The 70,121-nt window shown below is 46.8% G+C and overlaps 5 protein-coding genes and 1 pseudogene across 7 annotated transcripts; 4 read left to right on the top strand and 2 right to left on the bottom strand.

The window, feature by feature from the left end:
• The first annotated feature begins 15,894 nt into the window (after positions 1–15,894).
• LOC125543182 (LEAF RUST 10 DISEASE-RESISTANCE LOCUS RECEPTOR-LIKE PROTEIN KINASE-like 1.2) lies at positions 15,895–16,941 on the top strand. Its single transcript, XM_087515508.1, has one exon. It carries the CDS (start codon positions 16,153–16,155, stop codon positions 16,939–16,941), a length of 789 nt encoding a protein of 262 aa, XP_087371634.1. The 5' UTR covers positions 15,895–16,152.
• A 5,660-nt stretch (positions 16,942–22,601) lies between these two features.
• Positions 22,602–29,735, top strand: LOC125544507 (LEAF RUST 10 DISEASE-RESISTANCE LOCUS RECEPTOR-LIKE PROTEIN KINASE-like 2.1). 3 transcript variants are annotated; one of them, XM_048708226.2, is made up of 3 exons: positions 22,603–23,887; positions 27,998–28,030; positions 28,510–29,735. In XM_048708226.2, the coding sequence occupies exons 1-3, from the start codon at positions 23,011–23,013 to the stop codon at positions 29,559–29,561; spliced, it is 1,962 nt and encodes a 653-aa protein (XP_048564183.2). In that variant the 5' UTR covers positions 22,603–23,010; the 3' UTR covers positions 29,562–29,735. The 3 variants fall into 3 exon arrangements, with proteins under 3 accessions (XP_087403545.1, XP_048564183.2, XP_087403544.1); XM_087547418.1 differs by lacking the exon at positions 22,603–23,887 and adding an exon at positions 24,006–26,494; XM_087547419.1 differs by lacking the exon at positions 27,998–28,030 and having other exon boundaries at positions 22,602–23,924; positions 28,526–29,699.
• Positions 29,670–32,149, top strand: LOC125543183 (uncharacterized). The gene is made up of 3 exons (XM_087547417.1): positions 29,670–30,786; positions 30,910–30,945; positions 31,095–32,149. Exons 1-3 carry the CDS (start codon positions 29,670–29,672, stop codon positions 32,147–32,149), a joined length of 2,208 nt encoding a protein of 735 aa, XP_087403543.1.
• Positions 32,150–32,346: 197 nt separating this feature from the next.
• On the bottom strand, positions 32,347–32,793 carry LOC125543189 (non-specific lipid-transfer protein 2 pseudogene; annotated as a pseudogene).
• An 811-nt stretch (positions 32,794–33,604) lies between these two features.
• Positions 33,605–35,236, top strand: LOC125543187 (reticulon-like protein B9). The gene is made up of 5 exons (XM_048706440.2): positions 33,605–33,759; positions 33,871–34,051; positions 34,175–34,316; positions 34,553–34,622; positions 34,798–35,236. Exons 1-5 carry the CDS (start codon positions 33,660–33,662, stop codon positions 34,962–34,964), a joined length of 660 nt encoding a protein of 219 aa, XP_048562397.2. The 5' UTR covers positions 33,605–33,659; the 3' UTR covers positions 34,965–35,236.
• Positions 35,237–35,256: 20 nt separating this feature from the next.
• Positions 35,257–39,513, bottom strand: LOC125543184 (Nucleotidylyl transferase superfamily protein). Its single transcript, XM_048706438.2, has 12 exons — positions 39,312–39,513; positions 39,133–39,231; positions 38,948–39,032; positions 38,737–38,806; positions 38,265–38,325; positions 38,071–38,124; positions 37,750–37,903; positions 37,564–37,660; positions 37,046–37,155; positions 36,544–36,650; positions 35,727–35,837; positions 35,257–35,646 (listed from the first exon to the last, which is right to left on the bottom strand). The coding sequence occupies exons 1-12, from the start codon at positions 39,396–39,398 to the stop codon at positions 35,530–35,532; spliced, it is 1,152 nt and encodes a 383-aa protein (XP_048562395.1). The 5' UTR covers positions 39,399–39,513; the 3' UTR covers positions 35,257–35,529.
• Between the last annotated feature and the right edge of the window lie 30,608 nt (positions 39,514–70,121).

Genomic DNA, 70,121 nt, shown 5'->3' with positions numbered 1-70,121 from the left:
GGCGCGAGGCAGACGGCGGGGGGGCAGCGTGGAGCGCGGTCGCGGCGAGCACGCATCGGGCGCGACCAAGTGCGGGACAGAGAGGAGGGGAGGCTTGCCGGAGCGCGGGTGAGCAGGGAGGAGGAGGAGAGGTGCTCACGGGGATGGACGCGTAGGGTCTAGGCAGGGGGGATTGAGGAGGAGGGCGGAGACGACGGCGTCGAGGAGTCGGGGAGGCGGGCGCAGTCCGGCGGGGAGGAGGACGGGGACGCGGCGACGGCGGGGCAGCGTTGTGGGGGGGGGGCGCGGGGCGTCGGCCCGATCCCAATCCAGAACTGGATCGGGGGGAGGGGGAGGGAGCGAGTGGGGGGGAGTGGGGATCGGGTGGGTTAGGGTTTGGGGGGGGAATGGATAAGGGGAGGGGGGAAGGCCGGTTGGGCTTGCGCCCGAATGGGCCGGCCAACTGGGCCAGTAGGCCGTGGGAGGGGGTTCCCTCTTTCTTCTCTTTTTTTTGTTAGTCTCTTTCTTTTATTTATTTTCCTTTTCTGTCTTTATTTATTTTAAAATACTTAGGCAGTTTATAAAATTGTGTTTATTACACCATATTGACCTATGTAAAAATATGGCATCTCCCGAACACTTTTGTTTTAAATTTTGAAAAACTTTTATTGTTTGCTTTGATTTTGAAATTTGAATTCGAATGGGATTGAATCATCGCGAGGTTTACAACAGTAAGAGTGGTGACGAGGCATCATTAGCAGAGGTTACTGTAGCTTGATTATCCGGGCGTTACAAATCTCCTCCACTACAAGAAATCTCGTCCCGAGATTTAAGAGGGGGACTAGGGGGTAAGGTCTGGTTACGAAATTCTAACGAATATTCTCGGTCTTGGTTGCTCTCCTCGAAGTGGTCGATCCATTACATTGATGTCTTCATCTTTCTGCTTCAGGTCATTAAGATGAAGTCGGCATCCTTTCTTCGAAAACTCCATCGTACTTACGAAAGAATAAGGGGGAGCATTCCGGGAGAACAGACCTCGGCAAGGTTGACTATCTGGTAGATAACATCGGGGAGGGACGCGGAAAGTAACTATCGAATGGAAACCTCCGAAAATATCGAGAGCAAAGTAAGGAGGTACCATGAGAAGTTCCAAACGGATAGGCAAGCATTCGATGCCTAATCAGAAGGTGAAAGGGGTTCAGAGCAACGAGAATAAGTATTGCGTCTGATACCCGAATAGATCACTTGGCAGGTGGCCCGTGAATTACATAAGAAGTCAAGCGCGAGGAATAACTTTGACAACAGGGTGTACAGGAGAGTCAGGTTTCGATCCTGTGTAACTGTGGGTTATGGACCCACCATATGGTTAAAAGTATGAAGGCCGCTGACATCTTGTACGATCATGTAAGCCAGGCATGTCAGAGGGTAGTCTATCGGTTATGTCGACGACAACATCGGTACTAAGGGCGAGGGACGAAGAGAACCATTTTCCTGCTCGTTGAACGAGGCGGACCAATAGGCAAAGTTCTCGTCCATCGGTGGTTACTGAAATGTCATCATCAGTAGCAACAGGGTCTTACTGACAGAGTGGTACAACAAGGTGTTTACATAAGCAGTGAATTATTACTGCTTAGATCATATAGATCACAAGAAACGTTAAACCAACCAATGGAAAGGAAAATATGATTATCAGATCTAAACAGAAAAATGGAAAGGAAAATGTGTTTAAACACATATTTCAAGGGTATATCCTTCCCAAGGACAAGCAGAGTATGATATCCTTGGCAGGATATAATAAAAACTCTTTAGGAAAGGGGAAAGAAATTTCATGACAATACCCATACAACGGTGTTTGGTTAATTTCAACAACATTTAGCATGGTGCTTCAATTGTTCTTATTGAAAATCGGAATAGCATAGACATGCTTCGAGATAGCATTGACATGGTCAACAGGTGAAGATCAGACTTTGGAAACAAAAAGGATCCATCAGGAACAACCTATAGAATAAGTCTTACAATTTCCTCATGGAAGAAAGGATAGCCTTGCTGAAAAGGAAACTATAACAATAGGGCCTTCGTCCAGGTGTGCTAGGCATGACAACACCTTACCGGGTCACATAAAGACCATTGTTATAACTCTTGGAAATATGTTCCAACCATCATATCTGACCAAGATTCAGATCTGATTGGTGTTAGGATAACTCAGATTCAGGATGCCTAAGAAGAAAGGTGCAACACAAATTGTCGAGATGTCATTGTAAGGTTCTCAAGGAAATGAACTATGGGAGAGGGTTCCTGGAATAATAGTTCATCATTAAACCAAGGAGGGGATGAGAAGGTGGCTGATGGGCATCAGCGACAATTCATCGAGAATTTCAAACGGATGGCTTTCCACAATAATGTGAACAAGAGGATGACACTAGTCAATTCAAATGATATAATTTTGTATGCTCTAGGAAAACATACACCATCAATCATAGTTGAAAGGTGCAACCAAAATGTGGGCTTATAGTAGCATGATCAACGTTAGAATGGTGGTTCAGCAACCGATAGGCTAAGAGTGAATTATCGATCATTAACTCCAAAGCAATAGGGTTGCTAGTAGGGCAAAATCCAAACAGCACCGTTCACTTGTTGGTACCCCGGTTGGAATCAATACGAGGACCAAGAAAGAATGGTCATGGTGAGAAGTATCACTATACCAAGAATTCTTAAGTGGTGGAGCAATCCTCACAACATTCTTGACATCAAAGATGGTAATACTCCGCGGTAGAACATAACATATGTTTGATAGCAAGGAACTCAAGGTACAACACAAAACAGGAACAAGTTCTGTGTTGGAGGGAGTGCAATAATGTTGTCGATGATAACCCCAATCATCGAGGGCAAAGGATGCTATTTATCATCAAGAATTCGATAGATAACATGGAAGACCTCATAAGGTTGATGATGTTCACGACACATTTGTCGAGAGATTTCAAGATGTAAACAATCAGCAACGACATCGAGTCAAAGAAATGATGAAGCGGAAGGTCATTGGAACCATGGGTAGGACACAAACTTTAAATCAAGCTTGTTGCTCAAGGTGAACTGATATGACGAGGAAGATCGATGTAAGCTTAGCTCATCATCGAAAGTGGTGCTTCGAGATTAAGGACCAGGTAGCACAGTTAAAATTTAGCACGATAATGATATAGTCGATCAGGCTAGGAATGACTTAAAGGATTATTAAACTCGTAAGCCACAAGAATTACTTAGAGTTATTGAATCAGAGTGCGGGATCGATTCACTTATCGGTGTTCTCGAGTGACTAATATCTCAGAACCTGGGGGGATCCGAGATCGGTGAGAAACAATACTAGATGAAGTCTCGCAGGAAGCAACACAGTACTCGAGATACCAGAGGTTAATACTCGAGGAAGATCAAAAATAGAGGCTGCAGAGATGTATCGATCAACAAAAGACAAGTGCTTTAACTTGTCTGAGAAATGGAATCAAGGAGAAAATGTGGTCGGGATCATGATTGCAAATGATCAATACATAGGTACCAGATGATGTCATATCAAGGAAATAGTTAATATTGCAAGAAGCTTCTATGATAGGATCTACATCGTGTCCATGGGCATGAACACAAAGTTCAAGGTCGACTCCCACTTCTTTAATGCATAACATTTCATTTACTTCTCGTCTTCAACGAAGTTGTGGTGTTGACAATTTTATCCGTCATAACACCAGTAGAGTATGACCCATAGTACGTTCCAGGTTCACACAGATTAGAAAAAATAACATATGTTCAACCCGTCAGGGTATCGTGGAAACATATACCACAAGCTTCAATAGTAAATACCACAAGCTTGAAAGCAGAGCATGGTTGGTCAATCAGAGGATAGGATTTACCAATGGAGAAAGAACTTCCAAAGGGATTGAATATGAAGGACGCTATCGGATAAAGTCCAACAAAGGATCCGGTGGTCCTCAAAGGATCTGATGTGAGCATCGGTACTCAACCAGAATAGGAAAGAATGCAAATGCAACAGGTTGTGGAATCATCTGAGTAATTCGAAGCTTAAATGCAAAGGTATTATGATTCCAAATCGAAGGATCAGAAGCAGATGCATCTGATCAAGGATGGATAAGTTGAATAGACTTAGGGGCACAATCGACGGCAATTTGATTGGTCGAGAACTAGCTCCTATTCAAAATGACGTCTGAGCCGGAAGGTTGAATTCTAGGATCTGATTGAGAATTGCGAGCATTCGCAACAAATTGAATCAACGGACTCAAAATGATAATGACAAGAGATGCCAATAAGATTACAAGACTTATGGGATTAACCATAATGCAAGCAAGCAAGAATTTCAAGGGCAAGAGGATGCTCAAGATTTTTGGAAGATCGAATGGTATTTCGAAGTCTTTTGTGAAACACATGAACAACTGGGAATGAGCGGATACTCGATAAGTGCGAGGAATTATCCGTAGGGGTATTCAGGTGACAAGGAATAGCAAGGCGGTAAGCTCAAGGAGTATCGAAACAACGACGAGTATTTTGGGGTATCTTATAATAACAAGATCAACTATGGATGAATGTAAGAATAACAACTGCAAGTAGTTATCCATAAGGGTTGACGGTGGAAGGGGAATTGCAAACGCGATGAACACAAGTTCTCGGGTTAACAGCGGAGAGTATCTTCAGGGTCTTCACGTGCAGCAGACGATCATCAGTAATAAGGGGCTCTCCGGGTGAAAGTGATAACGAGATCCTAATGTTAGATTTAGCAAAATTCATTTAACCCGAATAGAAGAGAGTTCAGAATCCCGGAGTAAAGATCGAGGAGTAAAAGATTCTAATACCACCCAAATGGCGACGTGGGCCTGTAAGGCACACGGCCATGTTAGTAAAAGTTTTTGTAATGTCTAGACTCAACTTCGGCCAAGGAGTGTGGAAGGGGAATTCCTACAGGCAGTTGGCTCTGACACCAACTTGTGACGCCCCCGATTCAATCGTACACTAATCATACACACAAACGTGTACGATCAAGATCAGGGACTCACGGGAAGATATCACAACACAACTCTACAAATAAAATAAGTCATACAAGCATCATATTACAAGCCAGGGGCCTCGAGGGCTCGAATACAAGAGCTCGATCATAGACGAGTCAGCGGAAGCAACAATATCTGAGTACAGACATAAGTTAAACAAGTTTGCCTTAAGAAGGCTAGCACAAACTGGGATATAGATCGAAAGAGGCGCATGCCTCCTGCCTGGGATCCTCCTAACTACTCCTGGTCGTCGTCAGCGGGCATCACGTAGTAATAGGCACCTCCGGTGTAGTAGGGGTCGTCGTCGACGGTGGCGTCTGGCTCCTGGGCTCCAACATCTGGTTGCGACAACCAGGTAGAAGGGATAGAGGGAAAGAAGGAGAAAGCAACCGTGAGTACTCATCCAAAGTACTCGCAAGCAAGGAGCTACACTACATATGTATGCATTGGTATCAAATGGAATAAGGCTATCATATGTGGACTGAACTGCAGAAAGCCAGAATAAGAGGGGGATAGCTAGTCCTTTCGAAGACTACGCTTCTGGCAGCCTCCGTCTTGCAGCATGTAGAAGAGAGTAGACTGAAGACCTCCAAGTAGCATCGTATAGCATAATCCTAACCGATGATCCTCCCCTCGTCGCCCTGTGAGAGAGCGACCATCGGTTGTATCTGGCACTTGGAAGGGTGTGTTTTATTAAGTATCCGGTTCTAGTTGTCATAAGGTCAAGGTACAACTCCAAATCGTCCTGTTACAGAAGATCACGGCAATTCGAATAGATTAACTTCCCTGCAGGGGTGCACCACATACCCCAACACGCTCGATCCCATTTGGCCGGACACACTTTCCTGGGTCATGCCCGGCCTCGGAAGATCAACACGTCGCAGCCCCACCTAGACCAACAGAGAGGTCAGCACGCCGGTCTAAACCTAAGCGCCCAGGGGTCTGGGCCCATCGCCCTTAGCACATCTGCACGTTGCGTGGGCGGCCGGAAGCAGACCTAGCCTAGTGGCGTTCCAGTCCAATCCAGCGCGCGCCGCTCCGTCGCTGACGTCAAGAAGGCTTCGGCTGATACCACGACGCCGGGATACCCATAACTACTCCCGCGTAGATGGTTAGTGCGTATAGACCAAATGGCCAGACTCAGATCAAATACCCAGATCTCGTTAAGCGTGTTAAGTATCCGCGAACGCCGACCAGGGCCAAGCCCACCTCTCTCCTAGGTGGTCGGAACCTGCCCTGCCGCTCCGCCTCAAAACTCCACTCGCGGGTGCTCCTCAAGCCGACCCGTCTTTAGTCACCACATGTATCATGTATAAAGTATATAGTATATACCCGTGATCAACTCCCGAGTGATCATGGCCCGATAGTATAGCATGGCAGACGGACAAGGATGTAGGGCCACTGATGATAAACTAGCATCCTATACTAAGCATTAGGATTGCAGGTAAAGGTAACAACAGTAGTAGCAAGGACAGGCTATGCATCAGTATAGGATTAACGGGAAGCAGTAACATGCTACACTACTCTAATGTAAGCAGTATAGAGAAGAGTAGGCGATATCTGGTGATCAAAGGGGGGGCTTGCCTGGTTGCTCTGGCAAGAGAGAGGGGTCGTCAACACCGTAGTCGTACGGGGTAGCAGCGGCGTCGGTCTCGGTGTCTAGAGAGAGAAGAGGGGGAAGAAACAATAAATATAATGCAAGCATATGCATAGTGATGCATGACATGACAAGTTACGGCGTTAGAGGTGCCCTAACGCGGTAGTAGGTGATACCGATGAAGGGGGATAACATCCGGAAAAGTATCCCCGGTGTTTCGCGTTTTCGGACCGGTGAACCGGAGGGGGAAAGTTGCGAGTTTGATAGGTTAGGGATGCGTGGCGGACGAACGGGCTGCGTATCCGAATTCGTCTCGTCGTTCTGAGGAACTTTCATGTACAAAGTTTTTCCATCCGAGCTACGGTTTATTTTATATTAATTTTAAAAGATTTAAATCATTTTTAGGATTTATTTATTTAATTTAATCAACATTATCCAGAATAGTGTCTGCTGACGTCATCATGACGTCAGCATGACGTCAGTAGTTGACTTGGTCAACCTGACAGGTGGGTCCCGATCATCATACTCTGTTTTAATTAACTAACAGTTAATTAGGTTAATTAGTGATTAGGTTAATCTAATTATAATTAATTAACTTAATTAATTCCTTAATTAATTAATTAATTTTATTATTATTATATTTTTTTTTATTCTTTTGTTTTTTTTTGTTTTTTAATTCGTTCTGGAGGCGGGGCCCTCCTGTCATTGGCCCAGAGGGGCCATAGCGGGTCGGGCGTGCGGGCGCGGCTGCGGGCGAAGCCGCAGCCCGCCCAGGAGCGAGGCGCAGCAGGAGCAGGGCCGAGGGGCGCGGCTGGTGCAGCCGGCCGGCGGCGGCGGCAGCAGAAGGGCCGCCCCGGGTGGCGCCACGGGAGGGCATATGGAGCGGAGGCGGCGACGAGCGCTACGGGGCGCGCGAGCGCAAGCAGGTGTGGGGCTCGCGGCCAGCACGACCAAGGCGCGGGCGCAGCCAAGCCGTGGCCGGCGGCTGGAGACAGGGGGAGAGGCCATGGCGAGCAGCACCAGCAGTGCGGCTCGGAGGGGGGATGGGAGTAGGGTGACGTGCGGGCGGCGCAACGCGAGCGAGCAGCGCCGCGGCAGAGCGAGGCGGGGCTCGGGCGCGCATGCACGGGGGCACGTCGGGCGCGTCGAGGCCAAGAGGGCGCGGGCCGGCACGGGGGCACGCGCGAGCGATGCGGCGGGCGAGCAGGGAGGCGCGGGCGCGCGCCTGGGCGCAGGGGGACGTCGGCGCGAGGCAGACGGCGGGGGGGGGGGGGGCAGCGGGGAGCGCGGTCGCGGCGAGCACGCATCGGGCGCGACCAAGTGCGGGACAGAGAGGAGGGGAGGCTTGCCGGAGCGCGGGTGAGCAGGGAGGAGGAGGAGAGGTGCTCACGGGGATGGGCGCGTAGGGTCTAGGCAGGGGGGATTGAGGAGGAGGGCGGAGACGACGGCGTCGAGGAGTCGGGGAGGCGGGCAGTCCGGCGGGGAGGAGGACGGGGACGCGGCGACGGCGGGGCAGCGTTGTGGGGGGGGCGCGGGGCGTCGGCCCGATCCCGATCCAGAACTGGATCGGGGGGAGGGGGAGGAAGTGAGTGGGGGGGGAGTGGGGATCGGGTGGGTTAGGGTTTGGGGGGGGAATGGATAAGGGGGGGGGAAGGCCGGTTGGGCCTGCGCCCGAATGGTCTTGCACGTGGTTGATTGTATCCTAGTTGCTTGTTTGTCTTGTTGGGTAGAGCCGGGAGACGAGTTCGCTACCGAGGAGCCCGTTGAGTTTGCTTGTGAGGATCCAGTCAACTCTGACAACTGTGCAGGCAAGATGATCATACCCTCGAAATCACTACTATCTTTGCTATGCTAGTTTGCTCGCTCTTTTGCTTTGCCACTGCTACGATGCCTACCACTTGCTTGTCAGCCTCCCAATTGCATGATTGAACCTCTAACCTACCATTGTCCTAGCAAACCGTTGATTGGCTATGTTACCGCTTTGCTCAGCCCCCTCTTATAGCGTTGCTAGTTGCAGGTGAAGATTGGAGCCGTTCCTATTGGAACATCTTTTATTTGCTTGTTGGGATATCACTATATTGCTATGTTATCTTAATGCATCTATATACTTGGTAAAGGGTGGAAGGCTCGGCCTCTCTCCTAGTGTTTTGTTCCACTCTTGCCGCCCTAGTTTCCGTCATATCGGTGTTATGTTCCCGGATTTTTGCGTTCCTTACGCGGTTGGGTTATAATGGGAACCCCTTGATATTTCGCCTTGATTAAAGCTTTTCCAGCAATGCCCAACCTTGGTTTTACCATTTGCCGCCTACCCCTTTTCTTTCCCTTGGGTTCTGCAGACTCAAGGGTCATCTTATTTTAACCCCCCCCCCCCCCCCGGGCCAGTGCTCCTCTGAGTGTTGGTCCACCTGTCAGCTACCGGTGGCCACCAGGGGCAACTCTGGGCTGGCCTACCCGTACCTAAGACAATCTGAGTGTGCCCTGAGAAAGAGATATGTGCAGCTCCTATCGGGATTTGTCGGCACATTCGGGCGGTGTTGCTGGTCTTGTTTTAACCTGTCGAAGTGTCTTGAGTTACCGAGATACCGAGTCTGATCGGAACGTCTTGGGAGGAGGTCTTTTCCTTCGTTGACCATGAGAGCTTGTCATGGGCTAAGTTGGGACTCCCCTGCAGGGATTGAACTTTCGAAAGCCGTGCCCGCGGTTATGGGCAGATGGGAATTTGTTAATGTCCGGTTGTAGATAACTTGAACCTTAATTAATTAAAATGAATCAACCGAGTGTGTTGCCGTGATGGCCTCTTCTCGGCGGAGTCCGGGAAGTGGACACGGTGTTGGGGTAATGCTTGCGCAGGTTGTTCCTCTAGATTCTCGCTCGCGCCTTGCCTCCTCTTCTCACTCTCTTTTGCGTATAAGTTAGCCACCACATATGCTAGTCGCTTGCTGCAGCTCCACATACTTGCCTTATCCTTCCTATAAGCTTAAATAGTTTTGATCGCGAGGGTGCGAGATTGCTGAGTCCCTGTGGCTCACAGATACTATAATTCCAGATGCAAGTCCAGGTGATTCCGCTCCAGGTGACGAGTACGAGCTCAAGTGGGAGTTCGACGAGGACTCTCAGCGTTATTATGTTTCCTTTCCCGACGATCAGTAGTGGTGCCTAGTTGGGGTTATCGATTCAGGGCCTTGTCGCATGTTGGGGGTCTTTTCTATTTTGGCACCGTAGTCGGGCCATGAGTGATTTGTATGATGGATGTTATTTATGTACTTTGATGTGACGTGGCGAGTGTAAGCCAACTATGTACCTCCCCTTTATATTATTTATGTACATGGGATGTGTGATGATTTCCTGACTTGCGACATTGCTTTCAATGCGGTTATGCCTCTAAGTCGTGCCTCGACACGTGGGAGATATAGCCGCATCGAGGGCGTTACAGAGGGGGTTCCCTCTTTCTTCTCTTTTTTTTGTTAGTCTCTTTCTTTTATTTATTTTCCTTTTCTGTCTTTATTTATTTTAAAATACTTAGGCAGTTTATAAAATTGTGTTTATTACACCATATTGACCTATGTAAAAATATGGCATCTCCCGAACACTTTTGTTTTAAATTTTGAAAAACTTTTATTGTTTGCTTTGATTTTGAAATTTGAATTCGAATGGGATTGAATCATCGCGAGGTTTACAACAGTAAGAGTGGTGACGAGGCATCATTAGCAGAGGTTACTATAGCTTGATTATCCGGGCGTTACAGACTCATGCTCGACCTTTCGATCTTCTGTGTTCCGAGGCCATGTCTGTACATGCTAGGCTCGTCAAGTCAACGCATGTGTAAATCTGTCTTACACCCGTTGTATGTGAACGTTGGAATCTATCACACCCGATCATCACGTGGTGCTTCAGAACAACGAACTGTCGCAATGGTGCACAGTTAGGGGGGACACTTTCTTGAAATTATTATGAGGGATCATCTTATTTACTACCGTCGTTCTAAGTAAACAAGATGCAAAAACATGATAAACATCACATGCAATTAAATAATAATAGTGACTTGATATGGCCAATATCACATAGCTCCTTTGATCTCCATCTTGGGGCTCCATGATCATCTTGTCACCGGCATGACACCATGATCTCCATCATCATGATCTCCATCATCGTGTCTCCATGAAGTTGCTCGCCAACTATTACTTCTACTACTATGGCTAACACGCTTAGCAATAAAGTAAAGTAATTTACATGGCATTTCTCAATGACACGCAGGTCATACAAAAAATAAAGACAACTCCTATGGCTCCTGTCGGTTGTCATACTCATCGACATGCAAGTCGTGATTCCTATTACAATAGCATGAACATCTCATACATCACATATATATCATTCATCATTCATCACAACTTTGGCCATACCACATCACAAAACACTTGCTGCAAAAACAAGTTAGACATCCTCTAATTGTTGTTGCAAGTTTTACGTGGCTGCAATAGGGTTCTAGCAAGAACGTTTTCTTACCTACGTGAAAGCCACAACGTGATTTGTCAACTTCTATTTACCCTTCATAAGGACCCTTTTCATCGAATCCGCTCCAACTAAAGTGGGAGAGACAGACACCCGCCAGCCACCTTATGCAACTAGTGCATGTCAGTCGGTGGAACCGGTCTCATGTAAGCGTACGTGTAAGGTTGGTCCGAGCCGCTTCATCCCACAATACTGATGAAGCAAAATAAGACTAGTAGCGGCAAGAAAGTTGACAACATCTACGCCCACAACAAATTGTGTTCTACTCGTGCAAAGAGAATTACGCATAGACCTAGCTCATGATGCCACTGTTGGTGAACGTTGCAGAAAACAAAAAATTTCCTACGGTTTCACCAAGATCCATCTATGAGTTCATCTAGCAACGAGTGATCAGATTGCATCTACATACCTTTGTAGATCACGCGCGGAAGCGTTCAAAGAACGGGGATGAGGAAGTCGTACTCGACGTGATCCAAATCACCGGAGATCCTAGCGCCGAACGGACGGCACCTCCGCGTTCAACACACATACGGTCAGCGTGACGTCTCCTCCTTCTTGATCCAGCAAGGGGGAAGGAGAGGTTGATGAAGATCCAGCAGCACGACGGTGTGGTGGTGGATGCAGGAGTCACCGCAGCAGGGCTTCGTCGTTCTACTGCGAGAGGGAGAGGTGTAGCAGGGGAGAGGGAGGCGCCAAGAGTCAAGGGTGCCGCTGCCCCTCCCTCCCCCCCCTTTATATAGGCTCCCCTAGGGGGGGCTCTGGCCCTAGGAGATGGGATCTCCTAGGGGGGCGGCGGCCAAGGGGTGGAGTGCCCCCCCAAGCCAGGTGGGGCGCCCCCCCCCCACCCTAGGGTTCCCAACCCTAGGCGCATGGGGTGGGCCAAGAGGGGCGCACCAGCCCACTATGGGCTGGTTCCCCTCCCCACTTTAGCCCATGGGGCCCTCCGGGATGGGTGTCCCCACCCGGTGGACCCCCGGGACCCTTCCGGTGGTCCCGGTACAATACCGGTGACCCCCGAAACTTTTCCGATGGCCAAAACTGCACTTCTTATATATAATTCTTCACCTCCGGACCGTTCCGGAACTCCTCGTGACATCCGGGATCTCATCCGAGACTCCGAACAACTTTTGGGTTACTGCATATTCATATCTCTACAACCCTAGCGTCCCCGAACCTTAAGTGTGTAGACCCTACGGGTTCGGGAGACATGTAGACATGACCGAGATGGCTCCCCGGTCAATAGCCAACAGCGGGATCTGGATACCCATGTTGGCTCCCACATGCTCCTCGATGATCTCATCGGATGAACCACGATGTCGAGGATTCAAGCAACCCCGTATACAATTCCCTTTGTCAATCGGTACGTTACTTGCCCGAGATTCGATCGTCGGTATCCCAATACCTCGTTCAATCTCGTTACTGGCAACTCACTTTACTCGTACCGTAATGCATGATCCCGTGACCAGACACTTGGTCACTTTGAGCTCATTATGATGATGCATTACCGAGTGGGCCCAGAGATACCTCTCTGTCATACGGAGTGACAAATCCCAGTCTTGATCCGTGTCAACCCAACAGACACTTTCGGAGATACCCGTAGTATACCTTTATAGTCACCCAGTTACGTTGTGACGTTTGGTACACCCAAAGCACTCCTACGGTATCCGGGAGTTACACGATCTCATGGTCTAAGGAAAAGATACTTGACATTGGAAAAACTCTAGCAAACGAACTATACGATCTTGTGCTATGTTTAGGATTGGGTCTTGTCCATCACATCATTCTCCTAATGATGTGATCTCGTTATCAATGACATCCAATGTCCATAGTCATGAAACCATGACTATCTGTTGATCGACGAGCTAGTCAACTAGAGGCTTACTAGGGACATGTTGGTGTCTATGTATTCACACATGTATTACGATTTCCGGATAACACAATTATAGCATGAATAAAAGACAATTATCATGAACAAGGAAATATAATAATAATCCTTTTATTATTGCCTCTAGGGCATATTTCCAACAAAAAGAGCCTTGATGAACCATAAGTATAGGGGATCAATCGTAGTCCTTTCAATAAGTAAGAGTGTCGAACCCAACAAGGAGCAGAAGGAAATGACAAGTGGTTTTTAGCAAGGTAATGTCTGCAAGCACTAAAATTATAAGTAACGAGTAGTTTGATAGCAAAATAATTTGTAACGAGTAAGTAACGATAATAGTAACAAAAGTGCAGCAAGGTAGCCCAATCCTTTTGAGGCAAAGGACAGGCCAAAACGGTCTCTTATGGTAAGAAAAACGTTCTTGAGGGTACACGGGAATTTCATCTAGTCACTTTCATCATGTTGGTTTGATTTGTGTTTGCTACTTTGATAATTTTGTATGTGGGTGGATCGGTCCTAGGTGTTGTTCTTACTTGAACAAAACTCCTACTTATGATTAACCCCCTCGCAAGCATCCACAACTACGAGAAAAGTATTAAGAATAAATTCTAACCATAACATTAAACTTTTGGATCTAATCGGTCCCTTACAGAATAGCGCATAAACTAGGGTTTAAGCTTCTGTCACTCTCGCAATCCATCATCTAATAACTACTCCACAATTCATTCCCTTAGGCCCAAATATGGTGAAATGCCATGTAGTCGATATTCACATGACACCACTAAAGGAATCACAACATACGTACCATCAAAATATCGAACACATATAAAATTCACATGATTACTTGCAACAAGATTTCTCCCGTGACCTCAAGAACAAAAGTAACTACTCACAAATGATAATCATGCTCAAGATCAGAGGGATATTAAATAGCATATTGGATCCGAACATATAATCTTCCACCAAATAAACCATATAGTAATCAACTACGAGATGTAATCAACACTATTAGTCACCCACAAGTACCAATCTATAGTTCCGGTACAAAGATTGAACACAAGAGATAAACTAGGGTTTGAGAGGAGATGGTGTTGTTGAAGATGTTGATGGAGATTGCCCTCTCCAAGATGGGAGAGTTGTTGGTAATGATGATGACGATGATTTCCCCCTCCGGGAGGGAAATTCCCCCGGCGGAATCGCTCCACCGAAGGACAAAAGTGCTCCTCTCCAAGTTCCGCCTCGAGACGGCGGCGCTTTGTCCCGAAAGTACTCTCCTTATTTTTTCTAGGTCAAAATGACTTATATACTAGAAGATGGGCACCGGAGGTGGGCTGGGCTAAGCACAACCCACCAGGGCGCGCCCTGGTGTCTTGTGCTCACCAGGTGGCCCCCCTCCGGTAGTTATTTGCTCCATTATTTTTATATATTCCATAAAAATTCCTCATGAAGTTTCAACTCATTTAGAGTTGTGCAGAATAGGTAGTCTGACGTACCTTTTTTAGTTCCAGATTTTCAGCTGCCGGAATTCTCCCTTTTTGTGTGAACCTTGCATATTATGAGAGAAAAGACATTAGAATTACTCCAAAATGCATTATTATGCATAACAACATTATAAATAACAGTAGGTAAACATGATGCAAAATGGACGTATCAACCTTCTCTCACCCTAAACATATTTGGTACTAATCCTGCTGCTAGGGTTTATGGTTTAGGGTTCTGCCTACACGATGAGGTGTTCTACTGGAGCGTTTTGCCTACACGATGAGGCGTTCCCGCTGCAGCATTCTGCATTTTTTTTGTCTGCGACTAGTGAAGATCCGTATTTACCAATGCAAATTACAGTCTATAGCCTAAAGATTTTTAGTCAAAATGTAGGTTCTTGTTCGCTCTTGGAGCTGTTTATGACCTCGGGAAGCAAAATAATTTGCATTTTTTGTGTTTCGTTTGTGTTTTTTTAAGACCACAACATTGTTTTTAAGTTTTTCTATGGTGTTTTATTAACTCATAATGAAGCATTAAGAGAACACAAAACACAATAAACATAAATTCGGCCTCTGTGTGGCTCGGAGCCAACATCAATGAACAAAGGATCACACCGATATATAACAAAGCCATGAAATACCAACACTATGCCTAACACTGATCCTCGCAAGCAGTTGCAGTCACCAAAACGGACGCAAACACATATGCCCATCCACACTGCCGCACAATTCACCGCGTAGTTGGGCACCCTTACCCAAACTTCTCTTCCTCATCCACACCTCCGCGATGCATCCCGCCCGCAGTGTCCGCCGCCGCCACCGCATGTCGGGCTTCTCAAGATTTTAGCATACTAATTTCTACGCCGTATCAAGTTGCATCAAGGAGGCACCATAAGTTGGTCCTTTAATTCCAAGTCCAAATTAAATTCTGCCCAAAAAAGTAAAATTAGCCAGGTGTCCAAACGATGGTAACTGCACTCCGACCCACGATCGCCCGTCACCAGCGGACCGTGCGGCCCCGTCGTTGTCCGCGATGAATAAAGGGCGATGTAAGGTCGAATCATCGTGCAACCGTGGAGTGAATAGCATAAACCTACCACTATTTGGGTTAGAGTTTAAAAAAATCTACAAAAAGTTTGTTTGTCGCTGATACCTACCGGTTCTGTGGTTTGCTTTTTAAAAGAATCTAAATGACCGAGTAGTTAACATTTGATCGGCTCTATAACAGTTGGGGCACGCATGTAAGAGAGTCATTTGTTTGACCCTTTTTGGAACAGCTCCATGACTGATATGTGGGCTCTACATGTAAATTAACGGTCAAACAACCGGTTTGTTTAGGGGCAGGCCCGACTGTCATAAATCAATCAATTTTAAATTACATTTGAGTTTGAGTTTTTTGAAATAGCAAACAACATAATTGGTAGGTATCAACGACAAAACAAAAATATGGTAATTTTTTGAAATGTTAACCCAAAAAATGATAGTTTTGTGCTATTCACTCTGCAAAAGGCGCTGCCGCGTGCTCCGTCGAGGCTCAGAATTTCCACATCCAGTCGAAGCACCTGTCGCCCCCAGCCTAACACCCTCACTTGACTCTCACGCGCTGCGATCGCGCCAACTTAGTCGGCGCTCCTCCTCCCCTTGCTCATCCACACCGCCGCGATGCCTTCCCTGCTCCTCCTTCTCCTCGCCGTCCTGCTCCTCTTCGCCGCGGCCAACGGGTACCCACCCACCTGTGGCAACGCCACCTGCGGCGGCCTGACCATCGCCTACCCGTTCTGGCTCAACTCGTCCTCGGCCTCCAGCTGCGGCTACCGCGGCCTCGGCCTTGCCTGCGAGGACAACACCACCCTGATCCTCCCCGCCCAGTCCCACCACCGGTACAGAGTCTCGGGCATCGACTACGACACGCACTCCGTCTTCCTCGTCGACGACGTCGAGGCCGAAGCCCTCAACACGGCCAGCTGCCCGCACCTCCACTTCAACTTCACCATCGACGCCGGCTCGGCGCTGCAGCTCACGCAGTCGGACTCCAACATCACCTTCTTCTACAACTGCAAGAGGAACGCCTCATGGCCCTCCGCCGTGGAACTGACTGGCTGTCCCGACTACAACGGGAGTTCGTACGCGTTCGCGGGCGATGGCTACACGGGCGAAGCGAGCGAGTACGGGTGCGAGGCGGCGGTGGTGACGCCGGTGCTGGACTCTCATAAGAAGGCCATGATGGAGGCGCCTCCTGCGTCAAGGTACGTTGAGGTGCTCAAGGGCGGGTTCGAGCTGAACTACAGCCCGCACTCGGAGCAGTGCGGCGCATGCGAGCGCTCCGGCGGATGGTGCGGCTACCGACACAACCAGACGCACGGCGGGGTGGGGTTCGTCTGCTACTGCGAGGGCGGGCCCACAGCGGATCAGTGCGGTAGCGGTACGTATGACTTTTCTATCGCTCAGTAGTCATTAGTACTTTTGTTTGAACGAGTCCCTGTCGTGGCCTGTGGGCGCGTGGACTTGCGCCACACATCTCGTGGCACTTATTACGGAGACGTACCAGTCTTCCTGCTGATTGATGCACTTACGGAGGGTACACGGCAACATTCGTCAGAACCAAACGCGTGCAGGATCTCAGAGCTAAAACAGTCAGGTTTGTGTACGTGTAGCTTTGTTCAGCGCCCTTTCTGTGCAGCGCCTTGCCTTTTACTACTGTACTTGCAACTGATCCCTCACACGAAACCCACGGAGTTATGCTCAACGCACCAACCACACCAGGGCTGGAGGTCCAAAGTTGCAACAACTTCAACCCGTTGTTCGACGCAAAACCATAAACCGGAACTAACCCACATAAAATAGTCGGGGCCATTAATCATGAATTATGATAAACTGGAGGTTTCCTCTCACAAATCTAGGTAACTAACGAGAGTAATGGTGGTAAGAATCTTATGTGGTCTTGATGCATAAGGTTGTAGCTAGATGATTTTGACAAAAAGGTTTCTAAAAGGATGGAGTAGGGAGGTATTCCAAAAGGATGAATAGAAGGGGGTTTTATAACCATGGGCAAACTTCCCCACCACCCCCTAGCTAGGAGTGAAAAGAATCCCTTGGCATGCACCTAAGTTCAGTTAAGAAGGAACAACCATGTCAATGGAATTATAAGACAAACTAAAGTTAAGGTTCACCTAACCACTTTTTTTGGCGTGCCTTCTTGTGATTGATCCAATTTTTTTGGAGTCATGTTAGTGTAGATGATTGTCCTCGCCATGCGCACACATGTACTGAAAACACATACCATTCAAAATGACGATCTGCCAAAAAGAGACCAATGTCGGCACTCTACAACAAGATAATGGTTTATGGACTCTTTGACCTCACTTGCACATATGCATTGAAGTCGCGCACTAGTCGAATTGATAACTCTACCTCCCAAACAACCAATGCCAAGACCCTATAACACATCAACAACTTTTTAAACCACCACTTTGGCTTATATGTTGGCCATAGGACCACCTAAGCAGCCAAAGCTGACAAACCAACCAAATCATGGCAATTTGTAGAGACACCACTGCTGCTTTTTCTCGCCACACCGCCCGGGGTTAACTCCTCCATCACCCTCACTAGTAAGAGATCCTATTACAGTAGAATCTCGTCTGACTAGGTCAATATCTCTTAAGGTAGCACCTCCAAGGAGGAAGTGACGACGACGTTGTTACTGCCAGCTCTTGCAAAAACTATATATTTTGGCTTTTGCCCTAAAGATCCACAAAACATCGTGGCAGGAGATTTGGTAAAGAGGGCCCGCGATGAAGCCTCTAAGGAGGTGAACAATGCTCATGGGCGCCTTATTCACGAGTCTCAACGAAGGTTGATCAGTGTTTTCACTCAAAGTTCTAGCACTCACACAACCGATGCAATCCACACTGGTTATCGCCTAAGGACTTACCAAGTTGGTATACTACATAGGAAGGGATATTCGTTAAATAATTTCTATATTTATTATATTTAATGTGCACAAACACCTACCGTGGGAGTGTTATCATCATTACAGAGGTCATAAGGGTAGTACTAGGATACAAGTGAAGGAGACCGCTGCACAAGTTTTAAACATAATGTCGATACTCATCCACCTAATGGCAATTATTAAGCCAGGGGTCTGCACTGAGGTTGAGATAGTTAAGGTTTGAGTGGATGGATCACTCTAAACCTTTGGAATGGGACGACCAATCTGAAAGGATCTAGATGTTGCCTAGAGGGGGTGAATACCCATTTTTATAGCAAGTATGAATTCAACTTAATTTCTAAGCTGGAATTGAACTAGCCTGATTATTTTCAAACACAGTATGTAAATATGATAGGCTCAAGTAAGTGCACCAATAAGCCATGTCCAGACAAGATTTTCTTTAACAAAAACAAGCAAAAAGTTCAAACTTTACACAAGATATATCAATAGTAGCAAGTACGATTGGCCTACTTCTACACTTGGTATATCGTATAGCCCCTTGAATGTTTTAATGGAACACGGTGTAATATTCATATTGCGGAATGGAAGATGGGGGGGGGATAGACAACTCATGTATTTCCTAGGGTTCAAATATCCACTGATATTCCAGCCTTCATCGAGGTGCATGCGGGTTGATGACCCTCTCTTAGTTCACTCTCCTCTCGGGGGATTACTATTCAATCTGCTATGGATAGTTGACAAGCTCTACATCAACTTAACAAACAACTTGGGCTTCTCTACAAGCTTCACAAAGAGATCATCAAACCAATACTACATAAACATCTGGGAGGTGGTGTCCTCCAACTGAAACAAGCTCCCAGACTCTCACTAGAATCATTACACATGCAATGAGTGCAAAGCTAAGTGAAGGATTGATTGAAGTCTAGAGTGGTGAAATAACTAAAAAAACAAGCCCTAATCAATTTTTAAGTTGATGATAGATTTTAAGATTAGCTAGTACTCCCTCCGTCTGGAATTAACTGCCACTGAAATGAGTGTATCTACACACTGAAACGCACCTAGATACACTCATTTCATCTAGTTAATTCGAGACGAAGGTTGTAGTTTCCTAGAACATCCTACACATGCAAGTCTTGAAAGAGTAAAGAGTGGAAGCTGAACTTGCAAGAATGTAAAGGGATTCATGGAAGGGATTGCAAACACTGATCATCCCAGATAATTGGCATTATCCTACTCCTTGTTGGTGGAGATTCGGACGCAAAGTCCTAAGACTTGGTACCACAAAGGTCAAAGCATTGGCAACATCACTCATAAAAAGCACACTAAGTGTTTGCGCACCTATTCCACCATGGGTCGATACCACTAAGATCAAAGTCTCACTCCGGGCTCGATCTTCACACAAAGCGGGTAATATCTGGCCTTCGCAAACTTATTGGTTTCTTCACACCTTGAAGGCCCCCAAGCACTCCTAGTCAATCTAGGAGGCGCAAACCCACTAAAAGTAACAAGATAGAGGTTGCTTGGTGATGAATACCTCTCTTGTGCTTCAAAAGGTAATATCCTCTACACTCAAACCTCACAGAATGAATACATAGGGTTGGGCGGTTGGTTGTTTTAAAGATAAGCTTGGAAAACAAAGAGAAGGGAACAAAATAATATAGCATTAGGGTTGATGTAGAATGCCCTTTCAAATTCAACACAAGACTTGATAGATACTGAGTGGAATGATGGGGTGGGTGGTGGCACTACATATAGGTTGGACCAAGAAATGTGACCATCAGACGAGTTTTTGCACAACTCGGGGGTTTCAATTTCACTCGGAGGTACCAAAAATAACTAAAAGTGGCATCTTTACATAGGCCCGGAGTGTCCGGCCGGAATGTTCCCGGAGGCACTGAATGGAAATGAAACAGAGGAAACAATTATTGTATGTTGTTCAGAGGATTCATCCAGCGGTGGTTCAGAGGTTTCGAACGACATATATAACTCGTTTTTCACTGCTTCGAATGATCCAGATGAAAAGTGATTAGAGGGTCTCATTGGCCCACAGAACAAAGGAATTAACTCGCTAAAAGAGCCAAATGCTCCTGATGAAAAGTGGTTGGAGGGTTCGAAGAAATGAATAATGTAGAGAGGTGGGCAAAGGAAATATGGGACTTTTGAGGGGTGGAGTTTGGTCTCTAAGCACTTTGCAACAAAAGTTTCACCTTACTAGAAAACCAGTATCCTCTTTTTCATAGTATCAACATACCTAAGGACTCAATGGGATCTTAGACACTAAAGGCTATGAAATGCCCTTAATCTTGTTAACACTTGTCCATGGAGAAAAGAGGGGTCAAACCATCTTCCTAACTTGTCTCTTGTGGCACCTAAGGTGGTCACCACTTAAAATAAATATTACTCCTTCTGTTCCTTTATATAAGGTGTATTAGTTCTTTCCAGAAATTTCACAATGTAAGGTGTATTTCTCTTTTCCTCGTAGTTTCCTATGTGTGCCCTTCCACCATCTATTACATCCCTTGGATAAAAAGTACTACGTAGTTCCCAATAGAAAGGTAGTAAAAGAAAGAATCTCTCTCTCCCTGATTTCATGCACTCACATCTCTCTCCCATCCCACCGATTGATTTTATTCTGGTGCAGCGAATTTAGTTGCCTTTTATTAGGCCGCTGGTTATTTAGTTGCCGCTAATTAACCTACTAACTGCCTAATTAGCTGAGGGTATTTTTGTCCAAAATTCCCCTCAATTCTATTCCTTGGTCACCACGCCCAAAAATGCACCTTATATAAAGGAATGGAAGGAGTACTCCATTTAATCAACTTATCATAGATCATAAAAACACTAGGGGCAATGGATGCACTTCCACAAAAAGCAACTTATGATGTAACCTCACACTATGTAGCTCATGCAATGGGTTGATTGCTAAAACAAAGGGGGGAATTCACATCAACCCCCCCCCCCCCCCCCCCGCGGCTGAAGGAAGACATAAATAAGGGCCCAGATTTATGCCTATCGAGGTGTCTATATGCATTCTAAAGGCTTCGGAGGACCGAAGTTCCGGCGATGTCCATAAGTTTCTGGACTCGCCTGGAGTCCTAGCAAAAATCCATCCAGAGGTTCTAGAGAACTAGAATGACCAACACAAAAACGTCATAACTTTCTCATACGATATTGTTTTTAAAGATCTTGGCCTTGAGCCACCATGACCCACATTGGCGGGATCGAACCCTAGACAGGGCCGCTCCACTGGACCGAGCATGCAGCCGCATTGTGGCAACAATGCGTTAACTTGATGGTGGCCACCACTTAAGCATACCGCTCATGATCAGAGTTGGATCTACGCCCCTAAGGGCCAGATCAGGTTCACCCCTAGCTACCGGCAGGGATGACCCACCACCTTTTGCAACGTCGTCCGGGTCGAGCGTCTGGACAGGGTCCCCCATTCCGCGACCTTGGTAGTACACCATCATGCCATGTATGGCATTGGCTCATGAACATAGCCTCGTAGATCCCTGTGTCCTTATTCCCGGTGGCGCGAACCGTTTCTGCTCCATCCCGAGTCGTGTGTTGCGGAAACGGTGGCCAGTGCAGTGCTAGCTAGCTACCGGCCCCGATATGGAGGGGCAGTGGACTTACCCTCACCCGCCTACATCTACAAGGGGAGGCAAACATAAGCACGTGAAAGGATGCCAGGGACGTGATCACCGACGACATGTTGGTCTGCCTATGGCGACATCCGCAGAATCAGTGGCAGGGGAGTGGCTCCCACCAGCACGACCACCCCTCCCTTGAACTAGTGGCGGGGAGGCGGCCAACATGATGCCAGCAACTCAGGAGGACGGGGCGTGATAGTGTCGTCGCCATCGCCATGGGAGATGGAGACGATCACCCTGACTTTTCCGATCAATTGGTTTCGCTATCTATCTTGGATTGAGGGATCTTTTCATCCAATGAATAGAATCCAAATTAATGAGAATTTCCCCGCAAAAAAATGAGAATTTTTACCATTAGAATCATCATCCAATATAATTCCATATGATATATATTTGTTAATGTGAAAGTTTAGGTTGTTTACAATGAACTTGGTTAAACTTTACAAAACTTGACCTAGGCCAAAGCTAATAAGCAGAGCATATAAAAACGGAGAGAGTATATCCGAGAATGTAATAACGCACGCTTGACGCGTTTTCAGTAGGTAGCAAAAATGCCTTGTGCAGAAAGGCACATAAAAAAAAAATATCATACTCAAGTCTCAAGTAGTACTACGATCGGGCTGGAGGTCAAGTCAACTAGTGAAGCCATGGCATGACGCGGGAGGCAGCCCATCATGATCCATTCATTCATTTTGGCTTTTTCTCTCAACAGCAAAGTGACCCAAGACGAGGAGACCGACTTTGCTTCGGTCTTCCGCGAATCAGCTCCACGCTAGTCCTAGCGGCACACCAACCAAGCAAAATTTCCACCAGACCCGGTCGCGCCCGCGATTTAAATACGGCGTCGCTCGCCGGAGCCTGTGGCGTGCAGGACCGAGCAGAAAACAGCCAGCCAGATTCGTCTTCCTCCTCTCGCCAATGGCTCACCTACCACCACACTCGCTCTTCCTCCTCCTCCTCGCCGTCCATGTCTTCCTCGCCTCCCATGGCTCCCCTCTTCCGCCGTCTAGCACCTACGATGATTCCATTTGCTCGGAGTCGTTCAGGTGTGGCAGCGTTGACATCACATATCCATTCTATCTGTCAAACGCCACTGGAGCAACCCCTGATTACACACCCTACTCATGCGGCTACACCGATTTGAAGATCTTCTGCCAAGGCGAGGGGAAGACCGCGATCGCAACCCTTCAACTCGGCCAAGACAAGTTACACAACTACATCGTCCAGAACATCTTCTACAAAAATCACGCCATCATTCTGAGGGACACTGAAGCCTTTATTAGCGGCGGCAAGTGTCCCACGGTCACCCACAACGTGACATTCGACAGGGAGTGGCTAAACTACACCGAGTCCTTGGAGGAGCTCACCTTCTTCTTCGGCTGCCACTCCACGGAGAGCGATCAGCCGGCTCCTGATCCTCCGCTAGACAAGTTCCAGATCAACTGCAAAGGGTTCAGTCCGCCTCCAGGCAGTGGAGACGGTTTTTCCTTCGTCTTCAGCTCTGAGGAAGGCAACGTTTCTCGGGAGCACGAACTGGCTGAGTACTGTAGGCAGAAGGTCATCGCGCCGGTACTCCAGGAAGATGCTGTGAGAAGTGGTCTGCTCGTGTTGCCGAGGGAATATGGCGTCGTGCTTGGACAGGGCTTCGAGTTGGAATGGAAGCAGAGCAAGGATCGGCAATGCGAGCTGTGCGAGAAATCTTATGGACGCTGCGCCTACAGCGAGAAGAAGGAATTCCTTTCTTGCTTGTGCTCCGGCGGGATCTGCAAGAGCAATCCAAACCCTCCATCATCAGGTAAGTCCTTCACAACCGGTCCTTCAATTTCATTGCCGTTTGAAAACAAAACTGCCGATGGTAGCATGACTCGCTTGCCAATTGCCATTTCGCCGGAAGCCAGACCCAATTCCGTTGTGTGAGCCCACGCATGTTCATCTAGAGTATACAAGAATGACGAGTAATTTGACATGCCGTTTTGGCGCTTTCTTATCTAGAGCAAGCAGTTGCTTGGCGATTTGCAACTCTTAACCTCCTGCTTGCCTGCTCCCTCTCCATGTTCTTATCCATGCTCCCACTTCATCCTACGGCTGTCTTTTTTTCTTTTTCCTTTCTAATCTAATCATCTCCCCCCCTGATTTTAAGAGGGTGGGGTCAGGCCTTATTTTGCTCTCATCAAATCAAGTCACGTATGCGGGAGCACGGATGGGAGCATGGGAAGGGAGCAGGCAAGTCTCGTCCCTCTCCGGTGTGTGTGCACGCGCGTTGCTGCTGCTTGCCCGTCGCAAACGCCAATATGATTTAATCGGAAATCCATTTCAGGAGCGCTTGCCCGAAAAACGAAACCGAGAGCGTGTCCGTCGGTTTCGAAAACAGAATAGCGCGTGAGAAGCGGTAATATTTGCTCGCCATTTCGTCAGTGGACAAGGACGGTTCCTGACCTTTTCCACGCCCCTTGTTCCCTACCATGTATCGAAACGCGCCAGCTCGTGACTGCGGGGTTCATTATCATCAGGCGGACCGCTGCCTCCTGTGGAGCTTTTCTTCTTTTTCTTCTTTGAGTTTCCCGGGTTAAAGCATCTCGAGCCGTTGGAGCCCCCAGGACAATCGCCGGACCAAAAATAGCACGTCCTAAGAGGCAAAATATTTTTGCCGGATGAAATGCGAGTACGTTTTTCCAGTCGTTGGTGCCCCCAAGACAATCGTCGGGCAAAAAGTGATTAGGTGGGTTAGAAAAAAGGAGGAGTGGGGGAATAGGATTGGCTGTTACTTCCGCCGGCGCCCTCAAGAGAGGCCAGTGCGTTGTGTTTGGTCTGGATTTGCCGGCGCTAATTTGAGGTCTTGGGAGGGAGGGGGGGGCTTCGGGGGCACGGCCGGGCCGTTTTTTCTCCTTTTACATCACCGGTGCAAAGAAAATGGTCTGGAGGGGCGGCTCGAGATGCTCTTATGTTAGACAAACACGTAGTACCTTCATCTGCAGTAGGTCTTCGGAAGAGTTTTGACGTGGTCCTTATTCTTTCTTGAGTTTGGCTACGGCACATCTAAATACACCTAGATATGGTACGTCTAGATGTGCTGTTCTTTTTGTAGCTGGGAGGGATCCAGCTTGGATCACCACCAACACCAGGTGCACTGTTTTTACAGAGACTATTAAGAGAACTTAGCGATTCCCAAATTTAAAAAACCTGCTGTGGAAGACAAAAGTGTACATCGGCGACTAGCTAGAAGCCTTTCTTCGACGCGGCTGGGCCAATAAACTGAATAAAGTATACCACACCAGTCTCCACGGAACAACGACGGGAGGTAGCAGTACAGCAGACGACTTGCGTGGCACACTCGCGTTATGTGTGCGCGAGACCGGACTGGTCAAAGGTTTGAGCAAGAGGGGCCTTCCAAGCCAGCCAGCCGCCGGAGAAACTCGCAAGGCCTCCGCCACTTATAAACGCGGAGGAGGAGCAGCGGCAAGAAACAAACGGCCCGGTGCAGACAGCCACCAAACCAGAGGGGAAGAAAAAAAGAGGCCCTCGTTCGCCTAACTCCATTAGCCCATAGCCATGCCTCTCTTGATATGCCACCGGCTGCTGCTGCTTCTCCTCCTCTGGGTCGCCGCCTCCCATGGCGATTCATCCGATGATGGGGCTTACGACCCCTCCATGTGCCTGAATCAAACTTACACATGCGGGGACGTGAGGATCAGCTACCCGTTCTATCTCGTCGGGAAGACAAAAGATATCAAGGGCAACAACAACTCCTACTGCGGATACCCTGGCCTGGGGATCCTCTGCGACGACGACAAGCCCATCCTGCAGCTTAGCGGCACCGCCAACTACACGGTCAAGGGCATCGACGGCGCGCTCGCAACCGTCTCTCTAGCCGACCCGAACGTCGACGACGACCTCAACCCCTGCCCGAGACCAAGAATCGGCCGCAACGTCACTTTTCAAGAGGGATCGCCGCTGTACTTTCCTGACAGCACGGTCGATTACCTCATCTTCTTCATCGGCTGCACCTTCAACTCTACCTTCTACCGACCGAGTAGCATCTACCCGATCAGCTGCCAAAGCTTTGAAGATGGTCCTGGTCCTGGGCTATCGTTCGTGCTTCCGGATGATGCAGTGCCCGCCGGCAACTGGGTGCAAGCGTGCAACCAAATCATACAATTGCCTGTGCACAAATACGGCGAGATCAACTTTACTGACCATGGATGGACAAACGGGAGTGGATATGCCAATCTTCTTCGTCAGGAATTCCAGCTGGGATGGAACGAGAGCGCAAAGGACCCGGCATGTATCCAGTGCGAGGGATCCAATTCCAAGGGACAGTGCGGTCACAGTCGGACCGGCGATTTCATCGGCTGCTTGTGCCCTGACGGCCTAGTACACTCCGATGATACTTGCAGTAAATCCCGTAAGTTCTCTGAATCTGAAGCTTTTCCTTTGCAGAAGTTGCCGTCTAGGTGTATTTGGCATTCTCTCTCGGGCCAACTTGTTTCGTCAGGTGTAAGAGAGCCTGCAATTAATTTTGAAGTAATCCTCCAAAATAACTGGTCCAGAGTCGATTAAATCCATATACATAGATTTGACCGTGCAAAACCCACAAGGTTAATATGTATCAACCGTCTAACTAAATGCACCCACGCAGTCCATTTACCCCCTACGAGAGCTCGCCTGAATTGGATATTAAATGGATTTGACTCTAACACCATGCTCACATAGTCTTCCTTGCGCTGAAGATCATATAAATATATAGTAGGAAAATTTATTTTGTGATGTATCTAATGGAACTAATTTGATGTTGTAGATGTTGCTGTATTTTTCAATAGACTTGATCAAACTTAAAGATGTTTGAGTTAAGATAAACCTAGAACTTTAAGTATTTTGAAATGGAGGAAATATATTTCACTGATCAAACTGATTATAAATAGTACACATGTGGTCACCGATGGGCCTCCTCAACCTCTCTCCAACGGACCTGGCGCCAGCCTCGGCTACAGAGGCACCAATGGTGGCGTTTAGAGCCTCCTCCTCGGCATCAGCCTCGGGAAGGGTGTGTTTTGGGAGCTCCCAAAAATATTTTGGGATTTAGACATCTGTTTGGGATGGGTTAGATGGGCTTAACTCCCGAAAATTGCAGTTTTTTTTGGGGAGTTCACGAAATTATTGGGGATGGATTAGAGTTGCTCTAATTGTCTTTGGGCATGACTTATCGATATGAATGATGCGTCTAGGTCTGCATTGCATTGTGAACTTAGTCCTGATCGTTTTTGGATGATTAGTACTGAGAACAAAATCAAAAGTGCATCATCGCCATTTTCTCATGTGCAAAAATAATTACTGCCTCCGATCCAAATTAATTGACGCAGCCTCTGTACAACCTTTATACAATATTGAATAAAGGCTGAGTCAATTAATGTGGATCGTAGGGACCGAGGGAGTAAATCATTTTCGTCACTTGGCAATATTCACTTACACATTGACATGAGTATCTGCACTGAAATACAGAGGACATGTGGTATGTGGACAATTAACAGTTACACCATTTTGATCTCAAACAAATCCATCACCATTGATCCTAAAATTGCTAAGAGACTTCAATAGGTCCAGATTTTATGGCTAGGAAGTAAGATCAACTTCAAGTGATGATTTTTCTTTCTTTAAGAAACTAAAGAAATGACTGTTACATGGAAATGTTAAAACTATCTCTGTCAAAGTTTGTACATAGAAATGATGATCACTTTTATTCTTGGGAAATGAGGACTAGTTGTTCCTGCAATAAAATTACTAATGTTACCTTCCTTTTAAATTTGTATGATAAACTAATTGTTGTATCAGTTGTGAAGTGTAAAGTTTATATTTTGTGAATAAATGCATCTTCCATCTACTCATAGGCACTCATGTTCAAATTTTGCAGGTCGTCAATACTCGAAGAAAACAACGAGAATATGTAAGAAATATCTCTCAACCACATGATAAATTGTTTTGCATATTGCATCTGTAACAAACTCTGCTCCATATGTACTCCCTCCGTTCCAAAATAGATGACCCAACTTGGTACTACTATAGTACGAAGTTGGGTCATATATTTTGGAACCGAGGGAGTATGTACTTAGCAACCGTGTCCGGTTTATCTGAAAAGTGGCACTAGTTCATGACATGCAGGCTAATTCAGAGTTTATGATGCAAATATAATATAGCTAGCCTTTTAGAATATACAATACAGTAGGTTTGTCAACAATGGCCTTCAATAACTCGAGGTTCTCTGTACTGCGTGACACTAGATATTGTGTTCTTCTATAGTTGCACTGATTTCATGCCTCTACTGTGATGCAGTAAACAAAATGCAAATAAACCAGTTGTTAACTGGAAGATCGTGTAAGTGGGTTCCCCTTTTGATGCCTTTCTCCCTCCAAATTTTCTGCGCAGATATAATAGCAGTCAGCTCGAGCATACCTATGCTATGTCTACTCTTCTTTGCATTCTGGTTGGGCTACAAGAAGTACGGATGCAAAAGAAAATCAAAGGAAACAGCCAGGATTGAGTCCTACCTACAAAAGAATGGAACGGTCCATCCGAAAAGATACGCTTACGCACAAGTGAAAAGAATGACGAGATCTTTTGCTGAAAAGCTAGGTCAAGGTGGGTTTGGTGCTGTTTACAGAGGCGACCTCTCTGATGGTCGTCAGATAGCAGTCAAGATGCTAAAGGACTTCAAGACTGATGGCGAGGATTTCATCAATGAGTTAGCTAGCATTAGTAGAACTTCTCATGTCAACGTTGTTACTCTCTTAGGATTTTGCTTGGAAGGAACCAAAAGGGCACTAATTTATGACTATATGCCTAATGGTTCACTTGAAAGGTATGGTTTTAAAGATGGCTCCGAAGGTAGAAATACTTTAGGTTGGGAGAAATTATTTGAAATAGCAGTGGGAATTGCTCGAGGACTTGAATATCTGCACAGAGGATGCAATACTCGCATTGTGCATTTTGATATCAAACCCCATAACATTCTATTGGACCAAAACTTCTGTCCAAAGATCTCCGATTTCGGACTGGCCAAGCTGTGCCTCAATAAAGAAAGTGTCATCTCCATTGGTGGTGCAAGAGGAACAATAGGCTATATTGCCCCGGAGGTTTATTCCAAGCAATTTGGAGCAGTAAGTAGCAAGTCTGATGTGTACAGCTATGGAATGATGGTTCTTGAGATGGTTGGGGCAAGGGACAAGAATATCAGTCCAAACACTGAATCTAGCAGCCAATATTTCCCACAATGGATTTATGAACACTTGGATGAATACTGTATCAGTGCTTCTGAGATTAATGGAGAGATCACCGAGGTTGTGAGGAAGATGATAGTGGTTGGGCTGTGGTGCATTCAGTTAAGTTCTACAGATCGTCCAACAATGACTAGAGTCGTCGAGATGCTTGAGGGGAGCACAACCGGCCTCGAACTGCCACCAAAAGTGCTCTTGAGTTGACAGGGTTTATATTGCTCTTGCACACTTGCTCCAGTGTTGCATAAATCTGTAAACGGTTTGAATACTTCATATGTCCGCTGCGATTGGGACAAACAGAGCGGCTTCCATATGTCCGCTGGTCTCCTGATTACTCCATGCACAGGAGATAACACGACAATCCTGTCATTTGCAGCATCCCGGTTCTTTATCCCAGAAAATAACAACACCATTCCTTCCACGTATGCTTGTTGGATATATGTCGTATATATAAGCACACCGCACACGCCACAAAAGACATTCGCCATCTTTAAGACTTTAACAATGCCCGGCAAGCCCGGCATTCTCACGATCTTGCTCTTTGCGGCGTCCGCCCTCGCCGCGGCGGCGGCGGCGGACACCGCCAACATCGCCGTCTACTGGGGTCAGAACGCCACCGAGGGCACGCTCAGGGACACATGCAGCACGGGACTCTACGCTTACGTCAACCTCGCGTTCCTCTCCATCTTCGGCGCCGGCCGTGCTCCGGTCCTCAACCTCGCAGACCACTGCGACCCACCCTCGGGGTCGTGCGCGACCCTTGCCGCCGACATCGCGTCATGCCAGTCCGCCGGCGTGAAGGTGCTGCTCAGCATGGGCGGCGGCGCGCTCGGGTACAACCTGTCCTCGCCCTCCGACGCGCAGGCCGTGGCCACCTACCTATGGGACAACTTCCTGGGCGGCACCGCCGCGCCCCGCCCGCTCGGCGACGCGGTGCTGGACGGCGTCGACTTCGACATAGAGGCCCCGTCGCTGTACTACGACGACCTCGCCAGGAGCCTGACGTCGCTGTACAAGGGCGACACCGGCGGCAAGAAGTACATGCTCACCGCGGCGCCGCAGTGCCCGTTCCCGGACGCGTCCCTCAAGACCGCGCTCGCCACGGGGCTGTTCGACCGCGTGTGGGTGCAGTTCTACAACAACCCGCCGTGCCAGTTCGCGCGCGGGGACGCGGGCACGCTCCAGAGCGCGTGGGGGCAGTGGACGGCGGCTCTGCCGTCGGCGTTCGTGTACCTCGGCCTGCCGGCGTCGCTGGATGCTGCCGGCAGCGGGTTCGTCGACGCGGACACGCTCGTGTCGCAGGTGCTGCCGATGGTCGAAAGCGCGCCCAATTACGGCGGGGTCATGCTGTGGAGCCGCTCCTACGACAAGGTCTCTGGTTTTAGTGTGAAGCTGCAGAGCAACTTGCAGAACCGGAACAAAAACACAGGTAGTACCTTCTGCTTTCAGGCTTACAGCGACCTGATAACAATTTTTTTCAATTGAGAATTGTTTTGCCGTCGTTTATTCTAAATTTTAGTATAAGCTAATATTTTGTTTGACAAAATTACAGGGAACGGCGCATCCTCAGATTACAAAAAGAGAATATGTAAGTGGTTACTTTTTTTTCTGACTATGTTTCCTTACTCCATAGAGTGACAGTACATACATAGACTAGCTCAAGAGTTTGGAAGTTGGTGATTTCCTTGCCATTTCATTTCAATGCATTGCATTTTAAACCCCCTATTGTTTATACAGATATAATAGTAGGAGTCATTGGTGGCATCTTCCTGCTGCTCCTGCTTCTTACCACTTGTTTCATCTGCCATAAGAAATACCGCGGCTTGTCGCCTCCTGTGGAGGGATCGACCACCCCTCCAAGCAAAGAGCCATCTGAACCAAAACTGGGAGCTCATCATCCAAAAAGATACACCTATTCCGAAGTGGAAAGGATGACAAGGACCTTTGCTCACAGGATGGGCCAAGGCAGCCATGGCGATGTCTACAGAGGCAACCTCCGCGACGCACGGCAGATCACAGTGAAGGTGCTGAAGAACTGTAAAGGAGGCGACAAGGACTTCTTGAAGGAGGTCGAGAGCATCGGCGCAATATCTCACGACAACGTCGCTCCTCTGCTGGGGTTTTGCTTGCAGGGGCCGACGAGGGCTCTGATATACGAGTACATGCCCAATGGCTCCCTGGAAAGCTATGCTCTCAGCAGCTATGACTCCGTGGAGGAGAACTACTCGCTATGGCTGTACTGGGAGAAACTGTTCGACATTGCCATGGGCGTGGCGCGAGGTCTCGACTATCTCCATGGCGATGACGGTGCTAACGGCATGAACATCAGCATCAAACCCCGGAACATTCTGCTGGATCAGGAGCTATGCCCAAAGATATCCGATGTTGGTGTAGCAAACCTATGCGAAGCATCTACTCGCGGTGCGAGGGAGAGAGATGGCTACCACGCACCTGAGGTGGTGTCCAGGAGATTCGGGCCGGTCACTAACAAGTCCGACGTGTACAGCTATGGCGTGATGGTCCTGGAGATGGTCAGGGCAAAGAGACACGTCAGGGTTGGTGCTGACACCACCAGCAAGTATTTCGCCCAGTGGCTCTACGAGCACCTGGATGAGTTCTGCAACAGTGTTTCGGACGTCAATGGCGACACCAGAGAGCTTGTGAGGAAGATGATCATAGTCGGGCTGTGGTGCACGCAGACCGCGCCTGCGAGTCGCCCGTCGATGAGCGGAGTCGTCGAGATGCTGGAGGGTAGCAGCGCGGACCTGGAATTGCCAAGAAGAACCTCCTGAAGCGTACTAGAAGACATGGTTGTAAACAATGTTCAGGGAAATGCACCTGCTTTTGGATTTGTGTAGTGTTGGTTTCAGGGGAGTAGCATGAGCACTTCATTTCGTTATTGTCAGTATAGGACTGGTTTTAGTGCCAGATAACTTGTTGGTGCAATCATATGTTGAAAACAAACAAACCAAACAATAAGACACGATCATCAACACCACAGGCACATTTGATGGCAATGACACACAAAGCACTGCTAATAGCTAGCATGTCAGAAATGGAGACGGCCAAGACGAACACAGCATAATAGCACGGCGCTCACACAACCGCGCCGCGCGTGTATTCCTAGCTAGCCTAGCACATAGGAACCCGCACGCGACACGCAGCCGCGACCTCCTTGCTGTTCTGGGAGTTGATGTATCTGCCCAGGTCGGGGTTCCTGGCGTACCTGCACAGGCACCGCCTCTGCTCCCGGAGCCTGGCGCAGCACGCGCTGGACGGGGGCGCGCTCCAGAGGATCACCGGGGCGCACGGCCGCAGCGCCCATGGGTCGCACTCCGAGCGCGCTGCAATGGACGCCCCGCGCACCGCGCCCGACGCGGTGAGCACGGCTACGAGGAACAGCACCGTGCAGGGCTTCATGGCTTCTCAGTGAAGGATTACTCTGTCTGGTGGTTTTGGGAGCACAAGAGAGGGTTGGCATACTATTTGTAGCAAGAGAACAGCGCACCCGGCACCCGCGCCATGCTCTATCTGGAACAGTGCCGCTAAAACTTCGTAAAGCTTTTGCATTGCACGGTTGCGTAAACGGTGGAGCACGGGCATTCCAATGAGTGCTTGGGGCTCCGGCACTGCTTCAGAGCTCGGGTCGCGTGAAGCACGCTGCTGCTGCTGCTTAGCGAGACATGTCCAAGGTTTGCTGTGCAGATTACGTTTGTTAATTGAAGTGGGGTGACCGTGGAGCACACCGATAAAAGTGCCTTGTTGAACAGATTTTCTAACATTGAGCAATGGCGAAATGGCGATAGTTGTTTCTGGAATAAGGAGGCTGCTGGGACGAGAGCGCCGTCAGAAATGCGGAGTAAGAAAGACGGCATCTTCATCACCGGGTCACAAAAGCTCTCACACTTGAGTAGGAGACGGCGAGTGCAGAAACGCTGGGGTGCGTCGCAAGTTCACATTGATGCGTGTCACGGTCAGAACCCCATTGATGTTCACAGAGCATCAAGATGCAGTTCCGGCAAGCTTCTGGCATAAACTACTGGCAAACAGCTAAACTTGCTTCAGTCTGGGCTCTGACGAAGAAAACATCTGGTTGAAGGAAACCCTTGCCCTGCACCCGTTTATTCCCCTCCCTCAATTGCTCATCCTCCTACAGGCCAAGCTATCCTTTCCTTGTCAACATAGGCTTACCCTTTAGAGCTCATACTAGCATTTAGGTGCCTATAAAGACGCAATTTCTGCAACTAAACAGATCAGACATCTAACAAATCAATCAGGTGAACATCCCAAACGCGTGAAGTCATGCCGCCACATTTTCCCAGCAATCCTGACCACGGACCGCACGTCGCAGGGCCATTCCACAGGCACAAGTCGATCCACCGGATCCTGGGGGGAGGGAAAGGTGCGCCATTCTTGTTCTGTTTGTAAGCAATTACCCTACACTATCTGCATCACCATAGTTTCTCCCCAAGCCGACGTAGTTATGGACACCGATGTTGGGCTTTGGTTGCAGCTGCGGACGTTCTGCTGTGGAAGAACAGGAACGTGTCTGCTGGGGTTCTCGCTGGGGCCACGTTGACATGGTTCCTGTTGGACGTGGTTGAATACAATGCAGTTCCGCTCCTTTGCCAGATCGCCATCTTCGCAATGCTTGCCATCTTCATTGCGTCAAATGCTGCGCAGCTCTTCGACAGGCATGGCTTCCTTTCTTTCCACGGAGAGGAGATATCCCAGTGTTTATTTATTTTTTGAGTAATTGTCCCAGTATTTAGCTTTAAAGAATTTCAAAAGGTCGGCTGACCAATTTCAAATCGCAGGGCCCCGCCAAGGATACCACAAGTCGTCATCTCCGAACACGCCTTCAGAGAAATGGCCTTGACCATTCACCACAAACTGGAATATGCTGCATCTCTTCTTTATGATATCGCATGTGGAAAGGATCTGAAGAAATTTCTCATGGTACGAAATTCTCTTATTTGCTATCTTCGTCAAGAAAAGACAAACCATGTGACAAGTCTTGTTCCAGATCGACATTATGGATTAATACAGAAACACTTAAGAGATCTGAATCAACCAGATTAGACATGACACGCCACTCAAATCAACGTTTAGCCAATATAGTTCACAACGTTATTTTGCTATTGCTCTTCAACTTAAACTTGTACTGACATTCAAATTGTTACTATTGTTATAAGGTGGTAGGATCCCTGCTGTTATTGTCAGTGATTGGAGGTTCTTGCAGCTTCACAAGCCTACTCTACCTTGGTAAGTAGAACAGAAATAGTAACGTTCAAGAAAACCAAATACAGAAGGTGGAACTAACTAGTAACTACAGAAAGGATGCTAGGAGAACACATAAACTAATGCAGTCTCACAGAAAAATGTAAAACTGAAATTTCTAAATAGTATAACAAGTAGTATGTGTTTCTTACTTTCACAGGATTCTTGTGTGCCCACACTTTGCCAGTGTTGTACCAACATTACGAGACAGAAGTGGACCATCTCGTTGCAAGGGGTGGCCAAGACATCAAGAAGTTCTATGAGAAGGTTGATTCCAATTTGCTCAACAAAATACCAAGAGGCCCTGTCAAGACGAAGTTCAGATAAAATAAACTCCATGAAGCTGTCAGGACATAATAATAATTCCAACCAAGATCCTGGAGTAGATTTCAAGAAAAATGAACCTGCTATAAGAAAATATGATTGCACGAACCAAGTCCCAGATAGGCGAAGTTGATGAAACACCAGTTGAGTTCAGACCTGACTGCTAGCATCCAGATGTACGGTACCTATTAATGTATACAAGCATACTCCATCAGCGAAGCAATCTATGTGAAATACCTCTGATGCTATAATCTCAAAAACAGTATCCACTGTGACACCGATGAGTCTGTACATGTATGACACATGAAAAGTGTCCAATAACAGCATACCCAAAAAGACAAACAGAAAGATTACATGGCTTTCAAGAAAAAAATAACAGGGCTACCATCGCCTTCTGACATCTGTAGTACTAATGGAATGTGTTTTTGCCTTTACTAATACAAACATAACAGTTATTATTTGCATGGCAAAACTATGAAATCAAACACTGCCATGACTATTTGCAAAGCTTCGCCCAAGAGAAAAACATCTTGAATCTGGTGTAGGATAGGACCAAGTGTTCGAGACATCAGAGCCCTTGTTTTTTTCTTAATTCAGTAGATGAAATGTCTATGCGGAACTTCTCCTCTGGTATAGAGATAAACATGTCCTTCAACTCTGTTGGAATATTTAATTCTTCAAGGACCTTCAAAACAAATAGTGAAGTACATGAGCAGACAAAGAATTTCAGTGCATGTAAAACAAAACATCAAGGCCATTTCATACCTTGAATACTCCTTCAATCTCTCGACCACCAACCAGAAATGTTGTGCCAGTGCTTTTACATTCAAGAAGAATCTCCAGCATTCTGTTGTAGTCACCTCCATAATACTTAGGCTGCCATGAGTAAACTTCATTTAGTTTGAAAAATAAAACACTCAATTGTCGAACATCCATTCTAAGATAGCATTCAATAACTGAATTCGAGAATTATATGATTCAGCCAAATATATCCTGAATAACAAATCAGTTTATGTTTATAACTTACAATAATGGCATCTAAATCAGCTGCACATGAAATTTCACTTTTTACGATTATACTAAATGCTGCACTGATGCTAGGTGCCTAGCTGAAAAGATTTGCTTGCATAGGAAAAGGCTTCCTTTTGGAATTGGATATATCATTTTACTAACATGTTTTTGGTGGGGGTGTGTCCATTCATAGAAACCAATGCAGAAATGCAATCTGGGCTTAATAGAGCTCAATACTGTAAATGCCGAGTTGAGCAGTTTTTTTTTCACTTAACCATGTCAGTAGACGCTGGGTTTTTCTTTCACATGACTAAATGGCATATCACACTTCATATTCGGAAGTAAGCATAAGCTGATAAGAAACTAAAAGAATGCCACAAAGCATTTCATTATTAATTATGTATACAAAAAATCTGAGGAACCGGCAGGAGCACTGCCTTTTCATTTAGAAGAATGCCACAAAGCATTTCATTATTAATTATATTTAATGAAAAAGGGAACAGTTGTTAAGCTAATCTCAGAAAGCAAACTAACTAATCTGTAATTTAACGGTCAACTCAAGCAAACTTACATTTACAAGCCTAGCTGCAGTGTCTGCACCAATTATAAAAGCACTGCCTGGGAAAAGTTCTGCTTTCTTATAAAAGTATGGTTGGTTAGATATGATCACATTCTTCCCTGCATCAGAAAGAATCAAAGACTCGCATAATCACTGATTAATTGGATGAGTTTTCCCTTACAGATAAACATAGTTTTATCTTGCCACATAAAGCCAAAGAAACAGAGGTAGTAGATGGTGATTGGTGAAACGGAGTAAGGAACATGTCTGGACACATCTGTGTCCCAGAATCACTGCTAAACGATATATCAGCAAAGATGACTACACGAGTTAATACAAAATTATATATCTCTGTAACCTCAAACTAAAGCACATTTATTAGATTGGCATAGCAATCGAATAAGAGCACCAGGAAAATAGCAAAATAGAGGGTAGGCCACGTGATAAATAGTTTGTAAGAAAATCCAAGTACGACTGTAATATTTTGCACCGCAGCAGTTAGTCATATGCATACCTGCTTTTCTGAATTGCTCGACACGGCGCTTAATTTCTGCAATAGACAGGGGGGGTTTGTCCGCATTTATTGCTGATATCTCAAAGCACGGAAACCCATCATCACACATGCTGCAATGAGCAGATTCATGAAAATAAAAGGTCCATTACTGTTTGTGGGCTTCAACAAGTGAAAGGTTTTAATAAAATGATGTAGATATTTGCTACACAAACAGCTATATTGAAACGCTATTGCATTATCAGTTTTCCATTAAGTCACCACTGTAAAAAACATTCCAGCTTAACAGAGTACATTTTACACCACATTACTCCGTACCCATTTTTATATATTTTTACCTTGATAAATTTTAGGATGACAAAATTCAATTGTACAAATAGTTAATTTCATTTTATCTCACCTTCCAATTTAGCAGAGAAAATTTTACACATTACTTTGTATAATTTTGATATATTTCGCCTTGCCAATTTTTAGAATGACATAATCCAGCTGTGCAAATGTTTGATTTGATTACATCTCACCTTGATGCAACTTCTAACAACCTAAGGTGGCCATCATGCAAGGGATTGAATGAACCAGGTAGAATTAGTTTCCTGTCGAAGTTCTTTTCCGTTGGATCTACAAATGACGAATAATAATATGATTAAGAATGAAAATGAAACAATTCTAGTACGAAAAAGAGAGCAATTTTGAGTGTCAGGGTATACCAGCAAAGTGGTAAACTTTCATGCAGACTTGACCATCAATAACTTGCTGGAGCTCTTGGTCTTCATCAAATTGTTCCACACTTTCTTTTGGAATTTCAGGTTCTTGAACGTCTGACTGAATGGTTGCAGAAATTCTGCATGCATCTGCGATTGCCTGGAGCGCAGTAGATTTTTATAAGGGAGAGCTAACTGGGAATATCGTTTAAGGAAAAGTACTGTTGGTCCTGACACGATGATCACACTCTCAGGATTGGTTGCTCCTATTCGCTAATCTGATGCCCAATCAACTGTTACCAGTGAGACCTAGTATATATAACAAACCTTAAGCACAAAACAGCTTGAGACCTTGTCTTCTTCCTCTCTGCTCCGTAAACCCTACATAAAAATGCTATAGAAGTTTTTCTCAAAAAAGTACTGTAAATGCCAGGATGCAAAAATTGCCCAGAAACAGAGCATAATCATGACATTGACTCCAGGAGAAATGCTTTGTTAAGAGTAAAGAGTTTTGGTAGTACCTTCGACAATGTTACATGTGATGTCCTGAGGCAATTTTGTGTGCGCGTTGACACATAAAACCTATTTGAACATGAGTGTCAAATATCATATAGAGCAGAAAGACGCAGACTTAACAAACTTAGATGCCCTGACACTCCAAAAGCTGGGAATTTTGTGTAATACATCATGTATGCAGGCTCCTATGCCATAGAAACTAGAGCAATAAAGCTCTAAATGACATAGGCACATTAAAAAAAATTGTAAGCAAGAAGTGCATTCGTGTCAATAACAGGTTAACTTGTACTCAGTTAACTAGCTAACTCTAATAACTTCTCGCAAAAGAAAACTAACTCTAATGACTGATAAGCTTTGGGTTAGGTGCTGTAAACATTACCGAGAAGTAGAACCACTAAAGGGATAACTGTAAAAGCTTTGGTGGTTTCTTTGTTCCTCAAATTATTGCTACTGTATAGGGGAGTTAGCGAGGCATACCTGTGGTCACCATGTTTTGGGCGTGCGCTAGCGAGTGACCCAGTAAATCCAACACCCATTACTTGTAGACCTGAGAGTATTCTCACCCAATTACTTAAATTCATAGCAAACACAGATTATGTCGTGTGCAAACTGTAAGCTCGTATGCAGAATGATCCACAGATCGAGCGTTATGAAGTTAGAGAAGACAGACACCCACAGAGGCACAGACCTGGCCCAGAAAGCTTCAGGGCACGGTTGAACGCGGCCAGTGCCATGTCCTCCGCGGCCTGCTTGCTTGTGAATTGCAGGGGCAACTGGAAACCAAAGCATGGTCGGTCAGTCAGTCAGTCAGTCAGATGAGTGCCTAGAAAAGTTCAAAGGAGTTCGAGTTCGAGAGTATGCGGGTGCGTTTACCTTGCCGAGCAGCTGCGCCATGGAGGCCCTGGAGTAGGGCACGACGACCTCGAGGACGCTGCCAGAAGCGCCGGGCACGGACAGGAGCCAACCGAGCGCCTGCGGCGGTCGAGGTGTCCAACAGTTGGGAATCTGGCGAGTACAAATTTACAGTAGAGCTGCCGAGAAGAGGGCGGTACCTGGGAGGCGCCGCCGGCGAGATAGATGACGGCTTGGGCTCGAGACGAGTGGATGGCCTCCACGGCGGCGCGGACCCAGGTCTCCATCGCGATTCGGTCGGTCTTGTTGGATGCCCGTCGCTACAAGAGACGACGGGGCAATTCGTCCGGTCAGCATGGGTCTGTGGCACGGCAGCGAACCTTGGAGCCGTACCAACCGGCATCAAAGATTGAGTCCTTGGTAAATCTCACCAGGGCTCTTTTTCTTAAAACATCTCACCAGGTCAGTAAAAAATTTTGAATCCGAATATCCAGCCAATGTCCGATTTTTAGGCATGTCAAACCAAACACTTTTTCATGACAAATCGTGAAGGAAATATGCCCAATAGACAATAATAAAGTTATTATTTATTTCCTCATATCATGATAAATGCTTATTATTCATGCTAGAATTGTATTAACCGGAAACTTGATACATGTGTGAATACATAGACAAACAGAGTGTCACTAGTATGCCTCTACTTGACTAGCTCGTTAATCAAAGATGGTTATGTTTCCTAACCATAGACATGAGTTGTCATTTGATTAATGGGATCACATTATTAGGAGAATGATGTGATTGACTTGACCCATTCTGTTAGCTTATCACTTGACCGTTTAGTTTTCTGCTATTGCTTTCTTCATGACTTATACATGTTCCTATGACTATGAGATTATGCAACTTCCGATCACCGGAGGAACACTTTGTGTGCTACCAAACGTCACAACGTAACTGGGTGATTATAAAGGTGCTCTACGGGTGTCTCTGATGGTACTTGTTAAGTTGGCATAAATCAAGATTATGATTTGTCACTCCGATTGTCGGAGAGGTATCTCTGGGCCCACTCGGTAATGCACATCACTATAAACCTTGCAAGCATTGTAACTAATGAGTTAGTTGTAGGGTGATATATTACGGAACGAGTAAAGAGACTTGCCGGTAACAAGATTGAACTAGGTATTGAGATACCGACGATCGAATCTCGGGCAAGTAACATACCGATGACAAAGGGAACAACGTATGTTGTTATGCGGTTTTGACCGATAAAGATCTTCGTAGAATATGTGGGAGCCAATATGAACATCCAGGTTCCGCTATAGGTTATTGACCGGAGACGTGTCTCGGTCATGTCTACATAATTCTCGAACCCGTAGGGTCCGCACGCTTAAAGTTTGGTGACGATCGGTAGTATGAGTTTTTGTGTTTTGATGTACCGAAGGTAGTTCGGAGTCCCGGATATGATCACGGACATGATGAGGAGTCTCGAAATGGTCGAGACGTAAAGATCGATATATTGGATGACTATGTTCGGACACCGGAAGTGTTCCGGGTGGTTTCGGAGAAAACCGAAGTGTCGGAGGGTTACCGGAACCCCCCCCCCCCCCGGAGAAATAGTGGGCCTTATGGGCCTTAGTGGAGAGAGAGAGGGCTAGCCTAGGGCAGGTCGCGCGCCCCTCCCCCTCTGGTCTGAATTGGACTAGGAGAGGGGGGCGGCTCCCCCTTTTCCTTCTCCCTTTCCCCCTTCCTTTCCCCCTCCTAGTATGAGTAGGAAAGAGGGAATCCTACTCATACTAGGAGGAGGATTCCTCCTCCTGGTGCGCCATAGAGGGCCGGCCGGCCTCCCTCCTTGCTCCTTTATATACGAGGGCAGGGGGGAACCTCTAGACACACAAGTTGATCTATTGATCTATTCCAGCCGTGTGCGGTGCCCCCCTGTAAGGGCATATTTATCCCTAAGGTGTTTTGGTGATTGATGACAATGCGTTTACAGACTAATCGTATGCCTTGAGTATCCCAGACGTTTCATCGCTAGGCACAAGACGGTTGGGTGCCCCTCGAAGACTGTTGAAGACGACGTCTTTTCTACGTTTCTTTTTGGTGGATTTGAGTCGTAGGAAAGCCGTACTATTAAAAGGGGGTCCACGTCGGAAAGGTTTGGGTGGAATCATCACGTACACATTTCTTCCTTGTCCCCTCCTTTCCCTTGCACCTTGGAGCTTCCTCCGTTGTTATCTCGTCACCTTGTTTCTGGCTGCTGTGTTGGCTCGCGGTAGTACTGCTCCCAGGTGAGCGGGAGTACCGTAGGCACCAGCGGTAGTACCGTGCTGCGGCGCGGTAGTACCGCAGGTGCCCACGGTAGTACCGCTCCCTTGGAGCTGCACTACCGTGGCCCACCAGGCTAGTACCGCTCCCCCGCGGTAGTAGGGGCGGATGTAATTTTTTACATCCGCGCCTACCACGGTAGTACCGGTTTCCTTCCACGGTAGTACCATGCTCAGCTGTCAGGCGGTAGTACCGCCCCTCTGCGGTAGTACTGTGTCGGATTTTTGCTTCTTCCGTTTTTCAGCGGAAGTAGGCACGGATCCTTATCCACACTCTTCCCAGGCTAGGGGGTTCCTGCCTTGCGGTAGTACCGCAAAGGGGAGTGGTAGTACCGCGCCCGCGGAAGTACCGCCCTCAGCACTTGTGCTACAGGTCTGGCCTAGCTGTTGCTGGTGCAACGGTAGTACCGCGGGCCTGCACAGTTGTACCGCGTGACCTTGCGGTAGTACCGCTTGGCAGCAAGCGGAAGTACCGCATGGCCCCACGGTAGTACCGCTTGCCTGGTGCGGTAGTACCGCTGGCCGCGGGCTGGTAGATGGATAACGGTTGGATCTTTGTCCCTCGCTATAAAAGGGGTTCCCTTCTTCCCCGTTGACTTATCTCTTCCAACCCTAAGCTCCATTGTTGCTCTAAGCTCCATTTTCGCCCGATCTCACTCCCTAGCCAATCAAACTTGTTGATTTGCTCAGAAGTGGTTGAGAAGGCCTTGATCCACACTTCCACCAAGAGAAATTTGATTCCCCCCACTAATCCCCTGCGAATCTTGTTACTCTTGGGTGTTTGAGCATCCTAGACGGTTGAGGTCACCGCGGAGCCATAGTCCATTGTGGTGAAGCTTCGTGGTGTCGTTGGGAGCCTCCAATTGAGTTGTGGAGATTGCCCCAACCTTGTTTGTAAAGGTTCGGTCGCCGCCTCCAAGGGCACAAATAGTGGAATCACGGCATCTCGCATTGTATGAGGGCGTGAGGAGAATACGGTGGCCCTAGTGGCTTCTTGGGGAGCATTGTGCCTCCACACCGCTCCAACGGAGACGTACTTCCCCTCAAAGGGAAGGAACTTCGGTAACTCATCCTCGTCTCCACCGTCTCCACTCTTGGTTATCTCATGCCTTTACTTGTGCAAGCTTATTTGTGTTATATCTCTTGCTTGCTTGTGTTCCTATCCTTGTTGCATCATATAGGTTGCTCACCTAGTTGCATATCTAGACAACCTACTTTGATGCAAAGTTTAAATTGTTAAAGAAAAGCTAAAAATTGTTAGTTGCCTATTCACCCCCCTCTCTAATCAACCATATCGATCCTTTCAATTGGTATCAGAGCTTCGTGTCTTTATTAAGGACTTTACCGTCCGAAGAGTATGGTTGATACCGTAGACGGTGTGAAGGAACACTCTAGTGTGAATCCAATCTCGTCTACGGGCGATGGGGGAACCTCGGTCTCTCGTGAGGAGTTCAATGTGGCCTTGGAGACATTGAAAACCTCCATGACGACCGAGGTTGAAAGCATGTTTACTAAATTCCTTGAAGGGCTTAAACTATCCACCGCACCATTGAAAGTGGGTAATCCCACCGACAAGGTGACGGATGCTACCTCCGATAAGGGGGAAGCTAGTAGTGAAAAGGCTCCTTCTTCTAGTGGTAAGAATGGCACCGGCATCTTTGCTCATGTGGAACCACCACTTGTTTATGGTGGACCGGTTCCTTCCACTCATTTGAATCATGCCGGTCCTCCCCCTAAGATTGTAAAAAATGAGGACTTTGATTCTTGGGTTTACCGCTTTAAACGTCATTTAAATCATGTGAACACTAATATTTGGAGAATCATTGAAGAAGGTTTCTATCCGCATGATCCAAGCAACTTCACTCCTCGAGAAGCCGCGGATAATCAATTCAATGAAAATGCTCTCTTCATCATTCAAGATGCAATTCCACCCGAAGATCTACCTCATCTTCGGCCCTTCGCCTTGGCCAAAGACGCATGGCTTTGTGTTGTCTCTCTCTACCGGGGAAGCGCAAGCATTCAACGCTCCAACTATGAAGTGGTGCAAGATGAGGCCGATGAGTTTGCAATGAAAGAAGATGAAGAACCTCGTGAGCTTTATCGGAGAGTAACCAAACTCGCGGTCTCACTCCTAGATCACGGGAGCAAGGACACGGATGACAATTGGATCAAGCGCAAATTCCTCAAGGCAATGATGCCCTACCACAAGGCCATGTCCTCCGTCATTCGTCAAAGGCCGGACTTCCACACTTTGACCTCAAGTGAAGTGTTGGATGAGTTTGTGGCCATGAACATTTTGGACAAGACCACCGACAATGTAGTGCTTCGTTCTCAAAGGGCAAAGAAGCCCAACCTTGCATTGAAGGCCAAGCTCTGCGTTGAAGAAGAAGAAGAGGAAGAAGAGGAGAGCAACCCCGAAGATACAAAGTATGCATATCATGAACACATGGCACGCGCTTCAAGGCAATTTTGGAGCAAGAAAAACTCAAGGCCAAACTTTAACAAAAACAACTCAAGTGGCATGAAGAGCAAGCAACGTGTAAGGACTTGCTAAAATTGTGGCAATGTGAGTCATTTTGTTGCGGAGTGCCCGTATGAGAAGAGGGAAGACAATGGTCGCAAGCTCATCCGAAAGGACAAGGCCAAGTCGTTCCCCAACAAGAGCAACTTCACCAAGAAGACTCCTCCCAAGGCATTGGTGGTATAAGAAGAGTACAATGAGGATGGTGACGATGATGAAGATGGTGAGTCGGCTTCCATGGCCTCAGTTGCCATTGCGACGACTCCATGAGTATCTCTCTTCGACTCACCCAATGAGAGCATCACCGCCAAGTGCCTCATGGCTAAAGCCACCAACAAGGTACCCCCCAACATCAAAACTACCATCATTAATCATCCTTGTTCGACGGATAGCATTGATGAACATGAGGGAGCTAATGTGGAGGCAAATGAGTTTGAGGCCTTTATGGGCAAACTTAAGGGTAAATCCAAGAAGCACTTTGTTGCTCTCTTGGAACAACTTGGTGAAGCCAATGACATGATCGAGGATCACGAAGATACCATCACTAAGATGGAAGGGCATAGTCGTGACTATGCCGATGAGATTTCGAATCTTTCCAATGCTCTTGAGGAAGAGCGTGGTCTTCGTTTGGCTTTTGAGGAGTCACACAACGTTGATCATGCTAAGTTAAAGAAAGATTATGATCATGCTCTCATTGTTTCTCATGTGCTAAACTCCGAGAAGGCCGAACTTGAGGTTGATCTTGCTAGACTCAAAGAGGAGTTTGATCTACTTGACAAGGCTCACAAGGTCTTGAAGGGTGCTCATGCTAGCCTCAAAGAGTCTCATGATCAATTTCAAGTAAAGCTAACCAAGGAAAAAGCCACTTTTCCTCGTGTGATGTTAATTGATAAGGCAAATGCTACTAACCCGTGTTGTGAGCATGTGCATCTTGTTGAGGAGAACGCTAAGCTAAAGGTGCAACTTGAGAGAGGTCTTGCTACTTGCATACAAGGCAAGAAGAACCTCAACGACCTCCTGATCAATCAAAAGGGAGTTGTGGCCAAGGAAGGGGTTGGGTACGTGCCCGAGTCCAAGAACAAGAAGAAGAATGACAAGACCAAACGACCTCCTCCTCTCATGCAAACCTTTGTGAAGGAGGGAGAGAGTGCTTCCAAGGAGAAGAAGAACAATGCGAAGGGTGGTGGTGTCAAAAAGGGCAATGCCACTTCTCCCATCAAAGCCGGCGACTTTAATCCATCTTATATATTATCATCTTATATATTATGTCGTGCTAGTGATGGGCATGTCCATGCCAAATTCGTTGGTTCTCCTCATGAGTACATTGAATGGTCTATTTGGGTTCCAAAGACCCTTGTTACTAACATCAAAGGACCCATTACAAAATGGGTACCTAAAACCAAGCATTGATATCTTGTAGGTGTTTGCTTCTGGTGGGGGATCATGGTTGCTCGATAGCGGAGCTACAAATCATATGACCGGAAGCAAGGACTTGGTGGTGGACGTGCACAAGATTCCATCTATGCCCACCAACGTTGAGTGGGGTGACGCCTCATCTTCTAAGGTATTGGGACTTGGCAAGGTAGTCATCTCTCATGATCTCACGACCGAGAAGGTCATGCTTGTTGAGTCCCTTGCATACAATTTACTTTCCGTTCGTTAACTTGCAATCATGGGCTTTGCCACTTTCTTTGATATCGATACCGTGGACCTCTTGTGGAGCAAGACTCTTAAAGTAGCCTTTGTTGGGCATGTCGAGAACGGTCTATATGTGATTAACTTTTCGGAGCGACCCACTAAGACCGCTACATGCCTAATGGCTAAAGTTGATGTGGGGTGGCTTTGGCATCGCCGTCTAGCCCATGTCAATATGAGATCTTTGCAAAGTCTTCTCAAGGGGGACCATGTCCGTGGACTAACGAATGTTAGTTTTGCTAAAGATCGTGCTTGCAGTGCTTGTATCGAAGGAAAGCTACATGAGAAGGCTCACCCTCCCACGACTATCATTTACTCAAAGAGGCCTTTGGAGCTCCTTCACTTGGATCTCTTTGGGCCTCCATCCTTCGATAGTCTTGGGGGTAGGAAGTATTGCTTGGTGATTGTGGATGACTACTCAAGATACACTTGGGTGTATTTCTTCAAGAGGAAGAGCGAGACCCAACAAACCGTCATTGACTTTGCAAATGAAGCACAACATCAACACAATGCAAAGATCTTGACAATAAGAAGTGACAACGGCACCGAGTTCAAGAACTACACCTTGGATGAGTTTCTTAGTGATGAGGGGATCAAGCATCAATATTCCGCACATTACACCCCTCAACAAAATGGTGTTGCTGAGAGGAAGAACCGGACGTTGATGGATGCGGCAAGGACCATGATGGCGGAGTTCAAGTCTCCATACAACTTTTGGGCCGAAGCCATCAACACCGCGTGTCATGCATCCAATCGGCTCTACCTCCGCAAGGGCTTGAACAAGACTCCATATGAGATACTCACCGGTAACAAGCCCAACCTCAAGTACTTTTGGGTGTTCGGGTGTAAGTGTTTCATTCTCAAGAAAGGTATTCGGTTGTCTAAATTTGAAGCTAGAGCTTATGAGGGCATATTTGTTGGTTATGCTACAAACTCTCATGCCTACCGTGTCCTCAATAAATCCACGGGACTTATTGAGGAGACGTGTAACGTGGAGTTTGATGAGAATAACGGCTCTCAAATGGAGCAAAGTGGCACTTGTGATGTAGGTGATGAATTTCCTCCTCAAGCCATAAGAAGAATGGGTGTTGGCTTTATCCTACCCATTGAGGAACCCCTTGTGGCCAAAGGAGAAGGACAATGCTCCGCTCAAGTGGAGCCATCACCAACCCAAGGCCCACACGCTTCCGAAGGCTGTAAGTGCATCTAGTGCCACCCCTAGTTGGTTTTGGAGTATTGACGACAAACCTAGTTGAGGGACTAATGTGTTTGTGAGAATTGCAGGATAACACAGGTAGAAGTCCCTCACTGATTCGGTTTTCCTACCAGAGATGACCCCTAAAAATGTAAGAAGACATTGAAGTCAAAGGTGGTATGTGAAGACATTCATATTGAAGACTATGACAAGAGAAGACATCGCATGAAGACAATGGAGCGCGAAGACTTAGCAGTTTCGTCGTTTTGTGTTTTTCTTTGTTGAGTCATAGGAACCACCGTACTGTTAAGTGGGGTCCAAGAGAACCAGTCAGAATGACTGAAGTGATGCTTAACCAAAATCCTATGTCTTCGAGTGAAGATTATGAGAGCAAATCTTGTCCAGAGTTGGATAAGTCAGCTTTGCTTGTAGCCCAAGTAAAGTTGCCGTGTGTGTTTGAAATCTGACCGTTGGAACACGTGTCAGTTCCTTAGTGACCAAGGGTCATTTCGGACAAATCAGGTCGGGTTGCCAAGTGGCTATAAATAGCACACCCCCTACAACCATAAACGGTTGGCTGCTCAGAGTTAGAGTACGGCTTTTTTCGTTTGAGAGCAACCCACCTCGAAGCCTTTGAGAGAGAATTCCTTGCGAGGATAAAGCCCTAAACACCCAGAGCCAAAGAGTGTTAGGAATCACTTAAGTCTTCCTGTCTGTGTGATCTGAAGACTTATTACACTTGAGGACTGTGAATCCTCCAGCCGGTTAGGCGTCGCGTTCTGAGCATCCAAGAGTCATTGTGGATCGCCGGTGAACGAAGTCTGTGAAGGTTTGGAAGTCTACCTTGAATACTTACCAGAGTGATTGGGCGAGGACTGTGTGTCCTTAGCTCAAGGGGAATAAGGTGAAGACGAGGTCTTTTGAGTTGAATCTCAGCCTCCCTAACCAGACGTACAGTTGTCACAGCAACTGGAACTGGTCCAACAAATCATTGTCTTCAACAAGTCACTGGTCTCATCCTTCCCTTCCCTTTACTTACTGTTGGTCCTTGTGAAGTCATTATATGATTGCATTATCTTTTGTCTTCACTAAGTGACTGCTTGTTTTGATTGGCTTCACAAAATCTTCCTACCTGATCTTTACTGCCTAGCTGCTATTAGTCATTGTGCTTTCACTTCATTGAATACTTGACTATGGTTTGCCTAGTGTAGTCTACCTTCCGCTGCATGGTAATAGGTTTATTTCTATCGTTTGTCTTCGAAACTTCCATGTTTTGAAGACTTTCATAAAAATCGCCTATTCACCCCCCTCTAGTCGATCACTAGCACTTTCAATTGGTATCAGAGCAAGGTACTCCCTTGTTCTGTGTGATTCGGTTTAACCACCTGGAGTTTTAGCTATGTCGACTGCAGGGATAATTAAAGTCTCCGCTGCATGCCCCGTCTTCGATGGAACTGAATATCCCTACTGGAAGAATAAGATGCGCATGCATCTTGAAGCCATTGATGTCGACCTATGGTATGTCGTTAAGAATGGCATTCCCAAGGCTGGTGAAGGTGTCACCGCTGCTGATGTCAAGAAGTTCATTCAACTGGACTCCACTGCCAAGAACATCATCTGTGGTCATCTGACCAAAGGACAGTATGGCCGCGTGAGTGCTTTGGAAACATCTAAGCTGGTTTGGGACTGGCTCTCCAAGGTCAATGAAGGCGTCTCAACCCAGAGAGATCAGAGAATCAGTGTCCTTCGCAACCTCTTCAACCGCTTCAAGAGAAATGACAATGAGAATGTCCAGCTCATGTTTGATCGACTCACTGACATCACAAATGAGCTTCAAGCTCTCGGCGCCACTGAGATCCCCAAGCATGAAGTCGTCAAGACACTCCTGAGATCACTTGAAAGCTCGTTTGACACCCTAGCCCTGATGATTCAAGAACGTCCTGACTTCAAGACACTCGATCCGTCTGACATACTTGAGAGGCTAAACACACACGAGTTTCAGCTTTCTGAGAAAAGAGACATCTACGGTCACAACTATGGGCGAACTCGTGCCTTGAAGGCAAAAGCTATCTCCTCATCTGAAGAAGAATCTGACAGCAGTTCTGATGATCCTGAAGACATTGGAAAGGAGCTTGCTATGCTTGTGAAGAAGTTCCAAAAATTCACCAAGAAGAAAGGCTTCAGAAAGTCTTCACGATCAAGCTCAAGGAATGATGAAGCTTCTTCTCATGACTACAAGAAGAGAACATGCCACAAGTGCAAGAAACCTGGCCACTACATCTCTGAGTGTCCGCAGTGGGACAATGAGAACAACAAGAAGAAGAAGAACAAGGAGTATGACTCTGACGACAAGAAGAAGAAGAAATACTCAAAGTCTTCTTCCAAGTCTTCCTCAAAGTCTTCATCACACAAGAAGAGCTCATCTGGCAAGGCACGTGCATTTGTTGGCAAGGAAATGGATTCAGAGGAGGAGTCCGCTTCTGAGGAGGCGGAGGTGGAGTTTGAGGAGGAGTCTGATTCTGGCGTTGCGAGTCTGGCTACAGCATACGTTGCCAAGTCCATATTCAACACTAAAGACAGTGACTTCATCACCGACACCGATGCAAATGACAAGGACTACTCTGCTCCTACCTACTGCTTCATGGCACGCGGTGCCAAGGTAAACACACGCACTACTCACTATCAAACATCTAGTGAAGATGACTCTGATTATGGTTCCAAACCCAGCTACAAAACACTTGCTAAAATTGCAACTGAACAACAGAAAGCTATGGAACATATTCAAAAACTGTTAGACAAAAGCGATGATCTATTAGATGCTGAAATGACTCGATCTCAGTCCTTAACTGAAGACATAAAAAATCTTCACGTTAAGTATGAGGAACTTGAAAGTCGTCATGAAACGCTCTCAACAACTCATGAAAAGCTTTCCTATGATTATCTTCAAAGGAAGCAAGATCTTGAGAAATTGAGAGCGGCTCATGAAGATCTTCAAAAGGAAAACAAGTCACTTCGCGCCGAACAGATCAGTTCAGCTCGGGAAGGATTTGAACCACCATGTCTTAAATGCCTTGAGCGTGATAACGCTACTTCTGTTGCTGAATGTTCTACTGCTGCTACTGTTGCAATATCTTCAACTATTAATGTGGTAACTAACCCCTCTGCTGAGGATGCCACTGCTATTGCTGATGAGAATGCTAGGTTGAAGGCATTGCTTGAAACAGGGATGTTCAAAAGTCTCAAAGGGTATCAGACACTATGTGATGTCCTCAAAAGGCAGATCCTGAACCGAAACCCTAGGAAAGAGGGTGTTGGGTTCGAAAGGAAAATGAATGATGATGGCTCTTACTGGAAACCTGAGCAGTACCCCAAAACCACATGGGTTGCTGCAAAGGAACCTTCAGTGGATCCATCCACCCTATCTGGCTTCACTTGTGCTAATCCCATTGTTATTGATGAATCCTTTGATGCAAACTATAAACTGTTTAAAAATCAGAATGGTGAAGTGTTTGCCAGGTATATTGGTAGTAACTGCAGGAATGGGACGCCTATGAAGAAAGTCTGGGTGCCGAAAAGGTGTTTGGAGAATCTTCCTGTGAATGTCGTCATGACACCACAAGTGAAGAAGACAAACCCCAGACCACGGGCTATGGTCCAAAGGCTTCATACAGATAGAGGACTCACCTGGGTCGCACTAACGCAAATGTTTTGCAGGGAAACCTTACTCATGCCTATGAATATGAGCGCGTTTCATCAAACCGCCATGTTCATAAGACCAAAAACTATTCTACTTATCCTTATGAGTACTATTGTCCACCTGCAAGACTTTTTGCTAGGGCTCCAAAGCCAAAGTTCTCAGATGCTGCACTTAAACTCATTGCTTCGAAGCCACCCTTGAAGATGTGGGTGGCTAAGAAAGCTTAACTCTCTTTTGCAGGGAAAGGTCTCCAGCCGAAAACCAAAATCGTCTGATGCTATTGCTGGGGACCTTAAACATCTTGTAGGGCGCAAGATCAAATGCCCAAATGGTCTTATTATGTATTTTGTTCCTGAGTCGCTTGCCACTTGCCCTATCAGTCCTAACCTCGATCTAAGCTTTCATAATCCACTTGCTCGTCAAATGTTTATGCTTCACAATTCTCTTCTTGAAGCCTATCCCCCTAACTGCACTGTAGGGTACGACACCAGCTGCTTCAGAATGGATTATTGATAGTGGGTGTACCAATCACATGACTGGCAAGCGAAGCCTTCTTATGGACTCAACCTTATGTCCATCTGACAAAATTCACATCACATTTGCTGACACTGGTAAAAGTAAGGTATTGGGTCTAGGTAGAGTTGCAATCTCAAAGGATCAACACATGGATAAAGTCATGCTTGTTGGATCCCTTGGTTTCAACTTAATGTCTGTCTCAATGCTTTGCGATTTAAACATGATTGTGATGTTTGGAAAATATCGTTGCCTTGTTCTAATGGAATCTAACAAGTCTCTAGTGTTTGAAGGGTATCGGAAAGATGATTTGTACGTGGTAGATTTCTCAGCAGGACCACAACTTGCAGTATGTCTTCTAGCAAAAGCTTCTGAATGCTGGCTCTGGCATCGGAGGCTAGGGCATGCTGGCATGAGGAACCTCCACACCCTTGCAAGGAAGAAGCATGTCATAGGCATCGAGGGCGTCAAGTTCAAGAAGGATCACTTATGCGGTGCCTGTGAAGCAGGAAAGATGACGAGGGCCAAGCATCCCTCGAAGACAATCATGACAACGACTCAACCCTTCGAACTGCTCCACATGGACCTTTTCGGTCCCACTCATTACTCAACTCTTACTACTACTGCTTGTCTCTATGGCTTTGTCATTGTTGATGATTATTCAAGATATACTTGGGTGCATATAATCCTCTACAAGACTGAAGTGCGGGATGTCTTCAGACGCTTCGCCAATCGAGCCATGAACAACTATGGCGTCAAGATCAAGCACATCAGAAGTGACAATGGCACTGAATTCAAGAACACTGGCCTAGATACATATCTTGATACTTTGGGCATCACACATGAATTCTCAGCTCCGTACACGCCACAGCAGAATGGCGTCGTCGAACGCAAGAACAGAACACTTATTGAGATGGCTCGGACGATGCTTGATGAATACAAGACTCCAAGAAAATTCTGTCCTGAAGCCATTGATACTGCATGCCATATCATCAACCGTGTTTATCTTCACAAGCTTCTGAACAAGACATCCTATGAGCTCCTTACTGGCAAGAAGCCAAATGTCAGTTACTTCAGAGTATTTGGTGCCAGGTGCTGGATCAAGGATCCACATCACACTTCAAAATTTGCGCCAAAAGCACATGAAGGTTTTATTCTTGGATATGGAAAGGATTCGCACTCCTACAGAGTCTCAACCTTTTTCACTATAAAGTGGTTGAAACAGTGGATGTGCGGTTCGATGAGACTAACGGCTCACAAAGAGAGCACCTGCCAAACGTGCTAGATGAAGTTCCATCCAGTGAATCAATCAAACTTATGGGAACTGGAGAAATCATACCATCTGAATCTCAGCCTGAAGAGGAACTTATCATCTCCGCACCTCATCAAACTGAAGACAATGCTTAGCCTGAAGACAATCCTTCTAACGATGACAATGATCAGCAAGAGCAAAATCTTCGTCCTGTACATCCTCGTGTTGCAAATGAAGTACAGATTGAGAGAATAATTGATAGCATCAATGCACTAGGTCCACTCACTCGTTCGAGGGCAACACAGCTAGTAAATTTCTGTGGGCACTTCGCATTCGTCTCAATATCTGAACCCAAGAAAGTTAAAGAAGCCTTCATGGAACCTGAATGGATTCAAGCTATGCAAGAAGAGCTTCAACAGTTTGAGCTGAATAATGTATGGGAACTGGTTAAGCGTCCTGATCCTCGCAAGCACAATATAATAGGCACCAAATGGATATATCGCAACAAGCAAGATGAGCATGGTCAAGTTGTCAGAAACAAAGCTCGTCTCGTTGCTCAAGGGTACACTCAAGTTGAAGGGATTGCTTCGATGAAACATTTGCTCCTGTGGCTAGACTTGAAGCCATACGCATACTGCTGGCCTATGCAAATCATCATAACATTCTTCTGTATCAAATGGATGTGAAGAGCGCTTTTCTCAATGGCAAGATTGAAGAAGAAGTGTATGTTGCACAACCGCCTGGCTTTGAAGATCCAAAACATCCTGACATGGTGTACAAGCTCAACAAGGCACTGTATGGCCTCAAACAAGCCCCTAGGGCTTGGTATGACACACTCAAAGACTTCCTGAAGAGCAAAGGCTTCAAACCTGGTTCCCTCGACCCCACTCTCTTCACAAAGACATATGATGGTGAACTGTTTGTGTGCCAAATATATGTGGATGACATTATCTTCGCTGCACCAATCAGAAATACACTGACGAGTTTGGATATATGATGCAAGAGCAATATCAGATGTCCATGATGGGTGAGCTGAAGTTCTTCCTTGGTCTTCAAATACGTCAGCAACGCAACAGCATCTTCATATCTCAAGAGAAATACCTCAAAGATTGCCTAAATAAATTTGGAATGCAAGATTGCAAAGGCTACACGACGCCAATGCCAGCCAAACATCATTTGGATCCCGACGACAATGGTAAAGAGTTCGATCAAAAGGTATACCGCTCCATGATTGGTTCTTTACTTTATCTATGTGCATCTAGGCCAGATATTATGCTTAGTGTTTGCATGTGTGCTCGATTCCAAGCGGCACCAAAGGAATCGCATCACTTAACTGTGAAGCGAATTCTTCGATATTTGGCTTACACCCCAACATTAGGATTATGGTATCCAAAGGGCTCAGAGTTTGATCTGGTTGGATTCTCGGATGCTGATTATGCTGGTGACAAGGTGGATCGCAAGTCTACATCAGGCACATGTCATTTTCTGGGACGATCACTTGTATGTTGGTCTTCAAAGAAGCAGAACTGTGTATCTCTCTCCACTGCTGAATCTAAATACATTGTTGCTGGACCTTGCTGCGCTCAGCTTCTATGGATGAAAGCAAACACTCAAAGACTATGGAATTCATCTGAAGCAAGTGCCACTCTACTGCAACAACGAAAGCGCCATCAAGATTGCCAACAACCCAGTTCAGCACTCGAAGACAAAGCAGATTGAAATTCGTCATCACTTTCTCAGAGATCATGTTGTGAAGGAAGATATTGATATCATACACGTCAACACTGAAGAGCAATTGGCAGATATCTTCACCAAGCCCTTGGATGAGAAAAGGTTTTGCAAGTTACGGTGTGAGCTAAATATCTTGGAATCCTCAAATGTCCTGTGATCAGGCACACATCCTAACACTTATGCATATTGATGACTTAGATGTGCGACACACAAAGTAAAGTATATCTTCAATCAATGAAGACTTACATTCTAAGTGTGAATACATTAATGTGGAATTTGACTTCGGAGTGCCACGATAATTATGCGTCGTGTCTGGGTCTAATACTTCCTATAAGGTGGGTAACACCACCACCAAATTTTTCTGTTTGAAGTGTTTCACTCATGGCGTTACGTTTGGTATGTCTTCACATTTGGTTTGGCTTCAATCTCAACTTGTCTTCATGATTATCTTCAGTATGTTGATTTGATTGTCTTTCTCATATATATATATATATATATATATGTATATACTAGTGTTCTGTCCTTTACAGCATTCACTTATAGCTATGTCTTCTTGTTGAATCTTTTGAACTAAGTTAATGTGATTGGACCCTAACCTCTCTATGCTTTCTATCTCAAACTCTATCTCTCCAAATCATATGCATTCTATTGAAACTGTCGAATGTCTTCTCTGCGTCCATGTCAGCAGAAGATACAGAGACAAACATTAAGTCCGTTTTCAATGCTAATTCCTTCACCTGAAACCCGGAGAAGTGGGAACGACCACCCGACAATCCAAGTGTGCATGGGAACGTGGAACAACCTCCGATATGTTGCATGATGCCACGTGTCCTTCAGATGTGAATCGCCAGGGGCACCTGTGTAATAACACTGTGTCGTCCCTGTCCCTATAAATACATGCCTCACCACAGTCATTATCCTTTCTTCCACTCTCGCACAAACCCTAGCGCCACCGCTAGCCCTCGACGACGCCGGCGACGAAGCACTTAGCTGCCGCGACCTCACCGACGCCGTCTTCACGCCGGCCGCGGATATTGTCTTCTCCGCCGTCGCCGTAGGTGTCCTCCGTCGCCAAGTTAGGGCACGGACGATCGAACTGGTCGGCCTCCTCTCCCACACCGTCTAGCAGTTCTTCGTGTGGTAAATAAAACTTCCTTTTTATGGCCCCTTTGATCCTATATATTCATCACTTTCTACCATAAGCAGTTTCTGTTCACACAAGTTGGATCTATTTCATACCGCGTCTCATAATATGCCTAGTATGTTCACTTATGCTTCACAAAGTAGTTAGATTCCTCACTTGTACTTATTCATGGATTCGTACAAATCTGGAACCAACTCTTTATCTATGAGTGAATGTCTTCGCACGATGAGGTCAATGTCTTCTAAACTGATTTATCTTCAAAATCTTCTGAGAATGCATATGATCTCTTCCCCTTCCCTCGCACCTTAATGCTGTCACAGGTACATGTCTGTGGGAGAATCCCTTGGTTCTCATAGTCCACATTCATTTGCAGAATTCTTACAGCATCATATAAATTCTCCCGAAGCCAGGTTCTGTTTGACCAGCAAGCGGAAGCCTTTGAAACCTTTGAACGTGTTGAAGCCATTCAGTTTGAAGTTCATGGCTACAGATAAATCAGCAAGGAAGGGTGGCAGACAGCGTCGAGGGGGAACATCAAGAGATCTGCCTGATGACCTCTCAGAGCTGTACAAGACAGATCCAGAAGAGGATTACAATCAGCGCAAGACACGAATCCAATGGATTCGAAGATACTGGGCCGAGCAATGGTTCAAGTACAAGTTTGTGACCCAGGAATATGCTGAGAAGAATGCCATCAAGCGACCATGGGGAGACATCCTATACAGAAATCTTCAACCCAGGTCCAGAGATGAAGCCATTGAACAAGGCTTCTATCCCTGCATGGTCCGTGGACCACAGCCTACGGATGCAGACCCATCGTCATTGCTATGGTGTCGTGACGACAATCTGTTCAAGCGCAACTTCCAGTTTGCCAAGAATTCAGCTAAGCAAAATAAGAAGTCATTGGGACTAGACTTCAACCCTGGTCCTTCTGCTCCCCGTGCCGATGGCACCCGCGAAGCTGGACCCAATCTTGTTGGGCCCTTCTACAACCTGGAAGGTCTCATCACTCATATCATGGTTCAAGGGATAGCCGTGGATGAGTCTGCAGATGACGCTGAATCTAACGAAGCACCTGCACCACCGAATCCAACGAAGCTGAAGAAGCCTAAAGCTTCAAAGTCTGCCTCAACACCAAAAATCTTACGGGCGAAGCCACTGGCTACTGCACCTCCTGAAGACAGTGTGCAGTCTGAAGATCTATCATGCATCTCCAAGAAGACTAAGATGAGAAAGAATACTGATCAGGCACTGACTGCTGCTGCTATTCTGCGCAATGACGCCATTGATCTGGCCAGCGATGAAGATCTTGCAGATGACGCTCTTGAGCAACTGATCAAGAGCAAGGAAGAAGCAGAGATCTTCAATGACTTGCCTCTCTTTGATGTGGCAGTCATCCATAACTTCATTGATGAGTGGTTTGACACGCCCAACCTCAGCTTTGAAGATCTGCAACTTCCAATTGGCCTCACTGTCGCCTTCACTGGCGCCATTGCTTCTGAGCTATCTCTAGCTCAGCGCATCGTTGAACTGAAGCAAAAGATCGACTATGAGAAATCTCAGTTCAAGAAGCACATGGCTAAGCTCAGCGTGCAAGATGTGAAAAACTTCAAGATTATGCTGCACGAGCTCAAGGAAGCCTTTCTCAAGAAGCGTGAAGAAGCTAAAGGTTCTCGTGAGCGCAAGAAGAGCCTGGCTGACAAGTGTGTGCAAGCCTACAATGAGGCTGAGAAGCGCAAGGCTCTTGGTCATCCTGGCATCGACCCAAGAATGGCTGCAAAGAAGAAGAAGCCATCAACAGACCAATCTGCACCTTCAAGGCGGGAAGAGCCACGCATAGTCTTTCCAAGCAGCATGACTGGCTCGAAGCCAAAGGTCAGGTCAACCGCTTCAGAACTGAAGAAGACGAGGACTGCCGAGGCTGAAGCCAGAAAGAGGAAAAATCCTGACGCTTCTGATGTCGCTCCCTCTAAGAAGAAGCGCAAAACCAAGAAGGATCGGACTGCTCCCACAGAGCCCTTAGTTGTTGAACCTATCTCAATGGTTTGCCCTGCATCTGAACACCACGAGCGCCAACTGATTGTTCACGAGCCTGCTTCCACAGAGGCTCATGAAGCTGAAGACATTCTAGCAGTTGACCCCACCGCTGCTGAAGACATTGGTCACCATGACAATGTTGAAGATGATGTAGTTCTTCCTCAGATCAAGCACAACTTGGTATCATCGCCTGTTCTCACGAACAGCAAACTCATCAGCATTGGTCGTCCTCTTACGCCAATTGCTCAGGATGCATCATGGGCTGATCACCCACAACAACAAGACACCCCGAGTACTCCCCAACAACAAGTCACACCACCCGTGCAAGAAGAAGATGATGACTTTGAGGCCCAGCCAACTCCATCTTCACAGGCGTCGCCAGCGTTACGCAGGCTTCGCAAAGGACCAAGGCCCCAAGTCCCTCTTTCGAGCGTCTCAGAAGGAGAAGTGCACCACCAATATGTTACACGTCAAGTGTTTCTAGATGCCACTCCTACTGTGACTACCTCTGAATCCGAAGCCAGAATGGCTGATGTTCCGGCTGCATCAGCCGATGAAGAAGAAGCCCCAAGAGTTGTTACACCCCCGTCTCACCAAGATGTTGTTCTCGAGGAGAACATGGCCGACCCTCCAGCTTCTGAAGTGGAGGTTGAGAATCGTGAGGCTGCCACCACTAACACCACTGAAGCCAATGACGTGGTCATGGCTGAAGACACTGTGGAGCCTGCACCTAACACTGTGCCAGAGGCCAATGAAGCCAATGATGCACCTGCAACAGCTGTGCAGCCTGACGCCTCTGTTGATGCCACTGCTCCTGTTCCGCCACCAAGGCCACACACTATCGAGCAAGCATTCAACAATGGCCAACTTATCACTATCAAATGACCTTTTCTGACTCCTCCGCCTGCTGCTGGTCCTCAGTTTGACTATCACGTTGAGCACAGGCCTCAAGTTCAGAAGCCAATGCCAAGACTGCCTAGGTTTCCAGGTACTACATCAGCACCCGGATCTTTTAATATCAATGGCTTCAAGGCACACAACACCTTCTTTGATAGCGCCAAGAACCCCTACACCAAGGCAAGAATATCTTCTGATCGGTTCTGGAGCTATCAGCAGGGCAGTTATTACTCATGCATTCTGTACAATCAAGGTCACATTTTCCCACATATGCGTCTTGACACTGAAGCCATAACTGGTCTTCCTTGTCTGGAAGAAGCTCTGGATTGCTTTAGAGAGTCTGGCTTGTTGCAGTTCATCACTGATAAGGAGCACTGGAATGAAGAATTGCTGCTCCAATTCTATGCCACTCTTCATATCCGTGGCTACAATAGGGATCCGAAGACTTGGGTCCTTGAGTGGATGACAGGCAATGTTCATCATGAAGCCAAAGCCTTTGATATCATTGAGCTTACTGGCCTGCCCACTCTAGGAGATCTGTATGAACCTGGTTGTCAGCTTCACAGTGCTGCTATGGAAAGCATCTTCCACAAGCCTGAGCCCAATATGAGTCAGATGCTCAACATGATGAAGCCTTTGCCTCTAGATGCTGGATATCCTAAGGAGTTCTTTGTTGAAGACCTTGAGTATCTGCCACGTACTATCTATCACATCATAAGGCGAACTCTCTGGCCCATCAAAGGACATTCTCCACATGCCAAGCTAGAAGGCTCAATGAAGACGTTGGTCTTTCATATTATTCATGGCAAAAGCTTAAATGCACAAGACTTCTTTATTCGCCAACTTGCTGCATCAGGATCTAATCTCTTTGGCTTGAAGTTTTACGCTCCATGGATTATGCGGCTGATCAAACTACACTCAGCTGTCACCTATCAGCCCTCTGCTCGCAATCATCGGATCTTTCTGCCTGACGTCGATATGTCAGTTGAAGCCATCTATCCAGAGCCTGTCAAGGAGCCTCTTAGTCTTCAGAATGCTGAGAATCAAAGCTTCTCTCAAAACATTGAAGGAGTTCAAGCAGTCACTCGTGTTTATCCTCTGGCTGGCACTACACGTGCACCTCATCGTGCCCTCACTGAAGCCACTGAAAGCACCATTTCCCAACGGCCCAAGAAGCGATCCCGTGTTCTCAATGACCGAGAGCTTCTGGTTGCCCTTCATCAGAAACAGGATAAGCATCATGACTGGCTGAAGCGCCAAATGCAAAGCCTCTTGGTGGACGTAAACATGATTCGCAACCTTGCCACCAATGCCTTTGTTGCCCATGAAACTTGTCGGCGTACATGGAAAGGGCTGACGCTTATGTGTTCTGAAGATGATCTTCAAGAGGATGGCTTCTCTGAACGCTTCAAGTTTGACTCAACACCTCCAAGAAGGACTGTGCTGCGGCGTACTCCGTCTCTTGAAGACTCTGAGTTCTCCTCCTCTGCTGCAACTGTGAATGCCAGAGTGATCGATGATGAAGACGATGCTACTTCACCGCCCCCTACTTCTGCACGCATCAACACTGCCCCGAGTTCGTCTGCACCGCCAAACAACTCCGACGACCCTGCTGCTTCACCAACTCCTCATGGGAACGAGTAGGTGCTCTATGTCTTCAAACCTTTTTGGTCCTTACTAACAAAAGGGGGAGAAGCATATGAGTTTGATAGTCTTCAAGCGGGTCCATATGGGCGGTGGTTTTATATTTTGCCTAGTGTTTACAACTCTCGCGTTTGATACATTTGGTTCTTTGAGTTGTAACACTCAAACTCGATGGTCGTCTGCTACTTATTTGCTTTTTTGTGATGCGATGATAAATTCCGCATGTGCGACGATAAATTCCGCACTTAGATCATTTTGCAGACGTCCATTTTTCATTATGCATGTCATTATCTTCACATACTTTTCATGCATGATGAATTGTCATCATAAGTTGAAGAGGATCTCCACAAGTACAACCTGCCATGTGCATTTGCATTCCAAAAGAAAATTACTTATATGCACATCTTCAGGGGGAGCCCTTGCAACTTATGAAGACAATCCCCTATCCTTTACAATTTCACATATTATATTCCCTGTTGAAAACTTCAACTAGTTTGTCATCAATCACCAAAAAGGGGGAGATTGTAAGTGCATCTAGTGCCACCCCTAGTTGGTTTTGGAGTATTGACGACAAACCTAGTTGAGGGACTAATGTGTTTGTGAGAATTGCAGGATAACACAGGTAGAAGTCCCTCACTGATTCGGTTTTCCTACCAGAGATGACCCCTAAAAATGTAAGAAGACATTGAAGTCAAAGGTGGTATGTGAAGACATTCATATTGAAGACTATGACAAGAGAAGACATCGCATGAAGACAATGGAGCACGAAGACTTAGTAGTTTCGTCGTTTTGTGTTTTTCTTTGTTGAGTCATAGGAACCACCGTACTGTTAAGTGGGGTCCAAGAGAACCAGTCAGAATGACTGAAGTGATGCTTAACCAAAATCCTATGTCTTCGAGTGAAGATTATGAGAGCAAATCTTGTCCAGAGTTGGATAAGTCAGCTTTGCTTGTAGCCCAAGTAAAGTTGCCGTGTGTGTTTGAAATCTGACCGTTGGAACACGTGTCAGTTCCTTAGTGACCAAGGGTCATTTCGGACAAATCAGGTTGGGTTGCCAAGTGGCTATAAATAGCCCACCCCCTACAACCATAAACGGTTGGCTGCTCAGAGTTAGAGTACGGCTTTTGTCGTTTGAGAGCAACCCACCTCGAAGCCTTTGAGAGAGAATTCCTTGTGAGGATAAAGCCCTAAACACCCAGAGCTAAAGAGTGTTAGGCATCACTTAAGTCTTCCTGTCTGTGTGATCTGAAGACTTATTACACTTGAGGACTGTGAATCCTCCAGCCGGTTAGGCGTCGCGTTCTGAGCATCCAAGAGTCATTGTGGATCGCCGGTGAACGAAGTCTGTGAAGGTTTGGAAGTCTACCTTGAAGACTTACCAGAGTGATTGGGCGAGGACTGGGTGTCCTTAGCTCAAGGGGAATAAGGTGAAGACAAGGTCTTCTGAGTTGAATCTCAGCCTCCCTAACTAGACGTACAGTTGTCACAGCAACTGGAACTGGTCCAACAAATCATTGTCTTCAACAAGTCACTGGTTTCATCCTTCCCTTCCCTTTACTTATTGTTGGTCCTTGTGAAGTCATTGTATGATTGCATTATCTTTTGTCTTCACTAAGTGACTGCTTGTTCTGATTGGCTTCACAATATCTTCTTACCTGATCTTTACTGCCTAGCTGCTATTAGTCATTGTGCTTTCACTTCATTGAATACTTGACTATGGTTTGCCTAGTGTAGTCTACCTTCCGCTGCATGGTAATAGGTTTATTTCTATCGTTTGTCTTCGAAACTTCCATGTTTTGAAGACTTTCATAAAAATCACCTATTCACCCCCCTCTAGTCGATCACTAGCACTTTCAAAGGCCCTCATCCTCAAGAACAAGACCAAGGGCAAGATCATGCTCAAGACGGTGTTGACACACCAAGTGATGCCCAAGGTCAAGTTCTCTCCTCCGAGCAAGTTCAAGAACAAGAACAAGCTCATGACGACGCTCAAGATGATCAAGTGACCACTCCTCCTCTCACCCCGAGGAGGAATTGGAGCGTCGTGCCACCAAGGTTGCTTCCAAGCTCTCCACCGAGGATCATCTCATGATGAATGTGCTTGGAAGCTTAAGAAAGGGGGCAAGCACTCGTAGACAATTAGCAAACTATTGTGAGCATCACGCGTTTTTCTCTTGTGTCGAACCCCACAAGGTCTATGAGGCGCTCAAAGATCCAGATTGGCTCAATGCCATGCATGAAGAACTCAACAACTTTGAGCGCAACAAAGTGTGGAGATTGGTGCCAAGACTGACGGGGAACCACAATGTCATTGGAACCAAGTGGATATTTAAGAACAAGCAAGATGCCCATGGGATTATCATTCGCAACAAGGCTCGTCTGGTAGCACAAGGCTACTCCCAAGTCGAGGGTATCGACTATGGTGAAACCTTCGCTCCCGTTGCTCGTCTTGAATCCATTCTCATGTTGATTGCATATGCTTCTCATCATAACTTTAAGTTAAAACAAATGGATGTGAAGTGTGCTTTTCTTAATGGTCCTATTAATGAATTGGTTTATGTCAAGCAACCCCCCGGGTTCGAGGATCCCTACTTTCCCGATCATGTGTATCAACTCGATAAGGCACTCTATGGCCTTAAACAAGCCCCACGTGTGTGGTATGACCACCTTACCGAGTTGTTACAAGACCATGGTTTTGAAGTTGGGCTAATCGACCCCACTCTTTTTACTAAAAAGGTCAAAGGGGAGTTGTTTGTGTGCCAATTATATGTTGATGATATTATCTTTGGTTCCCATAACAAAGCTTTCAATGAGGAATTTGCCGCTCTCATGACCTCAAAGTTTGAGATGTCTTCCATGGGAGAGTTGAAGTTCTTTCTAGGGTTCGAAGTGAAGCAAAGAAGAGAAGGAACCTTCATCAACCAAGCCAAATACACTCAAGACATGCTCAAGAGATTCAAGCTAAGTGATGTCAAGTCGGCTTCCACTCCAATGCCCACCAAGTGCCAACTTGACATAGATCCCAATGGTAAAGCAGTTGATCAAAAGGTATATCGTTCCATGATAGGCTCCTTGCTTTACCTTTGTGCATCTAGACCGGATATCATGTTGAGTGTGGGAATTTGTGCACAGTTTCAAGCCGCACCTAAGGAAAGTCACTATGTGGCGGTCAAACGAATATTTCGATATTTGGCTCATACCCCAAACTTTGGCTTATGGTACCCAACAGGAGCAAACTTCAAGCTTGTAGGGTATTCGGATTCCGATTGGGCGGGAGACAAAGTGGATAGGAAGTCCACTTCCGGAGGGTGCCAATTCCTTGGTTGCTCTTTGGTAAGTTGGTCTTCCAAAAAGCAAAGTTGTGTGTCTCTCTCGTCCACCGAAGCGGAGTATGTGGCGGCTGGTAGTTGTTGTGCACAGCTCTTATGGATGAGGCAAACTTTAAAGGATTACGGTGTCATTTGTGACAAAGTGCCTCTTTTGTGTGACAATGAAAGTGCCATCAAGATCTCTCTCAACCCGGTGCAACACTTCAAGACGAAGCATATTGAGATTCGGTATCACTTCATCCGGGATCACATTAGGCGAGGAGAGATCGAGCTCAACTATGTCAACACTCATGATAACCTTGCAGATATTTTCACAAAGCCCTTGGATGAAGCAAGATTTCGCGAGTTAAGGCATGAGCTAAATATCATTGATTCGAGCAATGTTGCTTGAACCCTTGCACACCCCACCATACTCAACTTGTTGTCTTGTTTAGATGTAGGCATGGACATAGGGGGAGTGTTGTTCTCTCAATGAACTCTCCTTCCCCCCATTATGCATAAATTGATCAAGTCTTTCACATTAGCCATGTTTGATGGTACTTGTGCCTCAAAGACGAGTTTTGGTCATGGGCCCAAGGATAATTCTTCGCGGTGCCATACCAATTGACTCAAACAAGGTGGCTCCGGCCACCGCCCTCTCTTTGGAGAGGTGGTGTCTCGTGGTTGTTTCGTGTTGTCGTTTGCCTTTCTGCCTTCGTGTGTCGCGTGGTCTTGTGGTGTCGTCTTGCCTCGAAGTTTTTGTGCAAAGACCTGCTTGAAACTTGCAACTTTTTGAGCCCACGGTACTACCGCGTTGAGAGGGCACGGTACTACCGCACCGGAGAGCGGTACTACCGCTCAGGTGTGGTACTTCCGCCGAGCGGTACTACCGCGATGACGCACGGTACTACCGCGCCATTGAGTGGGCGTGGGGGTTATGACTCGGGCAGGGGAGTTCCAACTCCCCATACCCATTCACTTGTCTCTCTCCCCACGTCTCTCTCTATCTCTCTCGCTCAAGAACGGCGCCGGAGGTCCTCGCCGGATCTCCATCTCCGGCCACTCTCCTCGGATTCTGACCGGAGGGATCATTCCCCACCACTTCCTCTTGCCATGAAACAAGGTTTTTCCCCAAATCCCTCTCTTTCTTGGTTGTTCTCTCGCTTCTAGGTTTTTGGGGAGATGCATGTTGTTCTTGAGATTTTAGGCCAAATCTGTGCAAGAGTAGGATGTAAGAGAGTCGTGTTGCGTAGGAATTATACTTGATATGTTGTCCTGTGATAGATTTGTCCAACCATAGTACCTCTGTGGTTTCGCGGGCTTTCTCAGATTTGAAACTTGTTCGGATCTGATGCGGTGCGGTACTACCGTGTCTAACGTGCGATACTACCGCTCGTGCGGTACTACCGCGCCAGTTGTGGCACTAAGATCCTACTACCGCTCCCAGACCCGGTACTACCGTGACCTTGCATGGTACTACCGCGACTAGGAGCGGTACTACAATCTTAGTACCGCAGCACTTGGCTGTTCTATCGTAGGGGTCAAATCTCTCTCATGGCAATTATCTTGTGTGCTTCCTACATGTTTCTTTTGCTTTGTTGTGGTCTTTTCATTGATCCTTCTTGCTTGTCGTGTGTGTTTTGCGCTTTGTGTCTCAGGTGGTGGCTCTCGCCGTTCCAATCCCAGTCGTGACACAGGCTCCAAGCGTCTGCGCAATCCCCAAGATGAAGCACCAGAGGGCTCCAATGCCCCCAAGCGCGATGTCAAGACCACTGCCAGCAAGCAAAAGGAACCTGCTAAGGGCATGGACAAGATTTCCCTCAATGAGTATGTCGAACGTCGGAAGATCAACCCCTATGTGAATCCTCGTGCTGTCCTCAGAGGCACTGAGTTGTTTTGGACCAAGCAGCAGGCTCTTATTTATCTGTATGTGATCAACAACAAGCAGAATACCTTCGTGGATGTCAAGTGGATAGACATGAATCACATGAGGAAGGACAAGTTTCGTGACTATTTTGGAGAGGCTCTAGACTTGGTGGAGCAGTTTGCTATTGAGCCTGTGATCTCCTTTCACCTTGACTATGACCCTGTGCTTGTTTGTCAGTTCTTTGCATCAGTCTACTTTCACCCCGGGGATGAGCGTAGGATGACCTGGATGACCAACGGCCGTCAGCTGTCTGCTACATGGAAGGAGTTCATGGATCTGCTTCACATACCTGATGACGGCTTCACACACCCGTTGGTGTTCGTCCCCACGCCAACTCTGAGTCTGCCAACAAGAACTTGCTCCAGCCATTCCTTGTTGAGAAGGTTCTCCCCAATGGCAAGTCGACTTGGGTACTGAACTCCTTTCTGGACATCATGCATCGCATCTTCCGCAACACTCTGTTCCCACACATTGGCGACAAGGACATGTTGCTCCTGTGTGCGGAGGCACGTTCGTCTCAGACTCAGCCACTTGATGTCTCACACATCATGTGGTGTGAGCTTCGGTTTGCGGTGTTCACCCGCAAGGTATCTATCTATGGACCGTACCTATTTCTGTTGCTCTCCACAACTTGGGAGAAGATGTACCCTAGTGATAAGTTCCTTGCTCCAGACTGGATTTGGCATGAGTCCATCAGTCTCCGCGTCAAGCCCAACTGGGCCAACACTACTACCCGTGCCGAGGCTTCTACTGCTAGGAGGGCTGTTGGTGAGGGGGAGGCTGGTGCAGAGAATGTTGCTGAGGACCGTGCTGCTAGGTCTACCACACCTTCCTCTGAGCCATCGTGGGCCAAGAAGTTAAAGGACAAGATGAAGACTCTCTTCTGCATGCAGGCAAAGGGACAGTACAGGACTGACGTGACAGACAAGGAGAGTCGCCGCCGTGACAAGAAGGTTATGCGGCTCTTTGGAGAGGATGTCTCTGGTGGTTCTGAGGATGTCATCACGCCAGAGGTTGCATGGATGGCGAAGCAGGGGTAAAAGTGGACTAGTTTCGAGGAGGACATCGAGGAGTCCGTCCCCGCCGCTGAGTCTGACGAGGAGCACGAGGAGCAGTGGGATGACTTCTCTGCCTGAGCCACCCCGTGTGTGTAGGTGTCCTCTCTGCCTTTTTGGCGTCTCGATGCCAAAGGGGGAGAGAGTGTAGGGATTTGCGTTGTGTCGTGCTTGGTGTGTTTGCTTTGTCGTTTGAACCTCGTTTGCCTTTGTTTGGTTTGTGCCTTCGAGACTTATCCTACATATGGTGTAAGACATATGCACTCTAGTCTATTTTAGTTAACTTATGTTTGTGCTATCTTGTCTAGTGTTAGCCTTTCTATTGCAAGATATGCCTTGTCTCTATAATATAGGGGGAGTTTTGATCCTAGTATGTGTGCCGTGCTGTCCAAGGCACCCATCTAGTTGGCACACATCTAGGGGGAGCCCGTCTATATTCTAGAGAGGAGGGGTTTGCGTTTGCTTAATATTATTTCCCTTGTGCAAATCCCGTATTGTCATCAATCCACCAAAAAGGGGGAGATTGTAAGGGCATATTTATCCCTAAGGTGTTTTGGTGATTGATGACAATGCGTTTGCGGACTAATCGTGTGCCTTGAGTATCCCAGACGTTTCATCGCTAGGCACAAGACGGTTGGGTGCCCCTCGAAGACTGTTGAAGACGGCGTCTTTTCTACGTTTCTTTTTGGTGGATTTGAGTCGTAGGAAAGCCGTACTATTAAGAGGGGGTCCGCGTCGGAAAGGTTTGGGTGGAATCATCACGTACACGTTTCTTCCTTGTCCCCTCCTTTCCCTTGCACCTTGGAGCTTCCTCCGTTGTTATCTCGTCACCTTGTTTCTGGCTGCTGTGTTGGCTCGCGGTAGTACTGCTCCCAGGTGAGCGGTAGTACCATAGGCACCAGCGGTAGTACCGTGCTCCGGCGCGGTAGTACCGCAGGTGCCCACGGTAGTACCGCTCCCCTGGAGCTGCAATACCGTGGCCCACCAGGCTAGTACCGCTCCCCCACGGTAGTAGGGGCGGATGCAATTTTTTACATCCGCGCCTACCACGGTAGTACCGCTTTCCTTCCGCGGTAGTACCGTGCTCAGCTGTCAGGTGGTAGTACCGCCCCTCTGCGGTAGTACTGTGTCGGGTTTTTGCTTCTTCCGTTTTTCAGTGGAAGTAGGCACGAATGTTTCCTTATCCACACTCTTCCCAGGCCAGGGGGTTCCTGCCTTGCGGTAGTACCGCAAGGGGGAGCGGTAGTACCGCGCCCGCGGAAGTACCGCCCTCAGCACTTGTGCTATAGGTCCGGCCTAGCTATTGCTGGTGCAGCGGTAGTACCAGGGGCCTGCACGGTTGTACCGCGTGACCTTGTGGTAGTACCGCTTGGCAGAAAGCGTAAGTACCGCGTGGCCCCATGGTAGTACCGCTTGCCTGGTGCGGTAGTACCGCTGGCCGCGGGCTGGTAGGTGGATAACGGTTGGATCTTTGTCCCTCACTATAAAAGGGGTCCCCTTCTTCCCCGTTGACTTATCTCTTCCAACCCTAAGCTCCATTGTTGCTCTAAGCTCCATTTTCGCCTGATCTCACTCCCTAGCCAATCAAACTTGTTGATTTGCTCAGGAGTGGTTGAAAAGGCCTCGATCCACACTTCCACCAAGAGAAATTTGATTCCCCCCACTAATCCCTTGCGGATCTTGTTACTCTTGGGTGTTTGAGCATCCTAGATGGTTGAGGTCACCGCGGAGCCATAGTCCATTGTGGTGAAGCTTCGTGGTGTCGTTGGGAGCCTCCAATTGAGTTGTGGAGATTGCCCCAACCTTGTTTGTAAAGGTTCGGTCGCCGCCTCCAAGGGCACCAATAGTGGAATCACGGCATCTCACATTGTGTGAGGGCATGAGGAGAATACAGTGGCCCTAGTGGCTTCTTGGGGAGCATTGTGCCTCCACACCGCTCCAACGGAGACGTACTTCCCCTCAAAGGGAAGGAATTTCGGTAACACATCCTCGTCTCCACCGTCTCCACTCTTGGTTATCTCGTGCCTTTACTTGTGCAAGCTTATTTGTGTTATATCTCTTGCTTGCTTGTGTTCCTATCCTTGTTGCATCACATAGGTTGCTCACCTAGTTGCATATCTAGACAACCTACTTTGATGCAAAGTTTAAATTGTTAAAGAAAAGCTAAAAATTGTTAGTTGCCTATTCACCCCCTCTAGTCAACCATATCGATCCTTTCACCCCCTCCACCATAATCCACCTCGATTATATCATAGCTGTGCTTAGGCGAAGCCCTGCGTCGGTAGCATCATCATCACCGTCATCACGCCGTCGTGCTGACGAAACTCTCCCATGAAGTTCTGCTGGATCGGAGTTCGTGGGACGTCATCGAGCTGAATGTGTACTGAACTCGGAGGTGCCGTGCGTTCGGTACTTGGATCGGTCAGATCATGAAGACATACGACTACATCAACCGCGTTGTGCTAACGCTTCCACTTTCGGTCTACGAGGGTACGTGGACACACTCTCCCCTCTCGTTGCTATGCATCACCATGATCCTGTGTGTGCATAGGAATTTTTTTGAAATTACTACGTTTCCCAACAGTGGCATCTGAGCCAGGTTTATGCGTAGATATTATATGCACGAGTAAAACACAAGTGACTTGTGGGCGATACAAGTCATAATGCTTACCAGCATGTCATACTTTGGTTTGGCGGTATTATTGGATGAAGCGGTCCGGACCGACATTACGCGTACGCTTACGCGAGACGGGTTCTACCGACGTGCTTTGCACATAGGTGGCTAGCGGGTGCCAGTTTATCCAACTTTAGTTGAACCGAGTGTGGCTACGCCCGGTCCTTCAGAAGGTTAAAACAACACTAACTTGACAAACTATCGTTGTGGGTTTGATGCGTAGGTAAGAACGGTTCTTGCTCAGCCCATAACAGCCACGTAAAACTTGCAACAACAAAGTAGAGGACGTCTAACTTGTTTTTGCAGGGCATGTTGTGATGTGATATGGTCAAGACATGATGCTAAATTTTGTTGTATGAGATGATTATGTTTTGTAACCGAGTTATCGGCAACTGGCAGAAGCCATAAGGTTGTCGCTTTATTGTATGCAATGCAATCGCCCTGTGATTACTTTACTTTATCACTAAGAGGTAGCGATAGTCGTAGAAGCAATAGTTGGCGAGACGACAACGATGCTACGATGGAGATCAAGGTGTCACGCCGGTGACGATGGTGATCATGACGGTGCTTCGGAGATAGAGATCACAAGCACAAGATGATGATGGCCATATCATATCACTTATATTGATTGCATACGATGTTTATCTTTTATGCATCTTATTTTGCTTAGATCGATGGTAGCATTATAAGATGATCTCTCACTAAATTTCAAGCTACAAGTGTTCTCCCTGAGTATGCACCATTGTGAAAGTTCGTCATGCCGAGACACCACGTGATGATCGGGTGTGATAAGCTCTACGTTCACATACAACGGGTGCAAGTCAGTTTTGCACATGCAGAATACTCGGGTTAAACTTGACGAGCCTAGCATATGCAGATATGGCCTCGGAACACTGGAGACCGAAAGGTCGACCATGAATCATATAGAAGATATGATCAACATATATATGTTCACCATTGAAAACTACTCCATCTCACGTGGTGATCGGACATGGTTTAGTTGATATGGATCACGTGATCACTTAGATGATTAGAGGGATGTCTATCTAAGTGGGAGTTCTTTAATAATTTGATTAACTGAACCTTAATTTATCATGAACTTAGTACCTGGTAGTATTTTTGCATGTCTATGTTGTTGTAGATAGATGGCCCATGCTGCTGTTCCGTTGAATTTTAATGCGTTCCTTAAGAAAGCAAAGTTGAAAGATGATGGTAGCAATTACACGGACTGGGTCCGTAACTTGAGGATTATCCTCATTGCTGCACAGAAGAATTACGTCCTGGAAGCACCGCTAAGTACCAAACCTGCTGCAGGAGCAACACCAGATGTTATGAACGTCTGGCAGAGCAAAGCTGATGACTACTCGATAGTTCAGTGTGCCATGCTTTACGGCTTAGA

Source organism: Triticum urartu, chromosome 3A (genome assembly GCF_056163025.1).
Source record: "Triticum urartu cultivar PI428250 chromosome 3A, HENAU_Tu73, whole genome shotgun sequence".
In the NCBI taxonomy this organism is placed as follows: Eukaryota; Viridiplantae; Streptophyta; class Magnoliopsida; order Poales; family Poaceae; genus Triticum; species Triticum urartu.
This window is presented reverse-complemented; position numbering and strand designations above follow the sequence as displayed.

What these genes read in the sequence shown, in the direction of transcription:
- LOC125543182 (XM_087515508.1), top strand. Translation starts at nt 16,153, where the DNA reads ATGCCTTCCCTGCTCCTCCTTCTCCTCGCCGTCCTGCTCCTCTTCGCC.
- LOC125544507 (XM_048708226.2), top strand. Translation starts at nt 23,011, where the DNA reads ATGGCTCACCTACCACCACACTCGCTCTTCCTCCTCCTCCTCGCCGTC. An exon ending in TCCAAACCCTCCATCATCAG is followed by an intron (nt 23,888 to 27,997) that starts GTAAGTCCTTCA and finishes CAAATTTTGCAG; the next exon opens with GTCGTCAATACTCGAAGAAA. An exon ending in GAAGAAAACAACGAGAATAT is followed by an intron (nt 28,031 to 28,509) that starts GTAAGAAATATC and finishes TTTTCTGCGCAG; the next exon opens with ATATAATAGCAGTCAGCTCG.
- LOC125543183 (XM_087547417.1), top strand. Translation starts at nt 29,670, where the DNA reads ATGTCCGCTGGTCTCCTGATTACTCCATGCACAGGAGATAACACGACA. An exon ending in GAACCGGAACAAAAACACAG is followed by an intron (nt 30,787 to 30,909) that starts GTAGTACCTTCT and finishes ACAAAATTACAG; the next exon opens with GGAACGGCGCATCCTCAGAT. An exon ending in AGATTACAAAAAGAGAATAT is followed by an intron (nt 30,946 to 31,094) that starts GTAAGTGGTTAC and finishes TTGTTTATACAG; the next exon opens with ATATAATAGTAGGAGTCATT.
- LOC125543187 (XM_048706440.2), top strand. Translation starts at nt 33,660, where the DNA reads ATGCCGCCACATTTTCCCAGCAATCCTGACCACGGACCGCACGTCGCA. An exon ending in GCTGCGCAGCTCTTCGACAG is followed by an intron (nt 34,052 to 34,174) that starts GCATGGCTTCCT and finishes TTCAAATCGCAG; the next exon opens with GGCCCCGCCAAGGATACCAC. An exon ending in CACAAGCCTACTCTACCTTG is followed by an intron (nt 34,623 to 34,797) that starts GTAAGTAGAACA and finishes TTACTTTCACAG; the next exon opens with GATTCTTGTGTGCCCACACT.
- LOC125543184 (XM_048706438.2), bottom strand. Translation starts at nt 39,398, where the DNA reads ATGGAGACCTGGGTCCGCGCCGCCGTGGAGGCCATCCACTCGTCTCGA. An exon ending in CCTGAAGCTTTCTGGGCCAG is followed by an intron (nt 38,807 to 38,947) that starts GTCTGTGCCTCT and finishes GAATACTCTCAG; the next exon opens with GTCTACAAGTAATGGGTGTT. An exon ending in CCAAAACATGGTGACCACAG is followed by an intron (nt 38,326 to 38,736) that starts GTATGCCTCGCT and finishes ATGTTCAAATAG; the next exon opens with GTTTTATGTGTCAACGCGCA.